This window comes from Bos indicus x Bos taurus, chromosome 23 (assembly GCF_003369695.1).
Source record: "Bos indicus x Bos taurus breed Angus x Brahman F1 hybrid chromosome 23, Bos_hybrid_MaternalHap_v2.0, whole genome shotgun sequence".
Classification (NCBI taxonomy): domain Eukaryota; kingdom Metazoa; phylum Chordata; class Mammalia; order Artiodactyla; family Bovidae; genus Bos; species Bos indicus x Bos taurus.
The window spans coordinates 18,674,313-18,735,260 of NC_040098.1; the positions used below are offsets into that span (position 1 = coordinate 18,674,313).

The 60,948-nt window shown below is 53.1% G+C and overlaps 2 protein-coding genes and 1 non-coding gene across 12 annotated transcripts; 2 read left to right on the top strand and 1 right to left on the bottom strand.

Annotated features, from left to right (window-relative positions):
• Positions 1-23,055: 23,055 nt before the first annotated feature.
• Positions 23,056-35,878, bottom strand: MRPL14 (mitochondrial ribosomal protein L14). 5 transcript variants are annotated; one of them, XM_027525288.1, is made up of 3 exons: positions 35,762-35,878; positions 25,627-25,718; positions 23,056-23,543 (listed from the first exon to the last, which is right to left on the bottom strand). In XM_027525288.1, the coding sequence occupies exons 2-3, from the start codon at positions 25,695-25,697 to the stop codon at positions 23,177-23,179; spliced, it is 438 nt and encodes a 145-aa protein (XP_027381089.1). In that variant the 5' UTR covers positions 25,698-25,718; positions 35,762-35,878; the 3' UTR covers positions 23,056-23,176. The 5 variants fall into 5 exon arrangements, with proteins under 5 accessions (XP_027381089.1, XP_027381090.1, XP_027381092.1 ...); XM_027525289.1 differs by having other exon boundaries at positions 35,664-35,820; XM_027525291.1 differs by lacking the exon at positions 35,762-35,878 and adding an exon at positions 35,660-35,755.
• Positions 31,196-31,268, top strand: TRNAA-UGC. Its single transcript has one exon. It is a non-coding gene; the product is annotated as a tRNA-Ala (tRNA).
• Positions 35,215-60,601, top strand: TMEM63B (transmembrane protein 63B). 6 transcript variants are annotated; one of them, XM_027525280.1, is made up of 25 exons: positions 35,215-35,501; positions 35,985-36,107; positions 41,593-41,915; positions 42,185-42,264; positions 42,549-42,587; positions 43,524-43,614; positions 45,254-45,291; positions 46,235-46,377; positions 46,476-46,527; positions 47,238-47,346; positions 47,920-47,990; positions 52,001-52,081; positions 52,543-52,666; positions 53,251-53,384; positions 53,465-53,602; positions 53,743-53,896; positions 55,156-55,262; positions 55,497-55,583; positions 55,757-55,822; positions 56,989-57,151; positions 57,738-57,843; positions 58,796-58,963; positions 59,188-59,303; positions 59,424-59,504; positions 59,788-60,601. In XM_027525280.1, the coding sequence occupies exons 3-25, from the start codon at positions 41,757-41,759 to the stop codon at positions 59,971-59,973; spliced, it is 2,493 nt and encodes an 830-aa protein (XP_027381081.1). In that variant the 5' UTR covers positions 35,215-35,501; positions 35,985-36,107; positions 41,593-41,756; the 3' UTR covers positions 59,974-60,601. The 6 variants fall into 6 exon arrangements, with proteins under 6 accessions (XP_027381081.1, XP_027381083.1, XP_027381085.1 ...); XM_027525282.1 differs by having other exon boundaries at positions 41,733-41,915; XM_027525284.1 differs by lacking the exon at positions 42,549-42,587.
• Positions 60,602-60,948: the final 347 nt, after the last annotated feature.

Below are 60,948 nucleotides of genomic sequence, written 5' to 3' on the forward strand. Positions count from 1 at the left end.
ATTCCAGGAATCTCAGCCCCGACCTTAGGCTGTCTCCACTGGCCCAGCCCCTCCCTGACCCAGTCTGTCTGGTCTTATCGTGGTTGTTCACCTCTGGTTACCTCTGCTTCTATGTCTGGATAATGAGGACCAGAATCATTGGCAGGGGGATGGGGATGAAGATTAAATGAGGAAGTGCTTCATAAACGCTCATTCGTCACCAGGACCAGGGGAGGGAGCCGGCCGGGGTCACACAGCCAGGTAGTAGCAGAGCTGGCTTATTCACAGGTGCAGGACACAGAGCCAGCTGCCATCCCCTCCTCTTCCCAGAAGGCTTGCGGGCTGGTAGACAGATTGTCTTCATTCAGAGTCCAGGGTAGTGTCCCTGGGACCATCCCCGCTCCAGCCCCCAGTCCTACTCCTGGAGCCTCCGACTCAGGGGAGCCCCAGAAACCCTGTGGGGCAAGATGCAAGCCAGTGGGGGAGGGCTAGGCAAGAGGGAGACAGAAGCCTTTATCCTTCCCCCAGGAGCACGCAGGGGTCATGGGATATCTGTGGGAGAATGCGTCCAGACTCAGGGCCTCTATCCGGGCTGCTGGGTGAGACCTAAGCCAAGTGTCTTAGCTGGGCCCAGACTCTCTTTTCACAACAATAGTTAATCAAAGTAATAATCAGCCAACAAGTGTATAGCTCCTACTACATCCAAGGCAGCATTCTGTCTACATTGTGTATATTATCTCATTTAATTCTCACAACAATCCTAAGAGGCCAGTGTTATTATTGTTCCCATTTTAGAGATGAAACTAAGGCTCTGAGGGGGTAAATAGTTTTCTCAAAGTCACTGAACTTGTAAACAGCAGAGCTAGGATTTGATCGCAGGCTGTCTGCTTGGGTCTGTGTCTTTAATCACCCCAATACACACTCAGAGAGTGATAGCCCTCCCCAGATGGTGCTTCTCATTTCCCAGGGGTCTGGTGGTTGTTGATACTGGGGGCTCAATCACAAAGGGGCACAGCCCATGCCTCTTTCCCCCATGGGCACCTAGGGCATCTGCTCCCCCAGGCCTCCTGGGAGCTCAGATGGTGGGGAGACCAGGCAAGGCAGCAGCTGGTACCCCATTTGCACCCACATGCGTGGAGCAGGGTCTTCAGCTAGGGCATCCAGCACTGTCCTGTGGGCAGGACCTCCACCCATCTCTTGCTCAGGAAAGCAGAGTAGGAGAAAGTAAGCTGAGAGAGACAGTATCAGTGGGATGGACTTGAATTCCCTTTCTTTTTTTCCTTCTTAATTTGAATCATTCCTACAAAGTTGACCAAAGTTAGTAACAAATTAAAATTCTGAAACACCCTCACAACCAGTGGTAGTGTGGCCCTGGAGAATCTCTATCCTCTGTTATACGGCAGCAGCTGGGCATCGCCTTCCCCCTCCCCACCCCCCAGAGCTTATCCCTCTGCGATAAACAGCTACATATTCGTTAACCTCTCCGGTCCTCAGTTTTCTCATCTGTAAAGTGGGGATGATAATAGCATCCCGTAGCAATGGTTACAGGTTTAAATGAAGTAGGTCCGAATGTAACATGTGTAAAACGATCAGCCCCGTGCCTGGCATGTAGTAGGTACACAAGACTGGCTACTGGCATGACTACTGCCATCAGCACCAGCCCCGACCAAGCTGTGGGCTCCACTGGGGAAGAAAATTTTGTTGATCTTTGTCTACCTCAGCATTTTCCAAAGGGCTTAGCACACAGATGCTCTGTATCTTTTTTTTTTTTTTTTGGCTGCACTGGGTCTTCGTTACTGCGTGAAGGCTTTCTCTAGTTGGGCGAGTGAGGGCTCCTCTTCCTTGCTGTGCGTGGGCTTCTCATTGCGGTGGCTTCTCTCATCGTGGAGCACGCGCTCTAGAGCTCAGGTTCAGTAGCTGTTGCATGCGGGCTTAGTGGCCACTCAGTGGCCCCAGGGCACATGGAATCTTCTCAGACCAGGGATCGAACTCACATCCCCTGCACTGGCAGGCGAATTCCCAACCACCGGACCACCAGGGAAGTCCCAGCGTTCCATGTCTTAAGCTGAGTTTTCCAGAAGCAGATCCGGAGAGAGGGTTCTGGCTAGGCAAGTTCCTAAGGGAGTGCTCCCAGGGGACGTGAAAGGGACTGGGGAAGCAAGAGGGGAGAGCAAGAGGCCAGGAAGGGGACGGAGGATGCCTGCAGTCCACGCTGTATGGGGGACTCGGGACTGAAAGCTGTTCCCATGCCAGGCCAGAGAGCTGGGTCTTGCCTCCCCCGTGTCACAGTCATTGGCTCAGGGCCGCCTGGGGCATGAACTTCCGGGCACTTCTGCTGCTCCAGTAGCGGAAAGCAGTCTGCAGAGAGCTCGCACAGAAGGGAAAACGCTCGAAGGGCAGCTGGTTCTCGGAAATGGAAAAGAGGTCCCAGGGGATCTGCTACACTCAGTAACTGTCTTCTCGGTTGAATGGAAATCAGCCCCGGCCCAGCCTTAAGGGTTGTGGTTCCTTGTGGAGTCCAGGGTGGTGGAGACAGAGGGGAGCAGCTTTAACTTACCCAGAGTCCCAGCTGGTCAGAGCCAGGAGGGTCCTCTGAGTAGCCAGCCGCCCCACCAGCTGAGCAAGGGCGGGCCTGGGGCTGCCTGAGACAGTCTAGGAGCCCCAGCTCTGTGCTTGACACAAACGCTAAGTTCTTCACCCCGGTTCACTCATTTCATCCTCGTATCTTCCTTAGATGTGTCCTAATTTGGACATGAGGAAACTGAGGCATGGAGAGGGTGAGGGACCTGCTTCAGGCCTCCCAAGGAGCAAAGATGATTAATGTCATTAGTCATTAGGAAAATGCAAACAAAACCCACAATGAGATACCATTTCACACCCACTAGGATGGCTATAAAAAGGAAAATGACAAGTGTTGGCAGGGAGGTGGGGAAATTGGAGCCCTCATACACTGCTGGTAAGAATGTATAATGCTACAGCTGCTGTGGAAAACCGTTTGGCTGCTCCTCAAGAAGTTAAACATAGAATTACCGTATGACCCAACAATTCCACTCCTAATAGGGACCCCCCCAAAAAAAAATTAAGAACAGGTGTCCAGACAAAAACTTGGATGAAAATGTTTATAGCAGCACTATGCACAGTAGCTAAATGGTAGGAACAACCTAAGTGTCCATCCGGTGATAAAAAGATAAACAAAGTGGGGTCTACCCGTGCGATGGAATATGATTCAGTCCCAAAAAGGAATGCCATGCTGGTTCCTGCTACAACGTGGATGAACCTTGAAAACCTCATGCAAAGCCACGGGCTAAGCCAGTCACAAAAGACCACATACCGTGTGATCCCGTTTCTATGAAATGTCCAGAATGGGCAGATTCATAGGGACAGAAAGCAGATCTGCGGTTGACAGGGGCTGGGGGAGGAGATACGGGGGTGACCACCTGATGGGTGCAGAACTAGAGACGGGAGGGTTGCACAGCCCTCAAACGCACCAAGTGCTGCTGAATTCAGAGAACCAAATTGTACACTTTAAAATGGTTAAAATGGTAAATTTTATGTTACATGCATTTCACCACCATTTAAAATTTTTTTTTTAATTTTAGTTTATTTATTTTTGGCTGTGTTGGGTCTTAAATGCTGCACGGCTTTCTTCTAGCGGTGGCGAGCAGGAGCTACTCTCTGGTGGCAGTGAGAGCTTCTCATTACAGTGGCTTCTCTTATTGCAGTGCATCTACGATGCACAGGCTTCAGTAATCACAGCGCATGGGCTCAGGAGTTATGGCCCACGGGCTTAGTTGCTCCGAGGCATGTGGGATCTTCCCAGATTAGGGATCAAACCCATGTCTCCTGCACCAGCAGGTGGATTCTTTATCAGTGAGCCACCAGGAAAGCCGCCACCAATTTTTTTAAGTTTAAAAAAAAATAATGACTGAAGGACAGAGTCTGGCCCAGACCAGGACAGTTTGTGCCCCTTCCCTCCACTGGCCTGGAAGCGGGCAACAAGGTCAGCCACAGTGTTTGGGGATAGACAGAACAAATAAAAAACAAGTCTGCTGGACACTGTGCTGACAGAGACATGGGATGCAAGTGGGGTGTTTTTGCCTTTTTTTTTTTTCTTAGCCTCATCGCTCGGCATGCAGGATCTTAGTTCCCTGACCAGGGATCAAACCGGTGCCCCCTGCAGTGGAAGCTCTAAGTCTTAACCATGTACCACCAGGGAATTCCCCTCAAGTGGTTTTAAACATTTCTGAGACCTGGCCAGCTAGAGAAATAAAAGCTTTGGGCTTGAGTTCAGACTGATGTGGATATAAACACTGGTTCCAGCACGGACTGTGTAACCTTGGACACACACTGGATCCTTTCTGGACCTCAATTTTCTCATCTAGAAAGTGGACAGAAGAAGACACTGTCTGTGTTGCTAAGAAAATTCAGAGAGTTGACCCACATGGGGCAGTCTGAGGGACAGCACCCGAAGTGCACTCGCTGAGGGCTCAGGAAAGCCACCCTCTTCTCCCCTGCTGTCCCGACATGCACCATCGATGTTTATCCCAACCAGACGGCCCCTGGACAAACACGGTCCCAGAGGCTGCCTACACACCCAACCCCTGTCCAGCTTGCTCAATGGACCCTGCCCATGGGATATTTGCACTTTCAAAAAGAAAACCAGTTAATCCACAGGAAGTCTAAGTGATACAGAGAAAGGGAGACATTGTGGGTTCGTCCAAGAACTCTTTGAGTTGTGAGAAGCACTTCCTTTTCCCCCTAATCACACCACTTAGGCAGCTACCAGCTTCCACAACTCTTTCCTACACACACATACACACACACACACACACACACCTTCAAACTGCTAAGCCAACATTCTCGAGAGCTGGTCCCCAACCGTGTTCTCACCTGCCCACAGCTCAAAATGTCAGTGTGAGAATGCCTGCCAGTCTTGCTGGGGAAAGACTCTTTCTTTTTTGACGTGGACCATTTGTAAAGTCTTTACTGAATTTGTTACAATATTGCTTCTGTTGTTTATGTTCTGGCTTTTTGGCCATGAGGCATATGGGATCTCAGCCCCCCCGACCAGGGCTCGAACCTGTACCCACTTTATTGGAAGGGAGAATCTTAACCTCTGGATCGCCAGGGAAGTTCCTCTAGGGAATGACTATTTCTTATTTCTCTTTTATTGGTATGACCATGTTCAGTTTTTAGGATATGATAATAGAAAATTAATTTTAAATTATTCTTTTCATTATTTATTTTAATTAGAGGATAATTACTTTATAAATTTGCGATGAGTTTTGCCATACATCGACGTGAATCGGCCACAGGTATACCCGTGTCCCCTCCATCCTGACTCCCCCTCCCACCTCCCCTGCTCCACCCCTTCAGGTTGTCACAGAGCCCTGGCTTTGGGTGCTCTGAGACATACGTCAAACTCCAACTGGTTATCTATTTTACATACAGTAGTGTATGTTTCATAAATTATCCTTATGTTTTCACTTAACAAAATAAGGTACCAGTGGTCCTCACATCAGTTCCCAAAATGACTTTTTGAAATTTTACTGTAAATCTTCAAATTTGAGGCATATGACTTTCTCTACCCTCCCACCCCCCACCCCCACAAGTACGGCTCATCCATGAGGGGAGGGTATGAATCCTGCCTCACTTGCTTGGTGGGTTGGTAGATGGCAGGACCCTGGGGGGGCTCTCTCCACCCCCACCCAAGACAGCAGACTGACTCCAGGCCAGCAACTGGATACCAACAGATTGCGTCCTGCTTCCTGGTGCCAGGGGCCGTCCTCCAGCTGCCACATGGGTGACACGGAGCCACGGCACTGCCGCCTTTACCAGGCCTCTGGTTCGGCATCAGGAAGGGCAAGCTGTGTTTAGGGAGCAATTTGCCTCTGGGCCAAGTGATGCTTCATGAGACTGTGTGGATCCCACTCAGCCTGGGCAACTCACAGCACAAGCCCCTCGACCTGAGAGGGGCCAGTGGGCATCACTGGGACCTCCTGGCCTCTCTAAGTCCCTTGGGTTAGACCAGACCATTCTAGGTCACCGTCCTACCACCCAAGACCTTAAAACTCCAGTCAGGAGTGGAACCCAAACTCCCCACTTAAAATCCTGTTTGACTTGGAAACAAAGTAAGGGATAGAGACCTGCGGCCTTCCCAGGATACTCGCGTTCTGGGAGATGCCAGGCTCAAACCTGACCCGCATCAGAGACCGTCAGGGACCATGAGGACCTGCAAAGGGAAAAAAGAATGGACGAGAACAGGACAGACAGGAGGCAAAGCATAACCAAGGGTCCGCGCCGGGCGGGGAAAGGGCTGGGTGCCGACAAGGGGAAAGCTGAGTGAGGCAGTGAGACGCACCCCTACCCTAAGGGGCTCCCTGTGAGCAGGTGGACCCAGGGAAGAGCCAAGATCAGGAGTGACACCTTGCAAGTCTGTTACTTCCCAGACTCACGACCCCCATCCACCCAGAGCCGACGACCAAGTCAAAAAGTCAGAAAATGGGACTTTCCTGGGGGTCCAGGGGTTAAGAATCTGCCTGCCAATGCAGGGGACACAGCTTTGACCCCTGATCCAGGAAGACCCCACATGCCATGGGGCAACTACTGAGCCCACGAGCCCTACAGAGGAGTCCTTGTTGCTCCATGACAGGAGAAGCCCGCACACCGCAGCTAGACAGTAGCCCCCACAAGCAGCAACTAGAGAAAGCCCCTACAGCAACGAAGACCCAGTGCAGCCAAAAAAAAAAAAGAAAGTCAGGAAATTACAGGTCGCAGTAAATCCTAGAAGAAAATACACAGGAGGTGAGACAAAGCCGAGCGGGGGCAGGAATTTCGAGGGGGGTTGCTGAAGGTTTCTCTGAGGAGATGACACTGGAAATGAAGTGGAGGAGGATGAGAAGGGAGACTGTTCTAGGCAGAGAGCAGCAGGTGTTAAGGCCAGGGGGCAGGAAAGGACTTGGTGAGTTCAGGGAAGAGCAGGGTGGGGCAGTGTGGCTGGAGTGGGGGCAGCCACGGGGAGAGGAAGGAGACACGTCAGGCAAGGCCTCACAGGCTGCAGTCCATGGGGTCACAAAGAGTCGGACAGGACTTAGCGACCGAACAAGAAGATAAGGGCTTTATTTCCATTTAGCAAATACTTAACTATCTGCTCAAGGTCTCACAGCTGGTGAGTGGCCAAGCTGAGGTTCCAGCACCTAAGCTGACATCAAAGCCCCCTGTTTTCTTTCTTCTACCCATTAAAAGCACTGAGCTGGCTGTTTCGTGGGTAACTGGCACCTGATTTATGACCATGGGTTTAATGGCAGGGGCTTTGGGGTGACCGGTTTGCCAGGGGTGTCTTTGTGAAGGAACTGAACAAGGCCTTTAAGAGTGAGGAGCACTCTGGGGAGTTCCCTGGTGGTCTAGTGGTTAGGATTCAGTGCTGTCACTGCTGCAGCCCAGTTTCAATCCCCGGTGTGGGACTGAGAGCCCACAAGCCATGCGGTGCAGTCAAAATAAAAAAAAAATTTTTTTTAAGTGTGAGGAGGACTTTACCATGAGGAGAAGTGGGAGGAAGAGCATTCAAAGCAAGAAGTCCGTGGCCTGTTTGAGGGCTATAGGGTTATGGAGCATAGACGTCACAGCGTGAGAAGGTAGGGTGGGGTCCGGATTACGAGTGTCACCAGGATGCACAGACTCACAGGCAATGAGAACCCAAGGAAGCTTCTGGAACAGTTTAAGCTGTGTGGAGGAGCTCACGTGATGTGGGAAGGCCCCCTGGGAGTATGGCAAGCCTGTCTGAACCCTTCCCACCCCAGACCTGAAAGCCAGGCCCGCAACCAACCCCAGCCGGCCCTCCTCCACCCCTCTGCTCCAGGGCCCAGCCAGGCAACGCCCTGGCCGAGGATGTCCTGAGGTCCTGTGCCCACTAGGTGGCGTGATGCGCACAGAAATGAGGTTTGATCGCTGGGCTGCCCCTTCACCCTCAGAGGGGCTGAATTTTCACAGCCACCGGTGTTTTTCTCACTTTTATCCCCATTCTTCACCATCTCCTGCCCCTCATAGTCAACCATTTTCATGTGTTCTTGGGAAAACCTCAGCCTGTATTTTCTAGTTTCATATTTAATACACCATATATTCTCACTGTCACTCAGCACCGTATTTTTTAAACCCCACTCATGTTGCAATGGTGGGTGCCCTCCACATGTATTTACCCACTCTGATGGTGATAGGCACCCACATCCCCTTCAACACCCCTCAACAGTCCTGTACGAGCTCCCTTGCCCGTGTGCCCTGTGGTCTTGCCAGAGAATCTAGGGAGCAGAATTGCTGGGTCACAGGGCATGCGTTGACAATTAAATGCACACCTCCAGCCAGCTCTCAACTCACCCAGTTCTTGGAAGGTTCCTGGGGAAAGTCTGTGGCCTCATGGGACCATGTGGCCTGGCACCCTCCCTGTGGGCTGGCCCAAACTCTCCTCTTGGGCCTCAGGGCAGTTGGAGGGCTGCTGGAGGGTGGCCTCTGTCAGGAGCACCTTGCAGAATTTCCTGTTGGTCCAATGGTTAGGACTCTGCTTTCACCGCCAAGGCCCAGGTTCAGTCCCTGGTCGGGGAACCAAAACCCCACAAGCCATATGGTATGGCCAAAAACCAGAACAAAACAAGCAAACAGAAGAGCACCTTGTGATCGTAAGACCTTAGGTCCTGCTGCGTCTCCCATGGCCTGCTCTACTTATCTCCACCCAGCCTCACCAAGGCCAGGCTGGTCCATGACATGTCCCTGTCCCTGTCTTCAGGAGTCTCTCTGGTGCTAAGACCCATTCTTTCCTACTCCCCCCTGCCACTGAAATACCCCGGTTTTCTGCATTTTCCTCAAGGTCTCTGCATCAGCCCGTCCGTCCCATGTGATCAGTTCTGTGCTACATGTCCATGGGCAACTTACTTAGATTCTCTGTATTCTCTTATGTAGATTCTCATATTGTCTGTAATATGGAGATAGTAACATCACTACTCATAATCGGCACATAGACATGATCCCTCCTGGCTGCTGCACTCAGCTCCCTCTGCGACTCACTGATGCCCTGCTTCTCACACATTCAAGTAGCTATAACTCCTCCTCCTGCAGGAAGTCACCTCTGATTGAACCAGATATGCTCCTGAAGCCCTTAACCCAACTGTCACCTAGTAAGAACTCAAATATCTGGGGAGCTAAAATTTAAAATAACAATAATGGCTGTGATTCATTGTGCACCGACTATGTGCTAAGAGTTCTTTATCCTACTTCATCTTCACCAGAGCCCTGGAAGGCAGATTTTATCATCCACATTTCACAGAAGAAATTGGAGACTTAAAGTTACTTGCCCAAGGTCACAGGCAGGTAATTGTCAAGGTCAGGGCTGGAATATAGGATTGTCTGACACAAATGTTTTCCCCCTACCCTACCCCACCTCCTTCAGAATTCCTTCTCCCCATTATCCTTCCCGTATATACCCTGTGGGTGTGCTGCATTTGAAAACTAGTTTTCGCATGTATAATATCATATAAGAAACGAATCGCCAGTCCAGGTTCGATACAGGATACAGGCTGCTTGGGGCTGGTTCACTGGGACGACCCAGAGGGATGGTGTGGGGAGGGAGGTGGGAGGGGGTTTAGGATTGGGAACACGTGTACACCCGTGGCGGATTCAGGTTGATATATGGCAAAACCAATACAATATTGTAAAGTAATTAGCCTCCAATTAAAATAAATAAATTTAAATTTAAAAAAATATATTAACTAGCATTCAAAAAAAGAAAATTAGTTTTCGGTATACACATAATTTAGGGATAGACTCGGAGAAGGCAACGGCACCCCACTCCAGTACTCTTGCCTGGAAAATCCCATGGACAGAGGAGCCTGGTAGGCTGCAGTCCATGGGGTCGCGAAGAGTCAGACATGACTGAGCGACTTCACTTTCACTTTTCACTTTCATGCATTGGAGAAGGAAATGGCAACCCACTCCAGTGTTCTTGCCTGGAGAATCCCAGGGACGGGGGAGGCTGGTGGGCTGTCATCTATGGGGTCGCACAGAGTCAGACACGACTGAAGCGACTTAGCAGCAGCAGCAGGGATACAGTCTCCTTATAAAAATGTTAAAGCAGTTCAGACAGAGCTGTGTCACCTGGAACCAAGATCTTCCACTCTGCCCAAAGAATCCCACTACAAACAGCATCCTGTATATCATTCAAGCCCATTTTCCATGCATTTTCAGGCATCCTTCTGCATGTGTAGGGCATAAATAATATTGCTGAGTGTTTTTGTTTGATTTTCCATACATGATGTGTGCACTGCATATCACTCTTCAACGCGCTTTTCCCCACTCAACGATATGTCCTGGGGAGCTGCGCCTGCTTACAGCCTTGCCATCTTTCCTTAGAACTGCCATGTGCTATTCCAGAGCAGATAGACTGCTTCCAGAACTGCCCTCTACGTGTTGTTAACAGTTCTCATGATTAAATGGAAGACTGAGGGGCTTCCCTCGTGGTCCAGTGGTGAAGACTGTGAACTCCCAAGGCAGGGGCCCGGGTTCAATCTCTGGTCAGGGAACTAGATCTCACGTGCTGCAACTAAGAGTTCACCTGCCATTCAAGGTTCCACAAGCCACAGGGAAGATCAAAGGTCCTGCATACCACAACCAAGACCCAGGGCAGCCAAGTAAATAAAATAAAATAATAAAAATGAGGCTGAAATGCCCACCCTCACACAGCCATCCCTGTGTGCTATGATATGCCCTGTGAAGGGTGTGGACAGTCGCCGCTTCTAACACGTGTCATAGGAGTTCTCAACTGGGAGCCACTGAAGGCTCTGGGGAGCCTCAAACCCCTGAAATCTCACCTAGAGTTATCTATGTGTGTGGACTATTCTGGGGAGAGGGTCCCCAGAAAACCTCACCGGTTTTCACGTTTCCAAAGGGCCTTATAAAAGCTGAAAGTGCTGTCCCATGCTACCTTCTGTGCCTTTGCCTAATACCATGTGATGAGCTCACATGGACAGGGCGGGCAGCATAAAACATATTCCTTCCCAGAGGTTGTGCCAACAAGGATTCCACCTAGTGCTGAGGTGACCTTTCAAGTCAGATCTAGGTCAAAAGTCTGGCTCCAACTCTCATTGTGGGCAACTAAGTAATATATGAGCCTCAGTTTCTACTTTACAAAGTCAGATGACTAATACCTGCTTGGTGGGGTTGTTTTGAAGACAGAATAAAATCACCTGTGCCAGGTATCCCGCCCTACCCCTCCTGCCTGCTCCGGGGCCTCGGCCATCAGTTCCCCACCCTCCCTTCTAACAGCATCATGGAGACTGAACACCCCAGTTCCTTAGACAGGTACCAGTTACCCCTCCAATTTGAGCTTCAGTTCCTGCATCTGTAGCACAGGGTGAAACCCGTAAGACTATTGGAGCCTGACTCCTAGGGTGCTGGGAAGTCAAGTTGCCAGTGCATGAACTGATTGGAAGCGGGCTGCTGGGCAGAGAGTGGTCCTCAAAGTGCTCACTGTCGCTCTGGCCCCTGGGCACACCCCCAGCATCTGAAGGGCACGAAGGCACCACTGAACGATCACTGGGTGATCAGGGATGCAAAGACCAGGGCATGGCACCAAGTGATGGCTTGATCTCCTCGAGTCATCTTTCAGTCTAAGTCAGATAAACCCCTAAATCCTTCCCTCCTGGGGTCTTCCCCCAGAGCCCCACCTTGCCCCCAGGCAGTTTTGTGCCGCTCTGCTATGAGGGGTGGGAGTCAACTTCCTGAAGCCTGGGCATCCTTGGAGGCCCACACACGTGGGTCTTCTCCTGCTGCTAAGGTGACCTCCTGGTACTCACCTCGCTAACATCTTCTTACCAAAGACCCAGCACAGTAAGGGGAGAACCCATATGTCTGCAAAGAGGTGCTTGGGTCTCTCCAACCTCAAGAACTCCTTGGGAAGCAGCTGTGACTCAGGGAACTCAGCTTGATGCTCTGTGATGACCTAGACAGGTAGGATGGGGGCAGGGGTGGGTGCAGGAGAGAGGGCATATAACACAGTTAAGGCTGATTCATGTTGTACAGCAGAAGCTAATACAATATTGTCGAGCAATTATCCTCCAAATAAAAACAAATTAATAAACAAAAAGCTCCTTGGGGGCACCCTCTAGCTATAGCCCACCTCTCCTCTTGAAGAAGTTCCCTTGCCCCGTTCCTCACCTCCCACCCCACTGGCTTTGCCTGGGTGTTCCAACTGAGGGATGGGTTTGGAGAAGCAGAGACAGCCTTTCCTCGGGTGTAGGAGGGGGCTGGTGGGGGGTGGGGAAGGACCCACACTCTCTGTCTGGGAACCCATTCAGGACTGGGTGCCAAGGACTGCACCGTGAGACAGGGCACTGCCAAGGAGCCCGCAGGCAGCTGGGCAAACGCAATGAAAGGCAGAGACCCGTTTCCTCCTTTCCCCGGCCAGCGTAGCCCCCGGGGGCTGCAACGGACAGGAAACTGCAGATAGCTGGCCTCCAGCGGGAAGAGCTGCCCTTGGCCGGCTGGAGGGAGCTGGCCTAGGAGGTGACTGGAAGTGACTGCCAGTGTCCGCAGAGCTCATGCAGCTGGCGCTTCCGGAAGACAATTTTAATAGCTGAGCGAGGGCACGTAACCAAAAAATATTTCCACCAGAGTCAGTGCTGCAGAAAGAGCAGGAGCTATGAGATCAGATGCACTGACTTCAAACCCTAGCCCACACCTGACCCCCTCTCCCCTGACCCTTCTCAGCTAGGTTTTCTCAGCCATGTCTCAGGCACAGTGACCACAGTGTCACTGTGAGGACTGCTTGGGATAGAATCTGTCAATTGCCTGGCACAAACTGGCACCAAGTAAGCCCCTAATACATTGCTTTCTTAATACACTGGGGTCTCTGCTCCTGTTACCGTGTGCTAGAGACCCCAGGCCTCTAGATGGGGTGACGGATGAAGAGATGGAGTGTGTACACCAAGAGCTGCTTCTGCAGGGGGAGCGGCTGGACACTGACAGGAGCTGTGTAGCAGCCTGCCTAGCCTGGGCTGGGGCCCTGGGATGGGACGGGGGTGAAAGGCCACTGTGCTATAAGAGAATAGGCAGCACTTTGTGAACACTATCAATAAAACTGGACAGGGAACAGAGGGACAAACCCCAAAGTGACCCCAAAGTTGTGAGTTTGTAAGGTAGGAAGGTTACTGCTAGGACAGTCATGGGGAATGAGTGGGGTTGCAAAACTCTGGGAAAAGTGACTCACCAAGGTAACCCATGGAGAAGGAAATGGCAACCCACTCCATTATTCTTGCCTGGAGAACCCTATGGACAGAGGAGCCTGGTGCAGCCTACATGTAGTCCATGGGGTCACAAAGAGTCAGACATGACTTAGTGACTAAACGAAAGTGACCCAACCTTCGGGCAACCCCACAAGCAGCTGACCTTGACCCCCAGCCCAGAGTGTCTCGTGTGGACTGAGTCCCTCCATCTGCACTCTGTGAGCCAAAGGACCCAGTGCTCTGATGGCCTTGACTTGCTGCTCTAGTATCTCAACCGTTTAACAAGCTGCAGCCTTCTAGATTCTCCATCACCTGCTCTACCGCTAGGGCTTAATCAGGGCAATGGGCCAATAAACAGAAATCAAGTGCAGAGCTGCACGAGTTCTATGTGGGTTTCATTCCTACAAATCTACACTGCTATTTAGGAACCAATGTTTCACGATAATTCCCATTCACCCGTCTGAAATGATGGCTGCCCTCTGAACCCTGTAGAAACCGCAGCCTCATAAACTGCTTCGTAACTATCTTTATTGTTTTCTAAATGTTTGAAGATATTTAAAATTTGTGTGTGTGTGATTGAAAGCAAATTTAGGAATATTCTATATTCGGAAAAGAAAGAAAACAAATTCCAGTTAAGGGTTCCTTGTTCATGCCTGGCTAATCCTGGTAAGATATATCCAAGTTACGACCAAAAGTCACGTTTCATTATGGGTTTTCTCCAGAAAAGCACACATAGATTCTTTGGATGCAAACATGAACTCCAGCTTAACAGGGATATCAGTCCAGACTTGGCATGGGAAGAGAGCCTATGAGCAGGAATCGCTGGGCATCCAGCCAGTGTGGGCGAAGTCCACTGGGGAAGGATCTCCATGCAGATATGCAACGCTGTGGATTTCCCAGGTGGTGCTAGTAGTAAAGAACCCGTTTGATCCCTGGGTCAGGAAGAAACCCTGGAGGAGGGCATGGCAACCCACTCCAGTATTCTTGCCTGGGAAATTCCATGGACAGAGGGAGCCTGGCGGGCCACAGTCCACAGGGTTGCAAGCTGCCAGACACAACTGAAGCGGCTTAGCATGCATGCATGCAACCCTGTCCTGTACCAGTCCCTGGAAATATATCATAAATGCCAATGTCTGCCGACTCCTATACTAGACATCTGTACTGACTCCTAAATTGAGAATCCAAATTTTAACCTTTGAGCTCTCAATATTTTTTGTGTGCATTTACGGAGCACCAGAGACACAGCCCTGAACAAGACGGATGCTGTTTCTGAGCCCGGGGGCTGGGGGGGGCCGGTTATCAGTTACAAAGAGATGTGGCAGCACTGTGCTGGGGTTGGGGGATTGGTACCAGGCATAGCAGAGGCCTCATAGAGTAATAAGAAGGGATGCTGGGCTCAACTCCACTGTGCACTTACTCCATGTATATAATAGGGACCTCAGCCCCGCCTGCCACCCAGCGTCATCATCGAGGCTGCAGGAAGCCTTTGCAGTAGGCACGAGGTGAGATCACAACAGAAGAGACATCTGTACAGCAAAAGGACTGCAGAAGTAGAGGTTTGCCCTCAGTGAAGTTCAGAGATCACACTGACCCCAGTGAGGAAGCTCCTGGCTATCCAGGGGGAGGAGGAGAGGGCCGCGAGGGGGCCTCTGAAGCCCTGAGACCCAGTGAGTATATGAAGGGTCGGAGGGGAGGTTTCAGACCACAGCAACACAAACCTGCTTCCTTCTGATCCCATCACCACTGCACACCATGCCTCAGGAAAAATCACAGTCACTGGGGAACCCCAATCCTCCAAGCTTCTCAGAAGCAATGTGGCTTCCTACCCCTGCGGGCTGGGTACCTTAAGGCCCCAGGCAAATGTATTTTTCAGCAAGTTCATCATGTCTCTAAACTCTGTGGTGAAAGAAAGTATTCAGTCATGCTGTGAGGTGAAAAGAACTGGACTGGGCCCCAGCTCCAATTGAATCTGCTGCTTTCCTCTGTGAAATGAAATCCTTAGCCCCCAGATTGACAGAGTCATAGTGAAATGCTCAAACCACATGGGTGGGAGTTCCCCCACATGTTTGGAAATGAACTCAGGCCACATCTGGGTTAGCTGTGACGTGTCCTTGGTGAGAGGTACCCTACGCCTTCCCCAAAACAAACTACACATCAACCAGCAGTGACGCTTAGGAAACACAAAGCTCTCCTCTCCTTTAAATACTCACCACCAACTTGAACACAGAGAATCTATTAGTTTGACATTTACTGCACATCTACTATGTGCCAGGTGCTGGAAATACAGAGTTAAGAGAAATACTATAGCAGGACTTATCTGGTGGTCCAGTAGTTAAGAATCCACCTTGCAATGCAGGGGATGCGGGTTCAATTTCTAGTCGGGGAACTAAGATCCCACATGCCAAGGCAAGATCTTATCTATGACACAACTAACTCCCAGTGCAGCCAAATAAATATTTTTTAAAAAGAGGAAGAACAAGATCAGAATTGAAAGAGACACGTGTACCCCAGTGTTCATCTCAGCACTGTTTACAATAGGTAGGACATGGAAGCAACCTAGATGTCCGTTGGCAGACGAATGGATAAGAAAGTTGTGGTACATATACACAATGGAATATTACTTGGCCATTAAAAAGAATACATCTGAATCAGTTCTAATGAGGTGGATGAAACTAGAGCCTATTATACAGAGTGAAGTAAGTCAGCAAGAAAAGCACCAATACAGTATATTAATGCATATATATGGAATTTAGAAAGATGGTAACAATGACCCTATACACGAGACAGCAAAAGAGACACAAAGAACAGACTTTTGGACTCTGTGGGAGAAGGCGAGGGTGGGATGATTTGACAGAGTAGCACTGAAACATGAATATCACCATATGTGAAATAGATGACTAGTCCAAGTTCGATGCATGAAACAGGGCACTCAAAGCCAGTGCACTGGGGCAGCCCAGAGGGGTGGGATGGGGAGGGAGGTGGGAGGGGGGTTCGGGATGGGGGACACATGTACACCCATGGCTGATTCATGTGAATATATGGCAAAAACCACCACGATATTGTAATCATCCTCCAATTAAAATTATTAAAAAAAAATTTTTAAGAGGAAAAACAAAAGAAATACTATAGCCATATTCGTACAGAATACAACCTGAGCCCTAGCCCAAGGGCAGGGAGGGAGGTGGGACTGGCCAGGCTAGCAGCTGGCATGTGGGCAGCTGTGAGTGGACTTGGTGGCCACAGCTCCTGCTGCCAGGACCATCCCATCCCCATGGGCCAGCAGAGAGCCACAGCTCAGGGCCAGCCAGGGTCCCAGCTAATGCGAACACATTTGGAACACAGGTTTGGTGTTCATCAGAATTGTGTGTGTGTGGGAGAGGGTGATCTCCATGTCCTTCTGTTCTGCCATCTTGATTCCTCCTCCCAAAATTTTTTCAAAGTATTTATTTTTGGCTGTGTTGCGTCATGGTTGCGGCACACAGGCTTCTCTCTAGTTGTGGCGCCAGGGCTCCAGAGCACGTGGGCTCAGTAGCTGTAGCGAGAGGGCTTAGTTACCTAAGGCCTGTGGGATCTTAGTTCCCCAACCAGGGATCAAACCTGTGTCCCACTGCATTGGAAGGCCGATTCTTAACCACTGGACCACCAAGGAAGTCCCTAGACTTCAGTTGTTGTTTTTTTAAGTCATTCCTTTTTATCTCTTTTATCCTTAGCATTTTTGAAAACGTGAAAAAATAGTAGAATCGACATATGCTCATTTAGATATGTCGATTGGTAATTTCTTTCAGGTATCATGACACTGATATCAGATATCATGATTCAGATATCTTGAAGCACCGACATTGCTTCAGTATCAGACTTTTTAAAACCATAAATACATCTTATAAATAAAGGGAATGGGGAAGACTAAAATCAATTTTTATGTGTAACAAAAGAAAAAATACACGTAAGTGGGCTATCACTCTGCAAGCAGTTACCTACTAAAAAGCAATTTAATTCATTACAAAGGGAAGCCTATGGGACAGCAGATCTGCAGCAAACACTGTTCAAATAAATGGATAACCATGTAAGTAATTTTTTTAAATTTTTATTATAGTTGCTTTACAATGTTATACTATACAGAAAAGTGAATCAGTATATATATATACACACATATATATCAGCATATATACATATACACTGTGCTGCGCTTAGTCGCTCAGTTGTGTCCAACTTTCTGTGGCCCGTGGGCTATCGCCCACGAGGCTCCTCTGCCCATGGGGGTTCTCCAGGCAAGAATACCACAATGGGTTGCCATGCCCTCCTCCAGGGGGTCTTCCTGACCCAAGGGTCAAACCCAGGTCTCCCACATTACAGGTGGATTCTTTACCAGCTGAGCCACCAGAGAAGCCTAAGAATACTGGAGTGGGTAGCCTGTCCCTTCTCCAGGGGACCTTCCTGACCCAGGAATCAAACCAAGGTCTCCTGCTTTACAGGTGGATTCTTTACCAGCTGAGCTACCAGGGAAGCGTATATATATATATGCTTCCCTGGTATATATATACATATATATATGTGTGTGTGTATATATCCCCCCTCTTTTTTAGATTTCCTTCCCATTTAGGTCACCATAGAGCACTGAGCAGAGTTCCCTGTGCTGTAAAGTAGGTTCTCAACAGTTAACTATTTTATACACAGCAGTGTGCACATGTCAGTCTTAATCTCCCCATTCCTCCCACTTCCCCCTTCTCCCCTTGGTATCCATTTGTGTCTATGCACCACAACTTTACCCTCTACATCTGTGTCTTGTTCCAATTTTAGTATATGTCCTGCAAAGCGAGCACCCATGCAAGGAATTCTTAATCATTTGTCTATTGTGGGGACCCTGCCTGGAGAAACAAAATTCGCAGACAACTCTAAAATCTCATTTCAAGCAAGGGTTTCATTCTTCTTCATGAGCAAACCTTTAACCAGAACCGGCAGCAAACCAATGAGTCAATGTAACTGGGTAAGGACAGTGCCAGTACGGCACATGGACACGTGCCAGCTGGGCAGGGCACTGGGTGAACCTGTGGGGCTAGGGCAGCACCGCCCACTCCCAGCCTGGGAAATCCTGGCAGGCCCGGCACAGCATCCCCAGGAAAGGCCAGCACTGGGAGAGAAGGAAGGTCTCTTTCCTCTTCCTCAGGAGAGAGACAAATCAACAAGGCGCCCAGAGCAGGGAGCTAGGAGGGTGGCTCTGATCGCCCGCCCACCAGATCATCAGTCTCAACTGACCGAGAGTTGCCTCTATTTGTCATGTAATTATTTGGCCTAAAATCAACTGCCAATCACAGTTTCATAATACCCAGGGGTATCCCAATTATCCAAGGGCTCTGATGAAATTCTCAAAATAAGTTTAAATTCACTTCCTTTAAAAAAAAAAAAAAAAGGGACTTCCCTGGCTGTCCAGGGATTGAAACTCCACGTTTCCAAGACATGGGGCACAGGTTCGATCCCTGGTCAAGGAGCTAAGATTCCACACGCTGCACAGTGTGGCTAACAAAATAAAAATAAAATTTTAAAAAGCTAGTGGTATGTCTTACGAGATAGCCTATATCAAGCAAGTGACAGCTGGTTATCACTGAATCTGACTGGAAACCACTGGCTTTAAGAAATCATAAAGAAACTGGCTTGATGGTAAAAATGGAGAAGCGAACTCATTTTTACTTTGAGCCTAGGAAGTCCAACTAATTTGGGAAATTACTAGCATTTGGCAAAAACAATTCAGCAAATGTCCAAAATCTGAGGGGAACCGACCTGCAGATGGGAAAGAATACAATGAAATCCTGAAATTTTTTTTTTTTTTTTTGTTAAGAGACTGAATTACAAAATTAGGGGAAGGAAAGAAAAGCAGCTGTTTGGACAGATTTGAATTTCAGTTAAGCATCTGATTCCAGTATTATGCAATTTTCATCAAAAACAAGAATTCTCAGCAGCCGAGAGAGGACATAAGAGGCCAAGAAAGGCAAGAGGAGGATGGAGCAGAGAAGCCAAGGAGGTTGTGATCAGCTGAGGCCCAGCCACGCCCTGGCCCCACCCCTGCAGAGGGAGGAGGCCGGCCTCTGGCAGGTCCTGCCCACCAGTGCCCCCCACATCCCCCTACTTCACTAAAGCAAGGCTGGGCGAGGGACTGCCTGCCATCCAGGCAGTGATGTGGCCTCACCATCCCTGCTAGAGGTGGTTGGCTTTGGGTTATTTTTCCAGGAGTGTTCACGGCCACAGGCTGATTCTGCACATTCTTTGGCCAGGTCCCCATCTGCCGCCAAGGGCACACCCTTCCAGGTGGCTGGGGCGAGGGCCATGCCTGGTGACCCCGGAGGCACGCCCACCAGTGGAGGAGCCAGCTCCCCGAAGTGGTGACTCGCCCAGTCACTCGGCTAGTTCACCGCACAGGCCTGACTGGAAGCCAGTCTCCCAACCACAAGCCCCGATGTTCAAGGTCTGTCTGGCGGTGGGGCAGCAGAGGGAGTCAACCCGAGGGTGGAGCCGGAGGCTGCAGCAGACTCGTGGATGAGGTCTATGAACCCAGAGAGATGAGGCTCTTTGACTTGTCAGAGGCAGCTTCTTAAGGGCGGAGGAGGGAAAAAAACAAAAGCAAGTTTATACTCATAGGGAAACATAATCTGTGATTATAAATATTTCATGAGCAAAGAAAGCGGTACGGACTGAGAGACTGGGGTGGGGAGGGTGGACAGCAAATTAGATTCCAGTTTGCAAAGTGATAGGGCAGCTGGGATAGAGCGCAGCCTAGGCTATTCTGGGCTGTGAGCCGGAGGCCCTGCGTCACGGTCACAGTCAGGGAGCGGGCTCTGGCCCCCGGCCCCTGGAAACCACAGCCTTCCCACGGTCAGCACAGAACACCTTGGGAGGCAGTCATGGCGGGGAGGTGGGGGCGGGGAGTGGGTGGCAGGACGGTCATTTGAATGACTAGGGCAAACTTCAACAGCAGGGAGGCGGGCCGGTGCCCTGCAGACCCATGAAAGGATGGACACGCATTCTGCTGACTAAGGGTGGGGGGAGAAGTGAGCCCGACCCCAGAAAGCAAGTGCCCTTCCAAGCTAGAGGACAGCTCTGGTCAAGCTGCCCTGGTCAGAGCAAAGGCGATGCCCGGAGCAGGTGGTGCCAGGCTGAGAAGGACAAGCCCGCCATTCCTTTCCCTCAGGACAGGGGTCTCTCTCTCCTGCAGCCCTTGGGAAGCAGCCCAGAAAGCAGAGGCCTTAAGGGCTTGCCGAGTAGCAGCTGCTGCAGCAGAGACCCTCCCCACTGGGCAAGCAGGCCCCAGTGTGGGGCAGAGACCTCAGCCAGTCTCCCAGCCCCTCCAGAGGGCCCAAGGAAGAGGGCGGTTACTCCTAAAATACCCGGAGGCCCTTGAATCAGGCTTGGTCAGAGGAGCCCTGGCAACCGTGCACACCTCAACCAGGAAGATGGAAATAAAGAACCTCCGCTTCCAAGCAGTCAAGGCGGAGCTGGTGAGGCTCCAAGTGAAGCCACTGAATCTCGGAAGACCAGTCATCGCCTAGACTCACAGCCGGTGAGACTCTGCTCAAGACGGCAAGGACTCCCCAACCACGAAAGACCCACGATGTCATGGGAGGACCCCCTGAGCTGAAGTCACTGATAGGATCTGCCCTTGAGATCAGCTACTAGTTGCAAGAATCACCCTGAGGAATCACGTTACCTCTGAAAGGCAAATCCTTGTGGAAAACACAGGATGAGGGGGTACCAAACCTAAGGACCGTGAGGAAATCAAAAAATGCACATCCATATAAATGCTTTCAGGACACACCCTAAGTGCTACTCCAACTGAAGAGACTGTTTACATCCAGCTACCTGCCCGACACCCCTCAGAGGCGCCTCTGTGCGGATCCCCCAAAGTTCCTCCTCCCCCACCCTTGGGCCTCTCCCCGAGCACCCAGTTCAGGGTTCTGCAGGACCAACCCTCCAGCAAAGGGAGCCAGACACCAGGGACCACTGGCCCTTCCCCAGCATCCGAGCGCATCACCAAGCCCAGTCAACTGCGCCTACTAAAGGCTTCCGCGCCCCTCCTCCACCCTAGGCCTACAGCACATCATGGTGCATGCGTGCCTCCCCCAGCGCCCCTCCAGTCAGTCCCCCTGTATCTTCCTTCCCACCACCCCAACCCTGCTTGCTAAATACCCTACACCAGTATCCCAGCACCCTCAGGATGCGGCAGACTTCTCAGGCCCAGCCAGCCCTGCCTCTTCCAGCCCCATCCTTCCCCACAGTCCCTCCTGCTCACCTGCGGCAGCCACACTCGCTTTTCCTTCGAGTCCCTGGGACTTACCCAGCCCCTTCTGCCACAGGGGTTTTGCACATCCTCTTCCCTCTGTCTGGACCACTTTCCCCTCCTCTCACTAAGCTAATGCCTGTCCACTTATTCTTCCTAAGGTATAAAGTACATACAGTGCACTGAAATACATAGCTCAGCAATTATTTACAGATGTGTACATTCATGTGACTCCCACCCAGATCTAGATTTAGAATGTCCCCAATACTGTAAGGCTGCCTTGTGACCTTGGCAGTCTACGCTCCTCCCCGACCCCTCCACCCCCGGTGACCGCTGTTCTGACTTCTATCACAACGCCCCTTCGTTCAGAAGGCAGCCAATGCAACCATTCCTCGGGGAAGCTGCCTCCGGTCCCACTGAAAAAGTCTCTCCCCACCATCACAGGCACTTGTTACACTTGGGGACCTGCGCGTGTCGGAGTCGTTAGGTGACCGGGGTCGATCTGCCCAGGAGATCAGGGACCTCTGCTTACCCTCAACCTGCTTCCCAGCACTGGCAGCTGCAAAGCAACGATGATGGAAAACAGCTGATGCCTATCACGTGCTTACGACTGCCAAGCACTCAGAGGTGCTAACTCACTTAAGTCTGACATCAACCCCATCAAGCATATACCATTGTCATATCCCCACTTGACAGGCAAGGAAACTGAGGGACTGAGAAGTGAAATAATCTGCCTAAAGGCATTAAGTGCAAGTGGTGGAGTCAGGAACAGAGCGTTGTGTTCTTAATCATCAGGCTATTCTGCCCCTAGAGGCCACTGGAATGTTTAATAAACAAGAAGTGCCCAGGACATTTTGAATGAATAAAGGAGTGACTTTATTTTTTATTTTTGAGGCATGTCGTGGGGATGCAGCATCTTAGCTCCTCTGCAATGGGAGTGCAGAGTGACTGTAGAAATGAATGGAAGAGATTCCATGTGAAGGGATGGAAGGAGCCCCGCCCAAACCTCCACAAGGAGACCAGCAAAAAAAATGGGAGATAAACTATCAGTGAATCCCCTGCACAGCTCCACCACTAGGTGCTCTGCAAACACCGGGGCTAGCGCAACTTCCTGCGGCCAGGGCGGGCAGCTGTCATCTCTGGGCCCAGAGCATTAGTGGGGGCCTAGCAGAGGGCAACCTGTGGTGGAGGAAGGAAGGCTGGGCGGGCTCTCCCAGAGTGGGGAGCCCATGGTCCGCTGGAAGAATCGGTCCCCTGCTTCACTCACACTCACCCAGTAATCCAGTCACCTTTACTGAGCACCTCCAGCCCTCTGACGCAGGGAGATGACATTCTGGAAGGCAAGTAAGTAGTCTGCCTGGCTAGAAAGTGAGGTTCTACTGTTTATCTACAAATTGGCATTCAGCTTGTACTTCAATTTTCCAGCACCTGATAATCCCGGGTGAGCTCACAGGCTACTGAGGGCAAAGACCAACCGTCCCGAGTGGCATCTTTTAGCCGTTCCAGTGCCATTTACCCCATGGCCACAGCCAGAAAGCTCAGGAGAGACGTACATGGAAGCGTTTATTTTCCCACAGGACACCGTTCCCGGGCTCCCCCTCAGCAGAGGCGCAGTTCTCAGAACGGCTCCATTCACGAGCCCCCGTGGCCAGCGCCTGGGCTCCGCTCACACGAAGTTCTGAGCGATGGCCAGCACCTTGGAAAACTCGCCTTCCCTCTGGCGGAGGCTGGTGGGGATGGGTGTCTTGATTCGGGTCCCCACCGGGTTCCCGTTGTCCTCGATGAGGACCACGTTGTTGGAGTCAAACCTGGGGGTCATTGTGGGGCCAGGCATGCAATGCCCCACGATGAGCGCCTTTTTCTTCTGCCCCTTGATGGCCAGCAGGATCCGGTCACCCACCTTGCCCACGCCGTTCTTGTTATAGACGTGGATGCAGCGAGGAGGGCGATGGTAAGGAGTGTTCCCCAGGGCGCTGTTGTCCACCACACGCACCCGCGTCATCTTCTGAATTGCGCCAAGGCTGCCGGTGGTGCTGGTGGAAGAGGAGGAAAGTCTAAGGCCTGCAGCTCTGCCGGTCAGGGCGCAGCGGCCTCTGCCAGGCCTGGCTTGGCAGCGTGCACATCAGCAGGGCCCTGACACCGGCGGCGTCCTCACTCTAAGAAGTTCCTTACAGCTTCTGCTGCCGGGTCAGGACCTTGATCTGGGTGGGCTCTAGAGGGAACCCAATATTCTGTTACAGTGAGTGGCATGGCAGCCCTAATTTAAAGCCTCTGGTTTCCAACAGGCCTTGGAGGATTAAGGGAATACCTTACAGGCCAGGCCTTGCCCCTGTCGAGCCTGCAAAACCTGCTCCCCCTGAAAACACTGACTCCCAGATGTCCCATCTACATGGTGCTGGGAACCATTAGATCCGAGTGGGTATGTCTGCCTAGGGAGTCCCATAACACAGCACAGCAGAAACTGAAAATAAGCTAATAATCTTTTAATTTCCCCCCACTAGAAAGAGTACTATTAAAGGCAAATGAGCTACTATTGAGCCACCTGATGACAGTGGAATTCTAGTTTCCTCTGCCACTAGGACCCTAGTGCTGATTCTCTGGGGTGACCCGCGGTCCTCTTCTCTCGTTCTACCTGCCTGCCCTGGGCGATGTCACCTATTCCTGTTGTTCCCACCTAGTGAACTCCATCTCCAGCCCCAGGCCTTGCCTATCTTCCAGTCCTGCAGTTCCACTCCAAGCTCCTCATGTGTCGGTCGGTTCCACAGTGACCTCATCGCCTTCCCCGCAAGCCTCCTCCGGCTGGTGGGCTTTCTGCCTAGACAGCGGCTTCTCCAGAAACTCTAGCTCGCGAGCCATAAACCTCTCTCCATCCAACCTCTACTGGCACCACCTCCTGAACACCTCTGACCCTCCCCTCCACCCCATCAACAAATTCCTTCATCCAGCAGCTCACACTTTTACACCAAACCATTATGTTTTGTGTCCTAACCGGCTCCCTGAGCACCTCACTCTGCCGAACAAGACCTCTTTTTAGAATATAAAGTGGAGGCCACTCCCTTGCTGGGGACTGTTCAGTGGTTCCCCTTGACTACACTGTCAACAACCTGGTCCTAACATACCTGTCTCCTCAGGTCCTCCACCTCCCGCCACTCACACATCTGCTCTGAGCCCCAGGGCCGGGAACCCCTGGAGCTCTCCAAGCCTGCCCAGCCTCATGGCCCTCTCTGGGGGCTGGGACAGGGCCTGCCCCCACTTCCCTTCCAGGAAGGCGGCCTCTGTCCGCCTCCTCCCCCTTCCCCCCTCTTCCTCTTCTATTAGCAGCCCCTGTCTTGAGCCTTCCAAAGAACTGTACAAGCCTCTATTATTAAACTGGTCACATTTTTCTTAGAGTTATTTGTTTCCAACTTTGCTCCCATGGCCAACTGTGAGAACTCTGCCAGGGCAGGAAGCAAGTCTTATTCATCTCTCTATGACCAAACCCAGGCACAGGGCTCAGTAAACGCTTGCGGAATGAGTGCATGAACAGGGCCAAAAGGCATGTTTGCCAACAGGAATGCAACCTGCACTCTCTGCCCTGGCTTAGCATCTAAACGGGAAGGGGGAGGCTGCCACACTTTCATCATGCTTGAGTGGTCATAAGCCTGTGATGTAAAAATACATATATTCCACTTTTAAAAGAGTTTTTCCCTCTACTTTTATTCACTTATATATATGTTTTAAACTGAAGTACAATGTGTTAATTTCACATGCACAGCAAAGTTATTCAGTTATACACATAAATACATAGATATTTATTCTTAAAAGAGAAGGTTTTAACGCACTTAGGGAACAACAGGGTCAAGAGATAGCATTTTCACTGGAAGAGTCTGGTAGGCATGGAGGTTTCATCTTCCTCCAGGTCCATTCCCAGTCCCGCCCCCAACAGCACCATCGCCCCTTTACCTGCCCCCCTCCCCAACCTGGGCTGCCCAAACCCCAGCCCCATCTGTTCCTTTAGTCTCCCTGGACCCCCAGCCCACCTCCCTGAGTGTCCACTGCCACTCTAATCACAACACCCAGTCCTGGTGGGAGGCTTACTCAAAAACACAGCTTGAAGACCTCATTAGGAAAAGTTACCTGAAACAGCGCTGGCTGAATGCTCTGCTCATGTGGACACAGGGGCCCCAGAGCCCGCTAGAAAAAGCCATGGGATCCCAAGATGGCAACTCCTGCAGGGAAAGAGAGGGGCAAGGATTTATTTCTAAGTCAGTGTCCTCACTCAGAGCCAATAGTTTGGTATATTTGGTTTTTGTTTTTTTTGAAAGACTACTGGGGACTTGTGTGGGAGATGGCACTTCGAGCACAAGATCATTAGTCACTAAATATAAATCTTAGTGGTTAAAAGATAGGCAGATGATTAGATGAACTCCAGCGACAGTTTTGCTGATTCATATTCTAACTGGGGTCAGAGGGCTGGAATGGCCACAGCAGTTCTTGCTGTGGGTAACACAAGAGCACAGTGAGTGCCTTCACCATTACATCACTTCCACGGGCAGAAGGAAAAAAGGAATCCCATGGGACACAGCCAGGCAGGGACCACTTCCCACATCCTCCACGGAGGACATTGGCCCCTTGTTGACACTCAAGTGCCTCTTGAAACCAGAACTTCCACTCCTTGGAGGAGAGCAGATTACCTGGAGGAACCACCCAGGTTGTCCGCCACCACATCACCTTTCCCTCAAAGGTAAGAGCCAGACACCTGGACAGCTCAGGGTTAGCAAAGCAGTGCAAAGGATGCCCTCGCCAAGTCAGTGACCTCCGTCTCTATTTGGATCAGGGAAACTACCTACCCCACACGGCAGCTGCAAGTGGGGCTCGGGAGAACAAGGTGGAGATAAAAGAGTAAACACCAGTCCAACACTGGTAACTCCAGCTTGCAGAACCTCCACCCCGAGGCTCCCTGGCACCAAAAACTTGGGCCCATCCCCAGGTTTCCGCAATGCCCGGGTGTCAGTGAGGGGAAATGTTTAAGAAAAATCTACAACTGACTGGTAATTCCAGCTGCAAAACATGCCTGTTTTCCACCCAAATGTTTGGCCACAGACGGCCTCATTCAAGAGCTCTGCTGAGAAAGCCTCTACCACTGTATTTACACATAGCTCTGCCTTGCCCAAGTTCAAAGCACCTTAGATAAGATTTTATTTAGTAAAGGTGGGGAAAACTCACTATTTACTTTCACAGAAATACCTAAACACTCCAGAAATGCTTATTAACTACGATTTAACCTCAAACCTCAAGCTTATTTGCCAGTGTTTCCTTAAGACAACCCAAGGAGGAGTGGCCCAAATGATCAGAAAATTACATGCAAAAGAAGATGGTCAACTTATAGAACTATTAACAAATGATACAGAACCAAAGACTACCAGATGACGCCAGCTTTACCTTCACAGCTCCGTGGCCCTGGACAAGGAACTATCAGCTTCGGCTTCCCCAACTCGGGGTTTCCCCACCAGTAACACCTGCTCACAGGGCAGTGGCGAGGTAAACCACGCAACGCATGGAGCCCAATGTCCACACTCAATACCTATCAGCCCTCTCCATCATCATATCACATCCGCTTTGAAAATGAGGAAGCTGAGATAAGAGAGACGGGGACTTGCCCCATAACTAGCCAAGGGCACAAGCAGAACCAGAAGTGGACCCAGCTTTTGCCCACGGGTCTTCCCTCCACACGGGGTGTCCTCACTCTCTGTACAAAGCCCACTTCACAGTGGGGCTCGGGCCGAGGAACAGCTTTGGGGGTCACCTGGTCTTTTTCTGCTGCTTCCTTTATGAAAATGGATTCGGTAGAGCACTTACACTGTGTCTCAGCGCTTTCCATTATCATCTCATTTAAGTTTCCCCAAAACTATGAAATGGGCACTATTATTCACCCTACTTTATACTTGAGGAAATGAGGTCCAGAAAGGTTAGATAATCTGCCCAAGTTGCACAGCCAGGAGTGACAAAAGCTGAAATCTGAATGGCAGTAGTTGGCTTCCCAAACCCACACTCTCTTATTCAGTGGAGTTAACATGGTAACTTCAATTTAAATGTTAGTATTTTTCCAATCATTAGATCATCTTTGTTCCATCAGGAATACTGTTATCACAGGCATGTTTTACTCCGCCCCAACCAACTCAGTGCTTGCTGAGTCAACTGAAACGTAGACAAACAGCAGGTGAAACTTATTCGCTTTTATCCATTTAGGTTTTGAAGACAATTTGTAGTGTAGGTGGCAAGAAGAGCTCCACACACTGAACAATAATGGAAAATTGGCATTTTTTTTAAAAGAGCTCTGAAAAGCAGTCCTCCTGGCCCAGGTTGCCGCTATGTTCAGTCTCAGCCAAGCCTCCCCATCTCACTCTGGGGCCCCTGCTTGCTCTCCTGGGAGAAAAGAGGCTTCTCAGAACCCCCAAGCGAGCCCGGTGGCACCCACATTCCCTCTCCTGAGGATTGCAACACCCAGCCTCTCCACTCGGCACCATTTCCTCCACGGTACTCATGGGAGTCCAGCAAGTGCAGAGGAGCCTACGGGCTGCCCAGAACTTTCCCTGCCTTGGGAACAACAAACTCTCCCATTCAAGGCACCTCCCAGAAGCCTGCAGGGCAGTCTGTACACAAATTACACCCCGGCCCGCCTCTCTGTGCCTTGCTCAAAGCCACCCCCACCCTCTGGGCTCACCTCTGCCCAACTCAGCAGCCCTGGCTCCAAACACACCTCCTCCAAGCAGCTCTGTATGAGGCTGCAGCGTCCACTGCTGCCCCTCCTGCACACCAAGGACATCTGGGTGTCTGTGCCAAGGAACTCCGTGGCTCCAACTTTCATCACCAAACTCAGACGTGGAATAAATTTGGATTTTTTTTTTTTTTTTTTAGATAAGGCTGATATCCCTTAACATTCCAGTTCTTGCTACTCACTATCCAAAACTCAGAGACCACAGAGATCTTGACAATATGGTATCTGAACTCTCCACAGGAATTCAGGACTCACACACACACACACACACACACAGAGGATCATTTGTACTGCCCTCAAACACAAGAGTAACACATTCCCATCTCCAGGGAGCACCTCCATTTAAGGCCCAATTCAGAGACTTTTCACTAGGTCTTTGGTGGATCTGATAGTGACCTCCAGACCCAAAGGACTTAAAGACATCCAGTGGACAGCAGTAAGCATTCCTACACACCTGAAAGCATAAAAGAACCAAATATATTTGTATATTAAAAAAAAAAAGCTGTGGTCCCCTCCACAGCCACCCCAGCAAAGGATCCCAGCAGGTCCTCACAGAGTGGGAATGCAATAAATATTTAATGAATAAAATAAATGAGGTAGCCAATAGCCAGATTCCCCCACCCATGGCTCCACACAGGGAAATCTTATCTGTTTATCAGGAACCCACACATCACATGCAAACAGGCTTTAGGAGACCCATGGTGCTAGTCGTGGGAGGATGAGCCCATGCTACGTCTAAAGGCCCCTGGAATCATCTCCTGGGCTTGGCGCCATCACTGCCACTGTGGAAAAACACCTCATCCCACCACTGAACAACTGGTTCAGATCAGGGAGGAGTGATGGAGGCAGTAATTTACTTCGCAGCAACTCTGACTGACCTTGATGTTATTTCTTAGGATAAATCCATCCTGTAGACACAGGCCCTGATCCACTTCAGATCAGACTATATATACTGCTCTGTTTCACAAACAACGTTATTCTGAGCCCTGTGTTTGCACAGGAAGCTAACTCCAATGGTATTTCCTCCTCTACACTCTCACTCAGAGGAGGCTAAGTATTTGGAAGACTATGGTGCCAGAGATGGCTTTTCAGGCCGCTTCCTGGTCAGCGTGGAGTACTGTCCTCCAGGTTTAGCACATGAATCACAACCGCTCGTGGTGGGGGAATGGGGAGGGCAAGAGGAAGAAGATGAGAGAGACAGAGAAATTACTTAATAAAACCCAAGAGTTGTGCTTATTTTCCATCCTGGTTTAAGCTCTCCCTTCAGTTGTGGAGGTCAAGGAGGACTGCAAATTTCAGGGTCACATAGGTGAGTTTTTCACTTGGCTTCACTTCAGGTTAGGGTGGGTCCCACTGGACTCTGTGAGGGCAGGAATGGTGCCTGCCCTGTCCAGAGCTGCCTGCTCAGGATGTACAACAGTGCTGGGCACACAAATGGAGCTCAGTGAGTATCTGTTAAATGAATACTATTTACCTGCAATTCCAATTCACCGTCCAGATCTAGAAAGACTCAATATCGGAGAGTTGGTGGTCTTTCCTGTGCCCTTCATTCAGCCTTCCACTGGCTTGGGGGAGCTTCCTAGAAACTGAGAGCTCATTTTTAGCTAATTTTAATACAGACAGACTGAACTAAAAAAGCACAGGTATGCTTTGTAGAAAGCTAGAAAGTACCATTACTTGAGCTTTGCATGTGTGCGTGATAATTCACTTAAGTCGTATCCGACTCTTTGCAACCCCATGGATTGTAGCCCACCAGGCTCCTCTGTCCATGGGATTCTCCAGGGAAGAATACTGGAGAGGGTTGCCATGCCCCCATCCAGGAGATCTTCCTGACCCAGGGATCGAACCAGTGTCTCTTCCGTCTCCTCTAATGGCAGGTGGGTTCTTTACCACTAGCGCCACAGGGGAAGCCTATGTGAGCTTTAGGATCAGCAAAATATTGTACTTAGTATCACAGATCCATGTACACTTATACATTGTTTCTACCCTACCAATTTCCCTCTTTAGGTCTGGGTTCTAAAGAAGAGAGGGAAAACAGAGTTCAGCACAGTCACAAGTGACAGTTTAAAGGAGATTCTGTTAGTGAGTGGAAGAAGGGAAACACTAAGAGAAATTAAATGCAAGGTCTGGCCACAAAATAGACAAACTCTGCCTAGCATAAAGATATAAATGTACTTCTTCATTAAAGCAGGAAAACACTGAGGCCTGGCAGCTTCAACAAATCAAAAAAAAAAAAAGAGAGAGAGAGAGAGACCTTCTTGGACCCTCATCCTGTCATGCAGACAGCTCCTCCCATCTCCTGCAGGTTTCGCCCCAATCATTTTGGACCAAAAATACTCTTAGTAAGTTGCTTAAATACCCATTACTGTTTTGCTGGGGAAGGAGTCTCTTTCAGTAGTTTTGTGTTTATACACCATCTCACAATTCTCAAAGTATTTATTTTCACACAGATCACTTTCTTGGTTGACTTAATTCCCGAGCACCCAACAGAAACACATAGATGACAAAGAGCAACCATTTGGGGAGGGTTGATTCCACTAAGGATTTCTGAACAGTTCTGAAGGTTCAACAGAGTGCTGTTTTGTAGATGGAGAAATTAAGTCAGAATTGCTAAGTGACTTGTCCTAGGAACGGAGGAAGGGTAGAAAGCTGTCTCTACTACACCCCGCACAATACCCGAGCAGGTAAAGTGCTGCTTTAACCACCAATAAACTTTACAGAAATGAACATACCCCACACAGTCCCAAGTACTCTTTCTCCTTTCTCAAAGCTGCCACATCATCTTTTAAAACTCAAAACAGCCATCTTTTCAATAGATATCTGCTCTACACACAGCACAGCCTAGGACCAACTCTCAAGCTGATTCTGATACGCCTGCAAAGGTGTGAGTTTTCAGTTTCTACTATCAAGGAGCAAACATCCAGGCTTTCCCTGGTGGTCCAGTGGTTAGGACTCTGCACTTGCACTGCAGGGGGCACAGGTTCGATCCCTGGCTGGGGAACTGAGATCCTACATGCCATGCAGCTTAGCCAACAAATTTTTTAAAAAAGAAGCAAACATCCCTCAACAGCTCGATGTGCTGTTTCTACCATGGCTACCAATGAGGACCCCAACTCTCCATTTTTTTTTTTCCTTTTGGGGAAATCCTGGATGTTTGCTTCTTGATAGTAGCAACTGTGAACACTCACACCTTTGCAGGTGGATCAGAATCAGCTTCAGAGTTGGTCCTAGGCTGTGCTGTGTGTACAGGAGGTAGCTATTGAAAATAAAGACAACTGTTTTGAATTTTAAAAGATTACATGGCAGCTTTGAGAGAGGAGAAAGAGTCCTTGGACTGTGTGGGGTATGTTCTTTTCCATGAGGTTGCACAGCCTGTGGGATCTGTTCCCCGACCAGGGACTGAGCCCAGGCCCTCAGCAGTGAGAGCTTGGCATCCTAACCCCTGGGCCACCAGGGGATTCCGTCCAGTTCTCAAGCTGACTCACAAAGAACAAAACATTTCCAGGGTTCTTGTCTCTGTTTATTTACCTTTATGTGTTTATTAACTTGTGTATTTGTTTGTTCCACTTTGTTACAGGAGTATTTAAAATCATGGTTCTTAAAAATATCTGACAGCTCTTGATTATTCAAGTTGGTTTTTCAATATGTAAGTTTTAATCTATTCTAGCTTTGATCCCCTGCCATCCCCACCTCACAGGTGTGCAAACACCTGTATTTCCAGAAGTTTGTAACATTCTTGGTATGGTCAAACTGGGAAAAACTGTACAAGGCAAAGTTAAATTCTACTTAATCACCTCTACCAAGCCAGTGGCAAGGAGCTAGGTTTATGGAGATGTCATATGGGCAGGCAAAGTTGGGGGGGAGGTGGTTGGGGTGGGATGAAAAGCCCAAAGAAAAGGTATCTCCTCCACCCCTGCCTCCCCTCTTCTCCTGCCAAGTCTATGACCTTGGAATCCACTTCTCCAGGCCTCAGTGACTCTGTCAAGCAAGGGTCATTGGGAAGAGCAAGGAGGCATGGAAATCAAAGTGTTTTAGCTTCACTCACAAAAGGGACTGTTTTCAAGCAGGGGACTCCCTCTCTGGATTCTGACCAGTGAGAACAGCCTCACTTCCTGATTCTCAGGGCAACATTATGGGTATCAAAGATCACTCAGTCCTAAAAGTGTGTTTCAGCTTAAGGTAGACATAGAAGGGCTTTGCTGGTGGAGCCGTGGATAAGAATCCACCTGTCAATGCAGGAGATACAGGTTCCATCCCTGGTCTGGGAAGATCCCACATGCCTTGGAGCAACTAAGCCCATGAACCATGCCACAACTACTGAGCCTGTGCTCTAAGAGCCTGGAAGCCACAGCTACTAAGCCCACGAGCCCCAACTACAGAAGCCTTTGTGCCCTAGAACCTGTGCTCCGTAACGAGAGAAGCCACCACCATGAGAAGCTCGCTTACCACAACTAGAGAAAGCCCGTGCAACAACCAAGACCCAGCACAACCAAATAAATGAGTAGTTTTTTTTAAAAGGTAGATATGGAAAAGTGGTCCCTCTTTTCTAATGACATAGCTGATTTTTTTTTACGCTTTTGACAAGGAAACTTTCCCATTCTGAGTTGTGTTTCATTGGGGAATAATAGGCTACCTGGCACCTTTTTTTGTTTTAATTATTTATCTGGACGCATAGTTACCATACACGGAATTAGTTGTTATACATCACACACGATCCTAGTTCCCAGACCAGGGATGAAACCAGTGTCTCAGGCATTGCAGGCAGAGTCTCAACCACTGGACCCCCAGGGAAGTCCCCCGGCACCTTTCTTAAGAGGGCATATTACTTGACCCAGAGCAACGTTTCTGGGATCTGAATCATAGCCTTCTCACACAGCTGGTTGTCATTGTTAACACATGTGTAAAATTGCACCAGGGTGAGCCACAACCCAGAACAAACTGTCAGCTTCTAAAAAGGAAGATCAATTGTAACCTGATTTCTGAGACCCTCCCAAGCCCCTTCATGGCCTTAAAAACTATTCCAGTAATAATAGGAAAATCCATCTTATGTGGGTCCAGGTGTCATAACACCAAGACAAGAGTGGGGTGAGACAGGCTTCAAAGGACTCTTGCATCATGTAAGATGCTAAATACTGCGGAGAGTCTAAATAATTATGTTCAGTGCCCAACAGGCTCCCTTCTGAAATATGAATTTCAGGGAAGGTTTGTACCATTCATACTCAGGGGCAATAATAAAACATTTTGGCCGTTGTCCCTTCATGTATTCCACAGTGTACTCAATTCAATTCTCACTTCGGGTTTTCTGAAATGTTTCCTCTGAATATGTGGTGACCCTTAACTAGGCACAGGCAGAAATCGATCGGGAATCCACCACATGTTAACATACCTAACTGCATTAGTAAAAAGATAATAATACATGAGGAACACCTTCTAGTGATCCTCAGGGGTCCCCAAACCAGGTAACATGGGCTCCACTTCCACTTTCCAGATACCCATTACAAGTGCTACTCGGCAAGGGATTGCACCAGCTCTACAACCATAAAATCAACACAATATGTGAAAAGTTCCATAGGAAATACACATCCAAGAAGCTCTAAGGGTAAAATGGACAATTCCACACAAGGGAAAAACAACAACACAAAGAGAAGATTCCTTGTCATCCAAACTGCTTGCTGCTGCTGCTGCTAAGTTGCTTCAGTCGTGTCCAACTCTGTGCGACCCCATAGACGGCAGGCCACCAGGCTCCCCCGTTTCTGGGATTCTCCAGGCAAGAACCCTGGAATGGGTTGCCATTTCCTTCTCCAATGCATGAAGGTGAAAAGTGAAAGTGAAGTCACTCAGTCCTGTCTGACTCTTAGCGACCCCATGGACTGCAGCCTACCAGGCTCCTCCGTCCATGGGATTTTCCAGGCAAGAGTTCTGGAATGGGTTGCCATTGCCTTCTCCAAACTACTTTCTCCTACCCAAAACAGCTCCCAGAATCCAAGCCTACAAAGACTCCTCCCACCAGGCAGTCTGCCAAACATGGCTTAACCCCATCTCCCTTTCTGTCCTTCCTAAGTAACATTTCCTACTCCAACAAAATCCTCTTTCTTCCATTGTACATAATTCCATGAGTGAAAAGTGAATTTTCCTCTAGCACAGCCTCCCTGAAAAAACCAACCTACCCTCCTCCTTACTACATATCCCTGCTGTCCTGACTGCATCCTCACAAGACAATTTTAAATGACTGAAAACTCAGATTGATGAAGGCAGGACCACAAACAGGAAAACACAGGAAATCAAAGCGCTTCAAACTTTTGTGACACACAGAAACACATTGTATAACACCTCCTAATATACTCACATGTGTATACTTGAAGCAGGTGTCCAGAAACAATATTTACCCTTCCTAAGTACAATGCACTGATGTTTTCTATTCTACTTCACTTTTCTTAAATGATGGCCATGATCCACTAAATTGATTTCCAACTAACCAATGGCACAGCTGGAATGGGAATTCAGTTTGAACTTCATGTAAACCTTACCAGTGCCTTCCACAAGCTACTAATGAGCCCTTGAAAAACCCAGCAGAGAGAAGACACACTAACCAACCACAACCAAATAGGCAGTGCCCATTTTCTGTCCAGCAACCCCACAAGTATCTGCCAACTTCCAGCTTTCCCCCAGTAACCCAAAGTGACTCCATCATATGCTGTCTTATTAACCTCTTTATAAATTCCATCAATCCCTTAGGGTGGCAAAGTTCATTTACTGTCCACCACGTAAAGCAGTATTTCCCTTCTGTCCGCAAGCTTGTTCTCAAGCTTGAAGAAAGCCTTCCATGAGCCCATAATTAAACGAACAAGTTGGTATTCTGTATGCCTTTGTCGTCTATTTTGTAGGTAACACACAGGAGTTACGCACACGCGCAGACACACACACACATCCCCCCTCTCTCTCATCTTTCCAGTCTTAATCCCTGGCAGATGCAGCCTCGGGTGAAATGAGAAACCAGGGAACCCCCTGGAGCCAGGGGAGCCACTCATCGGCATGACTGTGAAAGCGGTGGACTCACTCTCCACACCAGAGAAGCGCCTGGCAAAAGAGTCACAAAGTCATCTCAAGACCCAAGTAGGGAAAGGAAAGGGAGAACGAGAGAAATAAGACAAACCGGAGGAGCCGTGCCAGACTGATCGGCCTAGGCCACCTCGTGAAGCCTGGCGGCAGCCCGCCCCAACCCCAGAAAAAGCAGGTGAGAGCGGGCCGGGGACGCGGGGTCTCAGAGGCCCCAGAGAGCGGAGCCGTCCTCTAAGAATGGGAGGGAGCAGGGTCCGGGTCAGAGGCCTCCCTCCCCGTCGGGACCCTCTGCCCCTAGAAGGCCCACGATCCCCGCACCCGGCTCTTCCTCACCCACCCCGGGGGAGCGCGCCACGGCTCCAGCCGGGAAGAAAGGAAGACGGGAAGCAGAAAGTCAGGAGCGTGACGTCCCTTCCCCCCATACACACTCCATACCGCCTTCGCCGCCCAGGAATATCCCGCCGCGGGCCCCACTGGCTGGGCGCCGCCTTCCCCCCCACGCGGCCTCTCGCTCTGGGCCTGCGCGGCGGACCCAGCCGGGAGGGAGGCAATCTGAGGGTGCGCGCGCGCCTTGCGTGTCCTGGCGTGTGGGTGTGGCCTGCGCGGCCCCGCCCCCTCCTCCAGTTCCCCCTCCCTTCTCCCGCTCCCCCTCCCCCAGACACTGCCGCGGCCGCCGCAGGAGCCCGGAGCTCCAGCCGCCCAGCGACTCCCCCTCCCCCTCCCCCAGCCCCGCCCCGCCCCAACCCGGGGCTCGGAGCAGGAGCCGAGTCTGCGCCTGGGGGTGAGTACGCGACCCTTCCCCAGCCCCGTCTCTTTTCTTTGAGGATCCCACCACCACCTTAAAGAAAAACCCTGATCTCAGCTGCGCGTCCCCTCCCTTTCAACCTCCTGCGGGACCCAGAGGTGCCCGGGGCCCGCGGGACCCAGGGGTGCCGCGCGCTGCCCCCAACCCCGGCACTATCCGGAGCCTATCGTGTGAGTCCTCCGACCCCTGCCTGGGGTCCAGAGGTACTCTGGCCTCTGTCCCCACCCCTCGAGAGATCCAAGGGGTGGGACCTCCGCCCCCGGTCCCCTAGCACCACTCTCCCCACCTGACCCGTCCAGGTGCGAGTCCCCTCCGCGCCCCTCCAGGGTCCCAGCTGCGCCCGATCAGCCCGCCGCCGCGGTAGGGAATCTGCCGCCCCCGCCCCCGAGTTCTGGATTCAAGGGTCGCCAAGTCCAATGTCCTCGGCGTCTTTTTATCTTTTCCCCGGCTCCAGGGGCCGAGTACCCCCGAAGCCGGCCCGGGGCAGGGGGTTTGGGCTCGGGCAAGGGCAGGGTTTGCGAGAGCTGGCGCGAGGCCGGCCGCTGCCCTCGGCCGGTCTGGGGACTGGTCGGAGGGCTGGGGAGGCGACTGGACCCGGGAGCGTGTCCTCTCCTTGCGCCTCACACAGTGCAGTTCATTCATGAGCCGCCCGGGCCTGCGTTGGAGGGTGCGGTGGGGAAAGGATTGGTTCGCGGAACCGGAGTGGGGCAAAGGCCCTGTTGGGGGGAGGGGGCGTGCTTTGTCCCTAACCCTCCTTAACCTCCTAGGGAGGACAGTCCCAAAGCTTTGGCGCCTTCTTCCCCAAAAAGATAAGGACCCTTGGGAAGTGGAGAGGAGAGGTCAGAGGGGCCGGCTGCCCTTGGGGCTCTGTGCTGCCACCTGCCTGGGTCCCTTGGGTGGAAGACTGGCCGCTCAGCACTCCACTTTCCTGGAAGGGGGTGAGGGGGTTGGGGGCCGCACAATTGGGAGGACCAGGACTTCCTTCCCAAGACCACTCTCCAGCCTCTCCCTGGGTCTGCATCCCCAGCCCCTCCTGAGGAGGAGCCCCCAGTCCTGCCTCCCAGGCACGTGTGAGGAGGGGAGTGGCCCTGCCAGCTGGGGGCTACCAATGAGGATGTACTGGCAGCGTGATTATCTTGCAGGGTACCAGAGGGTCCAGGCCCTGGCATGCCCCAGGTGGCACATGCTGGGACCTGCTGTTGGCTCAGCCGGTTGGGTCTTGGCCTCTGGGAGGGGAGGGATGTGGGAAGGCAGAAGGCAGGTGGTGAGTAGCCAAGAAGCCCCTTTTAGACATCTTACAAATTCCCTCCAATTATAACAGTCTTGGAGACCTGGGTTCAAATTCCAGCTCTGCCATTCTTTAGCTGTGTGACCTTGACAAGTTACTTAACTTCTCTGAACCTTAGTGTCAATATAAAAAGTATGCTCACTGCCACCTCCTTACAAGATTAAATCTAGATAGTACAGGTAAAGAGCCTGGCACCCTGCCTGGTAGTTGATCAATAAGAGCTCTCCTCTCTGAACTTCTGACCCATCCTGGTGTATCACCACCCTCCCATGCTCCCCCCACCCCCAACCCCGGCCAGCCTGCTGGGGATGGATCAGTTTGTTTGAAGAGTTTAGAAACATTCCCCTGTCACTCACTGGCTGAGTCCTGAAAGCAGTCTAAGCCCTTATGTCTCGACAAGAAGCCCATCTAGACTGAGGAGTTCTTGCATACTAAGTACTGTTTTATTTTGATTTGTACCAGTTCTCCACTAAACCAATCCCTTTCATTCCACACTTTATTGATAACAATTGCTAAATTTTTTTTAGAATCCATTTATGCCTTTAACTGTACTAAGAGCTTCACCTAAATCATCTTGTGTAATTTGCAAAACAACCACGTGACTGAATTATTATCCCCATTTATAGTTGAGGGAACCAAGGCCCAGGGTGATGAGGTAATGTGCTCAGGTCAGAAGCCATTATCTATCTCATCCTAGAGCCCATGATCTTAGCCACCAGGCTCTGTTGCCTGTCCCCTCTACCTGCTTCAAAACCCGAAATCACAAACCCAGGGAACTGGAAGAAAGAGGGAAGGCAAACAGGTAGAAATAGGGTGTGGCATTTCTCCAGAGCTGTAACTGGCAATCCCCAGCCCCCAGCCTCCTGATGGAAGTGACTCCTCTGTTAGCTGAGGCTGCAAAGTGCTGTAGTTAAAAGCATAGACTTGAGCCAGGTTGCCTAAGTCCGTATCCAGATCTATCACAGACTAGCTGTGTGTCATTGGGAAAGTGATATACCTTCTTTGAACCTCATCGTCCTCCTAAGGTTGTGATGAGGAGTAAATGAGATGATATTTGTAAAGCACTTGGAACAGTGCTGGCATAAAATAAGGATTAAATAAGTATTTGATAAATGCATTCTTTTCCTACTACTTTTATCCTCACTTGTGGATACATTTTTGCTCATCTCTCAGAAGTTAGTAGGGATGGAGTGAGGATATTAGTATCTATTTGTTACAGAGTGAAAGACTGAGGCCCAGGTTACATAGTAACAGAGCTAGTCTCCATCTTTATCTCCTCCCAACAGACCACACTGCCTTCCTATGATCCCAAGTCCTAAATTAAATCTTCCCTAGTAACTCTTTAAGAAAAAAACTTTTAATTTATAGCTTTCTTCCCACCCACCCCCCACATACACACACTTCTTGATGATAAAATAACCTTCAGTGAGCTAGAAATAAAACCCTCCATCACTCTCCCTACACCTTTCCAGCTAAAGCCTCAGTGTCAGACCAGAGAAATTCTAGGATACCACTGACTCAGACAACCCTGTAGAGTGGATGAAATGTCCCTCTCTCCCCCAAATATTCTGCCTCAGTCTCTTCCCTTCTCTCAGCTGCTCTCTGTGAAGGCTTTGAGAGCAGCTGCCCAGGGTGAAATTCAGCCCAGCAACCCCGCCTCCACAATTAAGAGCTTGGAGTAACCCAGACGGCAAGCTGGCAAGCTGAGCCATCAGCCCTGGCTCCACCCTTTCCTGCCCTGTGACCTCCCTATGAGTGGCTTCTCCTCCCAGGTCCCTGCTTCCTCCCCTGCTGATGGGGAGTGTGCCCTGCTTACTTCAGGGTGCAGGTGGGAAGAGCAGTGTAACTGAGGAGGGAGTCTTTGTGACTGTAAAGAGGGAGGTGGCAGATGGACATGGTGACTTCAGTTACTAAAGCACAGACCTTGACCCTCACTACTCTCCGGGTTCTCTTATGTAGGAGCTCCCAGAATGTTCCACCTTCCTCCGAGTGGAGAAGATAGAATGGGGGAGGTGGGGCATGTAACTCCAGGGGTTTGTACCCATTACACTCTGACCTGGTGGAGCCTTGGAATTTCAGAGACAGACAGGCAAGGAGTCTGTGTGGGCTGGACCGATTTCTGAAATGTGTTTGAGTTGGGAGTTAGAGGTGGGGGGACTAGTATAGAGGCCCCCCAATTATTACAGCCCTAAGATACCTATACCTACCTTTAACCTTTCCTGGGGCTTTTTATATGTACATACCCAGGCTCCCAGACACACCCGCATACACACCTCCACTTAGACACTAACAACTCTCTTCATTTCCAAGGACAGCCATGTAGTCACCCAGCTCCCCACCTCCACACACACAGATACACATATCAACACAAGTTTACACACCTAAACACACACATTCTCTCAGTGCTCTGGTGTTCCCTAGCCCGAGAACACATAATGAGCATTCACAAAGCTTCTGCAGCATCCTGTTCTAGACATGTCAGAAAAGCATCAAGGTGCCCTGAAAAGTGTTCAGGCTTTAAAAAAGAAGTTGACCTAGGTTTGATGCCCAAGTCCATTATTTTATGAGCAGTGTGACTTTGGGAAACTTACTTAACTTCTCTGAGTCCTGTGCCTTCATCTTAAAATGGGAATGACATTCCAACTCCAAAGTGTTAATGATTAAATGAAAAATGTATGTTTTCTTGAAACAGTGGGCACTCTATACATGGCACCTGCTACAGTTACTGAATTAATTTTTTTTTAAGGCAACATGGGCTGGAAAGGAAGAGGGAGGGCATAGAACACAGGGCAGTTATTCCCTTAGCCTTCTTAACCCAGGCTTTTCAGAGACTCCCTGGAACCAAGTGAGACACAGACAACCCCAGCTTCTCCTCTGGTGCCTCTTGCCCTGCAGTCAAAATGTTAGGAAGAGGCAGCAGGAAATCTGAGATTGGCAGGTGGGCAGGGGAAGCTCTCTGAGCCACCCAGGGGGCTGGGGGCTGCTTGCTCCCAGAGCTGCAGTCACCCTTCCTAGGTTTGTTGTTCTCTTTCTTTGTCTGGTTTCCTTTCTTCCCTGGGGATCCCCCCCCCCAAACAAAGCAGAGCTTCAGTGTTGTCAGCAGAAGGGGCCTCCAGGGGCCCTCCTATAGGACGGGGGGTGGGGCCACAACACCGCACCCACACACCTCCTCCACCCCAGAGCCTCCCCAGAGCCCTGCCCAGCTGGTCCCCAGGCACTTCCAGAACCCAGGCATCAGGGCTAGCTGCCCTTTCCCTCCTCCTCCCCACCCGTCCACTGGGACCGTTGAAGGCTTGAAAGCCTGGCAGTGTCAGGGAAGCAGGCCAGAAAGCACTTCCCTGGCTACAGGGAGCTTGGGCTGGTTAAGAGGCCCCCAGGCTCATTCTTCCTTCCTTTGCCAATCAATGGAAAAGCTCGCTGCAGGGCACGGCATTCCCAGCCTGCCCTGCTCTGGGGGCAGGAGCAGGGCACGCTGGGAATTGTAGTCCTTACAACTCAGATGAAAAGGAAATTGGAAAGAGATGAGGAAACCAGAGGAGAGAAAGGTGTAGCTCCTGCCGTGGCCCAGGAAAAAGGAGGGTAAACAGGTGTGGCTGGGCTGAGTGAGACAGGTGGCACAAATGCAGAAGTCCTGCTTTTTAACGGACTTCCCACCGACCCCATCCTCAGACCCCTACTCTGAGGACAGATGGCCAACTTTAAAGTTGAACATCTCACTTTGAAGCCAGCTATACTGGGAAGGTGGTCAACTGAGTTGAAAACTGAGCAGATGAAACCATGCCATTGTTCTAACAGGGGTAGGAAGAGACAGTCAGGGTCAGGTAACTGGCTCCTGACCCATCTTCCCCTGGCCTAGAGACCCTTCCACTTAGTCTTGGATCTTCAGACCTAAGACCCCTCCCCATCTTCCCTCAGATTCAGCTCTGCCCCCTGCCTGAGACAGACAGAGATACAGAGACAGAGAGAGCCAGTTTGTGTTTGGAGAGAAAGGGTGTATGTGTGTATATGGAGGTGGTGGGAGGTGAATTGCTAGAGACTCAGAGCATCTTCCAGCTTAGAAAAACCGGTCGCCCCAGTCCGGACCCAGGCTGAGTTCCCCAGACCCAGAGCCCAAGAGCCAGGCAAAGTAAGTCTGTGTGACTCAACCCTCCCTTCCTGGGCCCTTATCTCCAGAGGCCAGAGCTTCCACCCACCCAGGCAGCCCGGTGATCTGTCCTCGCTGTCCCCTCCCCACGACGACCCTGCCGAAGCCTCAAGCAGGCCCGTGAAGGGGGCAAGGGCCAGGTCTGGCTGACCGCTCCGCCCCTGCCCAGGAGGACCATGCGGCAGTAGCAGCCATGCTGCCCTTCCTGCTGGCCACACTGGGCACCATGGCCCTCAACAGCAGCAGCCCCAAGGACTACTGCTACAGCGCCCGCATCCGCAGCACCGTCCTGCAGGGCCTGCCGTTCGGGGGCGTCCCCACCGTGCTGGCTCTGGACTTCATGTGCTTCCTTGTGAGTGCCCACATGCCCCCCTCCACCCTTGGCACCACACCCTGTATCACAGCTGGCCCACACCCACCACTCTAACCACTCCCCCTGACTCCCCACGTGTGACTGCAGGTGGGAATCCCCATCACCCAGCCCAAGTTCAGCCTTGGACCTTCATCCCACCCAGAGTTATCCTTTTCTCAGACAAAAATCCTGCCCCTCTACCCTGCCCTCCTAGCCAGTCCAGGGGGTGAATGGCCTCCCATCCTGCCAACCACCCCCTCCTTCCTCAGGCACTGCTGTTCTTGTTCTCCATCCTCCGGAAGGTGGCCTGGGACTACGGGCGGCTGGCCTTGGTGACAGATGCAGACAGGTAAGGCTCTGGGACCCTCCCCTACCCTTACACACAGGCTGGTGTGCACACTTGCACGCCCACACACACACATGCACATACACCTTGTCCACGCTCCTCAGGGATAGAAGGAGAGTCAGCCCACTCTCATCCTCTTTGGTGGGGGCGGTGGGGGCGGGGGATGAAGAGGGACCGGTCCCAGAGCGGGCATGGGGCACAGGGGCCCACAGCTGGGCCTTGGTCCCTTGCCAGCCCCTGGAGACCCATCCCAGCCCCCGCTAACCCTGTCTGTTCTCTGTCCCCAGGCGCCGGCGGCAGGAGAGAGACCGAGTGGAACAGGAATAGTATGTGGGGCAGCAGCCCCCTCGCCCCCACTAAACCAGCTTTCCTTTTTCTTCTCTTTCATGCTTTTCTTCCTACCACATTGCCGGTGTCTCTTTTCCGTTTTCTCCTCTGCAGGCTCATGTTCGGATTAACGCAGGTGGTGTGCTTCGCAGAGCAGGGGGCTCCCCAGCTTGTCTCTGCCATACTCCCCCATCTCTCCCTCCGGCTCCCTGTGCGCCCCGCGCGTGCGGGCATCTGCCACCCAAGTTGGCTGGGGTGGAGGAGCCATCTTCCTTGGGAATCCACAGGACAGTAACCCTGTTGGTTGCAGAGACAAGACTGGGCGTCTCCAGTGGCTTCTCACCCCTAACACCTAGTTCTTCCTATTCCAGGGTTCCCCGCTCACCTGCTCTGGAGGCCTGGGAGGGGGGCGGCCAGAGAAGCTCTGAGCGCAGCCCTCTGTGTCCATCACCATCTCTGTCTATAGGCCTGGCATTGGAGTTGCGGCAGCTGCTGGGGTCAGGGAAGAGGAGGGTGGGGGACACTTCCCAGCCCCCCAGCCCCTGGCCCTTCTGGGGCTCTCTTGGTCCAGCGTGTCCTTCCCCATCACCACACGCCCCTCACCATTGCCCTGTGCCCAGCGTGGGCTCTGCTCCCCCAGCCCCCACTGGTCAGCTCCGGAACTGCAGGGCCCCGCTGACTTCCTTCAACAGTCATGGGGTGCTGATGAAGACTCACCCTCCCATCCTTCCCCCAGCATCAGTGCCCCCCAGGGCCCCTGAGGGGAAGGTGTGGGTTCAAGGGAGGCAGGGAGAGGGCAGTCACTCTTGCGCGCTTCTGCCTCTGTGCTTTCTGTGCCTTGTCTGGAGCTCTGGAGTGGGACGCCACCCACTCCACCCGGCTCCCCAGGGACTCAGACTTACCTACTCTCTGATCTCTCGTCTCCCCACCCCCAGTGTGGCCTCAGCTATGCACGGGGACAGTCACGACCGGTATGAGCGTCTCACGTCTGTCTCCAGCTCCGTCGACTTTGACCAAAGGGACAATGTGAGTGTCCTCCCCCCAGCTTCTCAGCACCCGCTCCTCCGGGGCATGGGTTCAGCAGCCTTGGCTTCAGGTGATATGGGGTCAGGGGTCTACGCAGTGGGGCCTTCTGCCCAGCAAGGGTGATGCTCGTCTGAGAGCCACAGCACCCAGACCCAGAACTCTGGGCTCTGTCTTCCATGGCAGCCTCCAAACCAGCACAGGTTAAACATTGTGGTTTATAAATGTCATTTTCCGCAGTAGAGTTATGTGCCCCTCTCCAGTGAGCAATCCTAAGGACCTCTTTTTCCTTAGACATTTTCCTGGAAGTAATCATGAGCCTTCCAGGCCTGCTTAGCAAAACATGCAGAATCCATTGTGCTGCTCAGAGGTTGCAGGCTGGTGGCCCCTGGCAATCTGGGGCCAGCTGACCTGCTTGTAGATTGGAGCTGAGGGGCGGGGCCCCTGTAGACAAGGCATGTACCTGGGGAGGCATAGCAGACCCCAGGCCCCTTTAGATCAGACCCAACACTCTGGCATTACCTGTCTGGCCACCTGTCATTCTGCCAGGGTGAGAACTCTCACCCTGGTCAGAACTCTAATCCTCAGGCTGTAGGGTGGCCCTGCTCAGTCCAGCTTAGGCTGGGGGCCTTGGGAGCAGCAGCTCCTGCAGCCCCCGTAGCAGAAGAAGCCTGTCAGCTTCCTGAGTTGGACTCATACTGGTAAGTGACAAAGCAGAGGTGTCACCCCTCCCAGCCAGAGCTGTCCAGATGGTCCCCAGACTTACGGTCCTGTATCTTGGCTGGAGGGCACCTCTCTCCCCCATCCCATGTTATGCCTGGAAGTCTCCCAGTAGGAAGTTGGGTCAGGGTCTCTCTGCCCAGCCCTTCCCCACATAGCCCCACCCTGCCCTGAGTGGGGTCTCTGTCTGAAGACAAGCCTGGGGGCTTGAGAGCAGGAGATCACCACTCACAGTGACCCTGGGATGGTCCCTCTGGGGTGTTCTTGGGGCTTCCCAGGTGCTGCTAGGGGTACAGAACCTGCCTGCCAATGCAGGATTCACAAAGGATTCAGGTTTGATCCCTGGGTCGGGAAGATCCTCTGGAGAAGGAAATGGCAACCCGCTCCAGTATCCTTGCCGGGAAAATTCCATAGACAGAGAGTACATGGGGTCAGAGAGAGTCAGACATGACTGAGCACACAGAAGGTAGGTGGCAGGACCTTGGGCAGCATGGCCCACTCCTCTGCTCTTGGCAGCCACGTTGCAGACTCTCCACATTGCAGAAGCTGCAGGTCTGAGGTCCCTTCCCCGGACCCCGGACCCCACCGATCCCCACCCTGGCCCACACAACTGCAGGACTTTTTCTCTGGTTCCGCTGCCCTCGGGTGTTTGCGGGGACCTGCACTCTGAGCCCAGGAGTCCACAGGTGACCCCCTGTGGCCTTGGTCTTTCTTGCTCCCTGAGGGCGGGCACCCCCGTCGCCCCTCTCTGGGACAAGCTGGTTTCCCTGGGGGCTGTGGGAGCTGTGACAAGGTGAGCCACGGCCTGGAGGTGGTCATGAGGTTGGGGTCGGGTGGAAGGGAGGCTAGAGGGGAAGGGAGGCTCGGGGGGGCAGAGGGTGGTGGGATGGGGGCACCAGCTGACAGTCCTCTGCCCCCACAGGGTTTCTGTTCCTGGCTGACAGCCATCTTCAGGATAAAGTAAGTGAACGATCTTCAAGCTCTAAAGAAAAAGAGAAACAGCAGACCTGTCGTCTCCCTACCAAGTCCAGAGGCCGGCATCTCTGAGGGCCTTAGTGCTCCTAGCCAAGCCAGCACCCACCTCCCTGCTCCGGGGGCCCAGGCCCCTGCTGTTCCTCTGAGCTGGTCTCACTTGACCCCCGAACAGTCTCCTGTGCTCCCCAACCCCCGCCTGGGAGGCCTGCTCTGCCCTCAGCTCTCCTCGCCCCTGCCGCCCTGTGCAAGCAGGCGCTGGCGCTGCCACCTCAGAGCCATGTGCAGCCAGCGGGTAGGGGCAACAGGCAGGCTGGAGGCAGCCAGCCAGCTGCAGGCAGGAGCCATTATCCAGCAGGCAGAAGTCAGGAGATGGAGCCAGAGTGCGGCAGGCAGGCAGTGAGCCTTGAGAGAGGCAGGAAGCCGGGACAGGTCAGCACCACCACCGTCCTGGCCCGTGGGCCCCAGGGCTCCCCAAGTCTAAGGGGGAGCACCACTGCTTCCCAGACCTCCCTCTGCCCTCCCGCTTCTGTCTCCTCCTGCCACCATCCTTGTCCGCCCTTCTCGGGTTGTCCTCTCACCTCCATTTCTCCCCATCCCTTGCTGCTCTTCCTCTCTGCAGTCTGCCTTCTTTTTCTTCTCTCTCTCTGTCTCTCTCCCCATATCCCTCTCCTCCTCCTCTCTTTTCTCTTTCCCTCCCCTTCTCCCTGCATCCTTCCCTTTTCTCCCTCCCCTTCCCTCTCACTTCCTCCTCCCTCCCCTCCCAGGACATGGGGGACCCAGAGCCCCACCTCCCCTCTTTCAACCCCATCCTGCTGCCAGATCAGCCAGGGCTAGGGTGGACATGGGCTGGGGTGGGCCAGGGCAGATGAGCCGTGGCCCCTCCGGTGCACTGGTCCTCACCGCATCCGCCTGTCCCCGGTGCCCGCAGGGATGACGAGATCCGGGATAAATGTGGAGGCGACGCCGTGCACTACCTGTCCTTCCAGCGGCACATCATCGGGCTGCTGGTGGCCGTGGGTGTCCTCTCTGTAGGCATCGTGCTGCCCGTCAACTTTTCAGGGGACCTGCTGGGTCAGTAAGGGCCAGGACCGGTGTGGTGGGAAGAGGAGGGGACATAAGGGGACATGCCCTGACCCCTCCGTCATCCTCTCCCTCGTCCCACCCCCCAGAGAACAATGCCTACAGCTTTGGGAGAACCACCATCGCCAACTTGAAATCAGGGTAAGAGTGGGAAGCTGGTCAAGCAAGGCCTGGGTCTGTGGGCAGAGTCTGGGCGGGAATGGGGAGCGGAGGAAAAAGGGGGGTGTTTGGGGAAGAGGTACTGAGGCTGCAGAGATGACGGTGGGGCCTTGAGGGCTTGGGTTGGAGCCAGAAGGAGAGGACCCCATGGAGGGCTGGCTGGTGGTGGCTAGAGGGCAGTGCACCCAGCAGGGAGGGCGTGAAGAGGTGACCTCTGGGGACAGTGTGGTTGGAATGGGACAGTCTTGGGGTCAGGATGTGGGGTGTGGGGCCTGCCTTGGGAGGGTGTCAGAAGACCCGAATCTCTAAAGGGGCGCTGTACCAGGGTGGTTGTTTTTAATACTTATTCATTTTTGACTGTGCTGGGTGTTCACCGCTGTGTGCGGGCTTTCTCTAGTGGCGAGCAAGGGCTACTCCAGTTGTGCTGCGCTGGCTTCTCTTGTTGCGGAGCATGGGCTCTACAATGTGGGCTCAGTAGGTGTGGCGCATGGGCTCAATTGCCCTGCAGTGCCCACAGCCTGTGAAATCTCCCCAGAGCGGGGATCGAACTGTGTCCCCTGCACTGACAGGCGGATTCTTCACCACTGGACCACCAGGGAAGTCCACCAGGGTTTCATGAACACTGGCAGGTTTGGGGGTGTTTGCGAGTGTTCCCAGCCCTGGTGGCCCCACTCACCGCTCTGTCCCACCAGGAACAACCTGCTGTGGCTGCACACCTCCTTCGCCTTCCTGTACCTACTGCTCACCGTCTACAGCATGCGCAGACACACCTCGAAAATGCGCTACAAGGAGGACGACCTGGTGAGTGCAGCGGAGCCAGGCCCGCCCCCCAGCCCACCCTCCAGGGACTCTCCTGCTGAGTCCTAAGGTGTGGTCAGCCCCCAGGTGAGGCCAGCTGCTTTTGATTCCTGGCTCAGGAGCCCCCATCCTGCCGGTTAAGTCACCTCCCTCAGGCTCAGTCCCCTCCTCTGTAGGAGGTGAGAACGGTCCCTCTCCTAAAGTGGGTGGGGGATGAGGTGAGGCCGTGCATGGAAGGCCCTGGGGCAGGAAATGGCTGTGGAGTGATTGCCCCTCTTCTCCTATATTTATTCCCCAAACCAGCACTGAACACCCACTCCATGCCACCCACCGTGCTGGGGCCTCAGGGTCTGAGGATTTGCAAGTAGCACCCACTCCGTGCCCCCATAAGCCCTCAGAGGGCAAGAGGCCAGGGGGCTTTCACTCTGCTCACTGTCTGATTTCTATTAGAAACACCACCCCTGGCTTATCCCGAGGTCTGCTCCCACCCACCTGCCCCTCTCTGCTCCCCCATTCCCCACCCCCTCTCTGAGAGTCAAGCCTCAGGAAGACAAACTGGCCCCCTTCACTCCCCAGGTGAAGCGGACGCTCTTCATCAACGGAATCTCCAAATATGCAGAGTCAGAGAAGATCAAGAAGCATTTTGAGTGAGTAGCTCCTCCCCCCGTCCCCAACCCCAGGACCCGTGGACCCTTCTTTGCCTTCTTTCAGCTCCAAGAGCATCGTTGGAGGCCCCTCTCTCTCCGGGGGGGCTCAGGGGCTGTGGTACAGGGTAAGGGGTTATGCTAAGGAAGAATTCTCTGACTCCAAGGTGGTCTAGCAGTTGGGCTGGACTTCAGGTCCCTCAAAGAGCTGGAAAAATACTTGAAAAGTGAGTCCCTGGGCCTTTCCTCTTCCTGGCTTGAACTGGGTCATGGTTTGTTGACCCCAGGTCCACGGGCCCTTGAGGATGTGGCCTTCTCAGAATTGTGCGTGGTGTTCTGGAGACTGTGCACGCGGACTGGCAGGGAGAAGGGTCTCAGTTTTCAGTGTATCCTCAGAGAGCCCAGGAGAGCTGGGCTGCATGTTCTCTAAGGTGCTTTTCAGCCAGAAGTCTGTCTTAGTAAAGTGAAGGAAATCCACCGCCAGTGGCCAGAACAGTCTGTATACAGCATCTGTCCATCTGTCCACTCAGCAGTTGTTCTCAGGTGCTGCTGAGGTCCATGTGGTGGCCTGGGGACTACAGAAATGAGTGCAAGACCATTGAGTTCTCAGGGCTACACAGTGAGGCGGCCAGCTTTAGAGGCCAGTCCAGGGTCTGCTTAGAGATTGGTCTGGGGACAGTATTAGGAGTTGGCCGGTGGTCCTGACTAGGGCCATTGGTGGTCTGGATCAGGGCTCGGTCTCTGGTGAGGATCAGGATTTAGTGAGGTCGGTTGACGTGGATGAGCAGTCAGTTGTTGTCCTGGATCAGGATGGGATTGGAGTCGGATCCCAGACCCCTGTGTTACAGAATGACTGGTTTGTGACCAGGGTTTTCAAATGAATCCCCTTTTTATTCAACGTGCATTTATTGGTCACCTTCTGTGTGCCAGACATAAATCAATTAGAAACAGGTCCTGCCCTCCCACAGAACAACAGCTATAATTAGCTCATCAATCATTGGTCAGTATGAGAGAACAATTTGGGGTCCCATCTGGAGTTCAAGCTATACTCAGCATTAGGGGGCAGCCTGGGTCAAAATTAAGGACAGCGTGTGCTGAGAATTAAGTGACATCTTAATGTTACCATCCAAATGGAGTCAGCTGTCAACTTGTATAGACAAGTCCTTTAGTAACTTGTCTATACAAGTATCTTTTTTTTTAATTGACCCTTTCTTTTATTTATGTATTTATTCGGTTGCACGGGGTCTTGGTTGTGGTATGTGGAATCTAGTTCCCTGACCAGGGATTAAACCTGGGCTCCACGCGTTGGGAACGCAGAGTCTTAGCCACTGGACCACCAGGGAAGTCCCAATAAGAGGTCTCTTTTGAGCATCTTGTGTCACACTGGAGCAGGAACCTAGGGGTATGGCAGGAAGCCTGCCCACATCTGCCTATATTCTAACAGGGAGAACCAGATGGCAAAGAAATGACCTTGGCAGGCCCGGGTGGGTGCTTAGAAGAAAACCAGAGCAGGGAGAGGGGCGGAGGGCGGGGTCATGGAGGGAGAGGGGCAGAGGGCGGAGTCATGGAGGGAGAGGGACAGAGGGCGGGGTCATGGAGGGAGAGGGCAGAGGGAGGGGTCATGGAGGGAGAGGGCAGAGGGCGGGGTCATGGAGGGAGAGGGCAGAGGGAGGGGTCATGGAGGGAGAGGGCAGAGGGAGGGGTCATGGAGGGAGAGGGCAGAGGGCGGGGTCATGGAGGGAGAGGGCAGAGGGAGGGGTCATGGAGGGAGAGGGCAGAGGAGGGGGTCATGGAGGGAGAGGGGCAGAGGGCAGGGTCATGGAGGGAGAGGGACAGAGGGCGGGGTCATGGAGGGTTGCTGTTTCCGATGGGGTGGCACCGGGGCTCTGATGGGGTGGGCACCGAGGGCTCTGACAGGGTAGCCTTGAAGCAGAGCCCTCTGCACTGAGGGAATGAACCCTGTGAGTCGAGCATCCATGGATCCAGCACACGTTTGTCGTAAACTTACTATGTGGTTTGTCCCAGGGAGACAAAGAAGAGTCAGACTTGAGTCATGTCCATGAGGAACTCACAGTCCAAGACGTCTGTTTCAGGGGTCAGTCTGTTGTATTCTTTAGGAAACAGCCCGATTGGCCAAAACCATCCCAATATTGTAAAGTTAATTATCCTCCCATTAAAATCAATAAATTTATTTTAAAAAATAAAGTAAAACTAACAGTCAGGGGGACTCCCTGGTGGTCCAGAGGTTAAGAATCTGCCTTCCAGTTCAGGGGATGGAGCTTCAGTCCCTCACTGGGGAATTAAGGTTCCACACGCTATGGGGCAACTGAGCCCACGCACCGTAATTGGAGAGCCCTCACACTACACTGCAACAAAGACTCGATGCAGCCAAATAAATAAAAATAATGTAAAAATTAAAAATGAAAATAATGTAAAAAAATTAGCCTATAACCAGGGGGTTTGGGGAGACTGCAGTCCTCACTGGAGTTTTTAGTGTCATGATGAGCATTATTTCATTGACTCATCCACTCAGCACAGCACAGTGGGTGTTTATTGAGCACCTACTATGTGAAGGCTGTTGACCCAGCACCTGGGTATATGGTGCTGAGCAGGAGGCAGCCCTCATCCTTGTGGAGGCCCTGCTAGTTGTCAGTATCCGCCAGGGTCTGGGTTCCAGGCCTGGGGTCTATCTGGATTGGAGGACTAACCCAGAAGAATCAGGGGATAACCTGTGTGCAAAATCAAGGAACCTGCGTGGTAGGGATTAGGGGATTAGAGATTAGCTGGGTGAAAATGAGGACTTAGCCTGCCACAGGGCTGACAGCCCTTCCAAAGATGAACCTAAAATGGTTTGAGCAACAGCAGTATCAGGGGGCTTCCCAGGTGGCGCAGTGGTAAAGAATCTGCCTGCCAGTGCAGGAGATGCAAGAGACTTGGGTTCGATACCTGGGTGGGGAAGATTCCCCTGGAGAAGGGAACGGCAGCTCACTCCAGTATTCTCGCTGGGAAATCCCATGGACAGAGCAGCTTGACACGCTGTAGTCCATGGGGTCGCAATGTGTCGGACACAACTGAGCATGCACCCACTATTCTAATCCTATATCCAGTGTCAGGGGAAGAGTCCAGAGCCTCCTAGGAAGTGCCTTTCAAGGACACCATCCCAGATTTAAGTTCCCAAATTCTCATGGGTTTGTGAGATCCATCTTGTTACATTAGAATCATGTCTCCACATCTTTAACACTTGGTATTTCCTTCTTTAAATATTAAACAAACCAAAAAAAGGCAGGACCTCTATCTAGATTAGGGATTAGGATCAAGGAGCAGTGTGTGATCAGGATGAAAACGGAAGTGTTCCTCCACGCAGGCTGTAAGCCTCCCTCAAGCCCTACTGGGTACCAGCTACTGAGAGTCTGGTCAGTCTCAAGTCAAGGTGGAGTCAACCTGGGCTCATGGTTAGAGGGTCAGTCTTGGGTCTGGGTTATGCGTCAGTTGGGTCAGGATAAAGGAGCAGTCTCTGGTCAGTGTTAAGAGGTCAATCTCAGGTCAGGTTTCAGGATCAACCTCTGGTCATTTTTGCACCAGAGACCATTCTGTAGCCCGGGGCTGTGGGTTGGTTAGGATCAGCTGATGGTCAAGGCTAAGGCTTGAACTGTCACCAGGTCTCCTGGGAACAGGGTTAAGAGGACACCCAAGACTAAAGGCAGTTTCTGTCCACGTAACGTCCCCAGCCCCAGACAAGCAGCAGACCACAGCTGTGGTGTCCCCAGCTCCCTGTGAGTACGCGCTCTCATCTGCGTCCGTGCCCAGGCTTAGCTGTGCACACTCCCCCGACGCGGATGAACAGGAGGAGCAATTCCAAAATTTTATTCTTGGGAGCTGTCGTCTTTGCAGACTCAGAAAGAGGGGGCTTGAACTGGGGCTGTGTGTCTTGAAGGTGATGGGGTCATGGAGGAAAGTTGGGGACAAGCAGGGGGCGGGGTCCCTGCCGAGGGTGATGCTGGACTATGTTTCAGGGAGGCCTACCCCAACTGCACGGTTCTGGAAGCCCGCCCGTGTTACAACGTGGCTCGTCTGATGTTCCTCGATGCAGAGAGGTAGTGGGGCTGGGGGTGGGAGGGCAACATTGGAGGGCCCCCTGCCCACTGTGGGGGGCATCTTGGCTGCCACTCAGGAATCTGGCTCCCCTTCCAGCTGTTTCCCAGGGCATCTGATTTTAATTACCCCTGGAGCGCTTGTCAGTTCAGCTCTGGAAAGAGCAAATCCTGGAGGTTAGAGGAAGGGGTTCCACTGTCCCCCCCCCAACTCCATTTGAGGATGTACCCTTTCTCTACTACAGTGTGAGAAATTTAGGCTATGGGAAGAACTTCTGGCCCTCAGGGGATGGTGGGGAGACCCTGGACTGGGGACATGTCTGAACCATGCACCCTAAGCAAACCCAAGAGCACAGTGGCTCTTGTCCTCGGGGAGTGGACTGCATGACCCCGAGCTGGGCCACCTACCCATCCTCCAGCAGACCGAGCTGGGCGGTGGGTGACCGGGCGCCTGGGTCCCACAGAAAGAAGGCCGAGCGGGGAAAACTCTACTTCACAAACCTCCAGAGCAAGGACAATGTCCCCACCATGATCAATCCCAAGCCCTGTGGTCATCTGTGCTGCTGCGTGGTGCGCGGCTGCGAGCAGGTACGAGGCGTCCTGGGCTCAGCTTAGGTCTCAGGGCCCCCCGGCCAGGGTGAGTGGGAGGTCCTGGGGAGGCAGGTCACAGCGGAGACGGATGCATCTCCCAGTTAGGCCCGTCCCACAATCTCAGGAACACCCAAACACACAAGCAGGCCTTGCACATAAATACCCCAAGGTCGAGAGGTCCCAGAGGAAGCAGAGCTGGGGTGAGGACCACCGGCAGGGGCACCCCTCCCATCTGTTCCTACATCCTGGACGTCCTAGTCCCGCTGTTGGGTCTGTTCCCTATACGTACAGCAACCAAGTTTTCAAAACCCAAATCAGAAGAGGTCAGCCAAGAGGCCAACTTGCTGAATTTACTAGCTCTGTGGCTTTCGGCAAGTTTCTGGACCGCTCCGTGCCTCAGTTTCCTCATCTGTAACACAGGGCCGCTTGTACCCACCTCTCAGGGTGCTTGTGAGGAGAAGCGAGTGACGGAGAGCTTAAGGCCATGCCCAGGCTGCAGTCGGCTCCGGGCGGGGCCTCTGGGTGAAGGGAGGGGACTGGTGGCTTGACCAAGGCCCCACCTCACCCGTCCGTCCTGGCAGGTGGAGGCCATCGAGTACTACACGAAGCTGGAGCAGAAGCTGAAGGAGGATTACAAGCGGGAGAAGGAGAAAGTGAACGAGAAGCCCCTCGGCATGGCCTTCGTCACCTTCCACAACGAGACCATCACGGCCATGTGAGCCCTGCCCACCCGCCCCAGCCCCGAGGGGCCGGCTGGGGCTCTGGGTCCCCGGTAACCGTGCCCCCCTCCCCCAGCATCCTGAAGGACTTCAACGTGTGTAAGTGCCAGGGCTGCACCTGCCGCGGGGAGCCCCGCTCCTCGTCCTGCAGCGAGTCCCTACACATCTCCAACTGGACCGTGTCCTACGCCCCCGACCCCCAGAACATCTACTGGTGAGCAGAGGGGGATGGCGCTGGGGTGGTTCCGTGGGGCCAGTAGGGGCCGCAGTGGGGCTGGGAGGAGACGGAGGTCCTAGGTATCTCTGGGGTCCGGTCAGGTGTCCAGCCCCAGAGTGACGCCTCTGCCCTCCCAGGGAGCACCTCTCCATCCGCGGCTTCATCTGGTGGCTCCGCTGCCTGGTCATCAATGTCGTCCTCTTCATCCTGCTCTTCTTCCTCACCACCCCGGCCATCATCATCACCACCATGGACAAGTTCAACGTCACCAAGCCTGTGGAGTACCTCAACGTAAGGCCCACACCCCAGCCCCCAACACTGTGCACCAAGACACAGACCCCAGGCCCCCGATCCCCCCGGCCAAGGGCCCGTGAGGGGCGTGGAACCAGTCTTCCTCCTGCCCAGTCGAGCTCTTGTCCTGCTTTTCCAGCCCAGCCCCGCTAAGAAGGTCCCACATGACAGTGGGCTGCAGACCCCTCTGTGCTCTGTCCTCAGGCTCTCTGCCTCCTTTCACCAGGAGAGGCCTCCCTCGGTTCACACTCACCTAGAGAGGCTCCCCAGGAAGAGAGAGCCTGGGTCCGTCCCTAATTAATCATGTGACCTCAAACCAAGTCCTTCTCCGCTCAATCTCTCCAGCCAAAGCGTGAAGGGCCAGACCAGATCCTTGGCCTCCAAACTTGGATTCTGATGCCTTTTATCCAAAGAAATCTTACATGAAACTCAGTGTGGAAAAGCAAGGTCGCTCAGATGGCAGTGGTGGTGGTAGGGGGGAGCTTCTGCTACTCTGTCCTCACTCCGCCTCCAAGCCTCCTGGGAACCTCAAAGTTCATGAGAAGGCACTTTGAAAATCACTGGGTGATAAGAGCATACTAGATAAGACCCAGGCTGCCTGGGTTCAAATCCACCCCCCACCCATACTTCTTACTGTCTCATTTATTGAATCTCATTTTGCCTCCATTTACTCATTGTTAAAATGGGGTAATACCATTATTGTAAGAATTAATACACGAAAAGTACATGATCAAAAAAAAGACCATCATCAGTGCTTGGCACATAGTAGGTGTTCAGAAATGCTAACTACTAACACAGTTCACGCAGGGATTGTACAGTGGCCCTGCCCCAGAGGTGCTGGGCTTATTTATTCATTTGGCTGCGTCGGGTCTTAGCTGAGGCATGCTGGAGCTTCACTGCGTCACGTGGGTCTTGCGTTACGGTGCGCAGATTCTTGAGTTGTGCTGCAGGAGACTCAGTAGCTGCGGGATGTGGACTCTCTAGTTGTGGCCCTTGCTCTCCAGAGCATGCAGGCTTTTGGTTCCTCTGAGGCATGTGGGATCTTAGTTTGCCAGTCAGGGATTGAACTTGCTACCCCTGCACTGCAAGGCATGGTGGGACTTCCCACCAGGGAAGTCCCAATGTTCTGGACTTCCAGTGAGGCCCTGGGAGCTGGGGGGGTGCCCAGGGCTCAGTGGAGGAGGGGGGCAGGTAAGCCACGCCAGCTGGGCCCACTAGACCGCCCCTACCTGACCCGTCCTCCCCACTGCCCTCTGCAGAACCCCATCATCACCCAGTTCTTCCCCACCCTGCTGCTGTGGTGCTTCTCAGCCCTGCTCCCCACCATCGTCTACTACTCTGCCTTCTTTGAAGCCCACTGGACACGGTGAGACACCCCCTATACCCACACAGTGACACTCCTGGGTGCACGCCCTCCACCTTCAGACCCCCCACGCCCTGGGCAGTCCCAGGGCTGGCAGGGGAGGGATGGTGACTGGGATCCTCACCTTGGGAAGGCCCCCTCCTTCCCAGTGGACCTTCCTGGGACTGCAGGAGCTTGGGGGAGCAGGCACGGGGCTGGCTTGCCTGACCTCTGCCCCACCCCGTGCCCCCACACCAGCTCCGGTGAGAACAGGACCACCATGCACAAGTGCTACACCTTCCTCCTCTTCATGGTGCTGCTCCTGCCCTCGCTGGGACTGAGCAGGTGGGTTTCGGAGGGAGGGGTGGGAGCTGGGGTGGGGGACGGCAAGAGGGGGAGCAGCCAGGGGCTCCAGGCCTGGGGCGCGTCCTCAGAGCTCGTGGATGGGACTCTCTCCCCTCTGGTGTTCTGGCTACTCCAGCCCCCAGCACCTCTATCTCCTCTCCTCCCCTCCCCAGCCTGGACCTCTTCTTCCGCTGGCTCTTTGACAAGAAATTCTTGGCTGAGGCAGCTATCCGGTTTGAGTGAGTGACCAGGGTCCCCAGGGAAGGAGACCAGATTGGAGGGGTGGGCATTTCCCCCATGGGAAGGTGCAGCAAAGCCCCCACCCCTGCGGTGGAGAGGAAGAGGGGCTTATATCATGGTCAGGCATCCCAAAGGTCACCCCCCGCAACAGGCTGTCTTGGGTGCATACATGGGATGTCCAGGGGTCTGTGTAGGGAACCTCTCTGGATTCTGAGGTCACCCTTAGGGTATATTTGGGGCTTTGGGGCCTACACTCAGGGGGGTTTCTATGGTGGGCTCTGGGGCTTGTATCCTGGGACTAACCGTGGGAGCTAGAGCTTCACTCAGGGTGTTTGGAAAGGTCTGTAGTCGGATCTTGGTTGTGCTGAAAGTCTCAGGTGCCACCCCTTTGAGTCTCTCTGGAAGGCTCTTGGGCTCACACCTCACTCAGAATGACCACGGAGGATTCTGGGGGCTCACACCTTGGGGTGTTTCTGGGGCACAAGCTCTGGGAACACCACTGAAGTCTCAGGCTGTCACCCAGAGGCATGACTGTGCAGTTCTCTATGGGGTCCCTTCCCTGGGAATCCCTGTGAGGGGGTCTTGGGGACACGTGCCATGGCTGTTTATGTGGGAGCAGGCTCTAGGGGTCTTGCTCTAGGCCATCTGTAGTCACCTTGGGCTCATATTTGGGGTGTCATGGGTACTGACAAAGGTCCCTGGGCTCCCCGCCTCTGAAGACTTCTGGGGGAGAGTCTCTGGAGCTGAGTTCTGGAGGTGTCGAAGGCTCATACTCTGGGAGTTACTCTGGGTTAAATTAAGATCTAAGGCAGGGAGCCTTCAGGGTGTTCCTGGGGCTCACAGGGAGGGGGGTGGCCGTGGAGATCTCCAGAATCATACCCTGAACACTGGTCTCCTTAGGGGTCTCTAGCACTCTCTCCAGGGGTCTTTATGTGGCACAAGTTCTAGGGATGCCTCTGGGCTCACACACACTGAGGTTATCTTCGGCTTACTTTGGAGGCATCTGGGGGTTCACATTCAAGGGGCGCTGAGACATGGGTGCTTTGAGGGCTCAGCTGGAGGGTCCATGTGGAAAAAGGCACCTTGGGGGTGCTGGCACGCTGGCAGTGGGCAGGGGGGCCTCCGGGTCCCCCGAGTGCAGAGCTGGAGCACTTGGTGCCCGCAGGTGCGTGTTCCTGCCGGACAACGGCGCCTTCTTCGTGAACTACGTCATTGCCTCCGCCTTTATCGGCAACGCCATGGACCTGCTGCGCATCCCTGGCCTGCTCATGTACATGATCCGGCTCTGCCTGGCGCGCTCGGCCGCCGAGAGGCGCAACGTGAAGCGGGTAGGGCCGCCCGGGGCTGCCGCGGCCCGCACAGCACCCCCTGGTGGCCCAACCGGAAACTGCAGCAGCCGTGCTAGAGTGTGGGGGCCCCAAGGGGCCGGGACCTGGGGAGCCGAGTTGCGTGGCCCTGAGTCTTCCCCTTCCCGTCTGGGGCCTCAGTTTTCCCATGCGTACAGTGACATAGCGTAGCTTAACCCTGAAGGCCCCTCCAGTTCTGACAGTCTAGTGTTCTGTGATGGGAACTGGGGGAGGTCTGGATCTAGACCCAGGGTCCCTCTGCCCTAATCCCACACAGATGGCTCTGGGCATCCAATTCCCAGGCCCACCAACCCGCCAGACCCTCATCCCTCGAAGGCCCCTCCCCAGGCCCCATCACTGTACCCACCCTGACCTCCATCTTAGCCACAGCCCCTCTCTCTCCATCAGCTTCGCCCTGCCCTGCCCTGGACACTGGGTTCCCTTCCCAACCCCAGCTTCTTTCCTGGCCCCAGAGTTCCTGTCCCTTTCCCTCCCACCTGCCTGAGCCCCTCCAGTCTTCCCCTCCCCTCCCCTCCCTGAGCGACCCTCCTGCCCATCTCCCCCCCAGCATCAGGCCTACGAGTTCCAGTTTGGCGCAGCCTACGCTTGGATGATGTGCGTCTTCACGGTGGTCATGACCTACAGTATCACCTGCCCCATCATCGTGCCCTTCGGTAGGCACCGCCGCGCCGGGACCTGGGCCCTGCTCGGGGGGACCCAGGTTCTCTCCCACTCCACTCTAGCAAGGCAGGCCACCCGAGTGGACAGGGCCCTGGCTGGGAGACCGGCCCCTCGGGCCTCCCGCCTGGTCCCTGGCTCAGTCTGGGGCTTGGCCTGGGGGGGCAGAGGGTAAAGCCATCTCAGCTCAGGCTGGCTTCGGCCAGTGTGCTGGGTCCCTGGGCCACATCTCCCCAACACAGCCATATTCCCTCACACCAGTGCCTTCATGCAAGCGGGTATACTTGGACACAGATCACATGCCCACTGAGGAGTCCACACGCACACACAGTCATACACAGGATCCACAGGCACACTTGTACACAGCCCTGTACACTCAGGAAAGACCTTTGGGTTTCAGGGAGGGTTTGGGTCCTTACCTGCTGTAGCTGCACCATGTGACCTCGTCAAGTCCCTCTTCTTTCTGAAAAAATTAAGCAAAGTTTCTCTTCACCCCCATCATTCCCCCATCTGTCCTTTCCCCCCCCACTAACACCCTAATCCGTTCACCACCCTCCCTGGTTATCGAAGGCTCCAGACTCCCAAACTAACCACCTTGTCCCCATTTGAAACGTCCTGTTCCCTCAACCTCCAGGAAGAGAGACCTTACCGCCTGACTTACCCTCCTCTGTTTAGGGTCAGGGATAGGAAAAGAACAACATGCAGGAGGGTGCTTGCTGACCCAAGCCAGTGGATTCCTAACAGTGAATTCCTGGTGAGGGGCTGCAGAGTGAAGGGGTTGAAGCAGGGGAAGCTGGGGTCCTGTGGTCCTGCGAGGGCCTTGGGGCTCTATTCTCTACTGGGCCTGGGGCAGAAAAAGCAGGGGGCCAACCCTCCAGAGACCGTGACAGATACACGTAGGCCCGACAGCGCTGGTTCCGAGGTCAGGGCCGGTGTGGCTTCCCCCAGGGCTCATGTACATGCTGCTGAAGCACCTGGTAGACAGGTACAATCTCTACTACGCCTACCTGCCGGCCAAGCTGGACAAGAAGATCCACTCAGGCGCCGTCAACCAGGTGGTGGCCGCGCCCATCCTCTGCCTCTTCTGGCTGCTGTTCTTCTCCACCATGCGCACGGGTGAGGGCCGCCCCCCACCCTTGGGGGCCAGGGAGGGGCTGGCGGCAGAGGACACTCCCGCCAGGGTCCAGGCAGAGCAGGCCCCGGGGGGATCGCGGGCTGGGGGCCTGGGAGAAGCCGCAGCATATGGGAGCGTGGGACTGCGTTCAGGAGGAAACCCCTGGGAGGGGGGCCCGGAGGAGAGACCGCAGCTCTTTCTCTGCCCTCTCCACCCCCCACCCCAGGGTTTCTAGCCCCGACGTCCATGTTCACATTCGTCGTCCTGGTGATCACCATTGTCGTCTGTCTCTGCCACGTCTGCTTCGGACACTTCAAATACCTCAGTGCCCACAACTACAAGGTAGGGGCGAGGGGGCAGGGAGGCGGCCCAGGGCGGAGCCCACGCGCTGGGGGTGGGGGGTGGGGAGCTGAGGGCAAGGGCCTCCCCCCTCACCCACTGACTCATTCCGGGCCCCTCAAGATTGAGCACACGGAGACAGATTCCGTGGACCCCAGAAGCAATGGACGGCCCCCCAATGCTGCCGCTGTCCCCAAATCTGCGGTGAGTACCCCGCCCCCCCACCCCCCCCATGGCCAGGCGCGGGGTGGGGGAAGCATGGCTTCCCCACGAAGCTGGGTGTCTTATCAGTCATCCAGGAGAGGGGGAGCCTGTCCCAGAGCCCGGGAATGGGGTGGGAATCTGGTTCCACCAGCTGGGGGCTCTGCTCCATGTCCCCCCGCCCAAGGAGAGTTGCTGCCCCTCCCCCCACAGGCCGGGAGATTCCCCCACCCCCACCCCCTTCCCCACGAGGGCACGCTCACACCGCCCCCTTCTCCCCCTTCAGAAATACATCGCTCAGGTGCTGCAGGACTCAGAAGTTGACGGGGACGGGGGTCCCGGGAGCTCGGGGGACGAGCCCCCGTCGTCCTCCTCCCAAGACGAGGAGCTGCTGATGCAGCCTGACGGCCTCACGGACACAGACTTCCAGTCTTGTGAGGACAGCCTCATAGAGAACGAGATCCGCCAGTAAGGGAAGGGAGGGCCCTGGCGGCCACGCCCTGCCCCCGCCCGCCCGGCCCCCCACGGACACTAAAAACAAAACGCTAATAATTTATTAGATCTAAAGCCCCTTCCTTCCCCATTCCCTGCTTTCATTAAGGTATTTAAACCTGGGGACTTCACCGCTCTCTCCCCCACCACGGAGGGAGGGTGGGTGGGAACTCCCCCCCAACCTCAGTGAGGAGAGCCCCGAGCCGGCCCCGGGGCAAAGAGGGGTGTGGACAGGGTTCCCCCAGATCAGTACCCCCCTGGGCTAGTAGTATGATCAGGAAAGGGTTAATGAGAGCCAAGAGGGATACCTGGTGCCATGGCTGGAGACCTGGTGGGGGCAGACGGACCAGGGGCTGCCCCCCCCAGTTCTTACCTCCCCTCCCCACAAGTCCCACTGGGATCTAGCACCCCAGGGAATTGGAGCCTCCAGCCCCTAGGGGGTTGCATGAGAAGGGAGAGGGTGCTGAGCGGGAGGAAAGAGTCCAGCTCTGAGCCAGGGGGACTGACCTGGGGGTGGGGGTGGGCATGGCTGACACTGGAAAATGGGATTTTGCACTGGTTTTTTTGTTTTTTTGTTTTTCCTTTAAAATAAAAATGAAAAGCTCCGAGGTGGGTGTCTGATTTGTGTTGCTGCCCTGGACTCGTGGCTGGGGTCCAACCACCTTCTCTTGGTCTGGAGGACCTGCAAGATCAGCATCCCCACATGACCTGGGCAAGAGATTCCTGTGTGTAGTCTCGGCATCTCCATCAGGGAGAGGAGAAAGTAGTGGCAGGGGCATGCTGTGTTCACCATGCCAACCTCCCCAGCACCCTCCCCTTGCACCCATGTCCCCTCACCACCACCCTGCCTCTGCAACCTGCCCTGAGGAGATTGTGGGACCTTTCAGACTGGGGAACAGGGACCCAGGCCCACACTCTGAATCACCAAGACCCACACAAATAGGACAGAAATTCA

What these genes read in the sequence shown, in the direction of transcription:
- MRPL14 (XM_027525287.1), bottom strand. Translation starts at nt 28,357, where the DNA reads ATGAAAGTTGGAGCCACGGAGTTCCTTGGCACAGACACCCAGATGTCC. An exon ending in GGCTGCTGAGTTGGGCAGAG is followed by an intron (nt 25,719 to 28,213) that starts GTGAGCCCAGAG and finishes CTTTCCCTGCAG; the next exon opens with GAGTTGCCATCTTGGGATCC. An exon ending in TTCAGCCAGCGCTGTTTCAG is followed by an intron (nt 23,544 to 25,626) that starts GTAACTTTTCCT and finishes CTCTTCCACCAG; the next exon opens with CACCACCGGCAGCCTTGGCG.
- TMEM63B (XM_027525280.1), top strand. Translation starts at nt 41,757, where the DNA reads ATGCTGCCCTTCCTGCTGGCCACACTGGGCACCATGGCCCTCAACAGC. An exon ending in CTTTTCAGGGGACCTGCTGG is followed by an intron (nt 46,378 to 46,475) that starts GTCAGTAAGGGC and finishes CCCACCCCCCAG; the next exon opens with AGAACAATGCCTACAGCTTT. An exon ending in AACGAGACCATCACGGCCAT is followed by an intron (nt 53,385 to 53,464) that starts GTGAGCCCTGCC and finishes CCCCTCCCCCAG; the next exon opens with CATCCTGAAGGACTTCAACG.